The sequence below is a fragment of the Delphinapterus leucas genome, chromosome 1, assembly GCF_059928025.1.
Source record: "Delphinapterus leucas isolate spDelLeu-1000000601 "Yukka" chromosome 1, BTC_Dleu_Yukka2, whole genome shotgun sequence".
NCBI lineage: Eukaryota > Metazoa > Chordata > Mammalia > Artiodactyla > Monodontidae > Delphinapterus > Delphinapterus leucas.
In genome coordinates, this window is record NC_143129.1 from 43522516 (window position 1) to 43594604 (window position 72089).

Consider the following 72089-nt stretch of genomic DNA (forward strand, 5'->3'; position numbering starts at 1 on the left):
TTTCATGGGGATTATCTAGAAAAATAAGTGCTCTGGTAAAAAGTGGAGGTGGGGAAGGTTAATTACCAGCTAATGATTTGGGAGTAAAAATCTGGCCACCTCTGTTTTCCATTAATTGACCAGATTGTCAGTCATTATTTGATTTTCATACTTTCTTTGTTTCTACCACAAGTGGGCATAATTTTCTCAGGCCATAATTACTAGTTACCCAGGCCTCATTCAATTTCATCTGAAATCATACCCTCAGCTTAATTAAAATCAGTACAGTTTTTTAAAAAATAATAATTATATAATAATATAAAACATTTCTAAAATAATATAAATATATATTATAAAATATATAATACTCATAACATGTATAATGTTTATATAATTATATATAAAATGTTCTAATGTCAGACATCATATAAGGTGTCAGGAATATAAAAAATAAAATGTCACCATCTAAGCATCTGAGCTGGCACTGTTTAGCTATGGCCGATTGTGAAGGCTTCAGGTATCCCTGAGAACAAGCTGTCTTTGAGAAAGGATGCACTTGCCTCCTCCAAAACTCCTCCTCCTCTAATCACCCACTGTCTCTAAGCCATGAATTTCCGTGTCTAGTGGAGCCGTTTATGAAATAACTGTCTCTATTGATTTCTACGTCCAATACAGGTATGCTGGCTCAGCCGCCCATCTGTTTTCTGCCTAAGGCAGGACCATTGAGAAAAATAAAGAACATGTGTGTGTGCACATGTGTGTGTGCGTGCATGTGTGTATGCATGTCTGTGTGTGGTGGTGCGTACACGGAGGTGTGTGTATATAGAAGTGATGTTAAAGGGAGGAATAGGGATTCAAATTATTCCTTTCTGGTAGGAGGGATGCTAAACCGAAGCATGGCATGTGGCATTTCCCCCAAAAAGTCTAGTGTGAGCTTTGCTTCCTGTTTAGGGGTTATCAGGGAACAAAGTCCACTGGCCTTATGCGGGAGACCCTGTTCTCCTCAGGTGCCACCACTTGCCAAAGCTGTGACCCTTGTGAAATTATCCGACTGCTCATCATTATTTCCCTCATCTGTTAAAGTTAATGGTTCACCACCTCTCCTACTTCATAGGAAGATGTTCAGAGTCATGTGGGAGAACTCCCAGGAGAGCTTCACAGAATTATAGAGCAATACATAATTAAAGGCTTAAGTGTATTAGAATATCTGAGATGGAGGCCATGGCCTGAGAAGGTGATCAAGGCAATCTTCATCTAAGGACGATCAAAATCATATGGTTCTTTGAGCTGTCTCCAACCTCTGGCCTGAGTTCTCTTAGGGTTATCTCTCTTCCTTTTCAGGTGACTACGACTCTTGCAGACTTTTTATTTTACATTAGACCCTAGTAGCTTTCTGCTTCTGGAGGATTCCACGGACACCATTTCTCCAAAAGACTTTGAAGAATGATCTATGAAGGATACTATAAAACATCTCAAGATCAATTGCTGTAATTATCCTCTGAATACTTTTCTGCCATTACTCTGGCTGAACATATTGTACATGAAAGGCTGTGTTCAGCCAAACCAGAAGCTTGCTGGGTCCAGGATTTACAGCTTACTGTGTAAGAAGATTTAGAAGGCAACCCCTAGGAAATCCATCTGGAGATGGTTGAGAGGATAAAGGAAAATATAAGTTCTTTTAATCTTAATATTATTATGCTCTGCTCATTTTGATTAGATATATCTTCTAGTTAAGCCCTAAACAAAAATAGAACTGGCAGTGAAAAGACATTTATTTTCTTTTCTATTGCTAAGGGAAAATAACATACATAAAAATAATAATAACAATATAAATGCTCCAATGCTTAGCTATTTAGAGAGACATCCAAAGTATTTCATTTACTAAGTTTAGAGAAGAAAGACTCTCTCTCTAGACTAGACCTGAGGAATGAAAAAAACACAAGTTGACTTATTGTCACTTCCCATACTTTGTAGGCACTCAAATACTCCCTTTCTTTTCAATATATAAGAGAAAGAAAATCATTCTGTTTTCTGTTTTTGTCTCCCTCGAGCTGTCAGGGGAAGGGGAGGGAACTGTCTGCAAGAGGCAGGAACATAGGGCCTCTGAGAAAGATCATAAAAGCTTCTTTTCCCATTAAGATTATTACTGAGGCAGGTTAAAGGGGAGAATAAAACCCAGTGTATTTGCTGTTGCCTTGATCATTAATATAAACCAAATTTGGCTCAGATTAGACAGTAAACACAACTCTTCCAGAACTTCAGCACCTGGGTGATAGGCCATCAGTGGCTAGACAATAACACATTTTTTTTAAAACATCTTTATTGGAGTATAATTGCTTTACAATGGTGTGTTAGTTTCTGCTTTACAACAAAGTGAATCAGTTATACATATACATATGTTGCCATATCTCTTCCCTCTTGCATCTCCCTCCCTCCCACCCTCCCTATCCCACCCCTCTAGGTGGTCACAAACCATCTAGCTGACTTCTCTGTGCCATGTGGCTGCTTCCCACTAGCTATCCACCTTATGTTTGGTAGTGTATATATGTCCATGCCACTCTCTCACTTTGTCACAGCTTACCCTTCCCTCTCCCCATATCCTCAAGTCCATGCTCTAGTAGGTCTGTGTCTTTATTCCCGTCCTACCCCTAAACTCTTCATGACATTTTTTTTTCTTAGATTCCATATATATGTGTTATCATACAGTATTTGTTTTTCTCCTTCTGACTTACTTCACTCTGTATGACAGACTCCAGGTCCATCCACCTCACTACAAATAACTCAGTTTCGTTTCTTTTTATGGCTGAGTAATATTCCATTGTATATATGTGCCACATCTTCTTTATCCATTCATCTGTTGATGGACACTTAGGTTGCTTCCATGTCCCGGCTATTGTAAACAGAGCTGCAATGAACATTTTGGTACAAGACTCTTTTTGAATTATGGTTTTCTCAGGGTATATGCCCAGTAGTGGGATTGCTGGGTCGTATGGTAGTTCTATTTGTAGTTTTTTAAGGAACATCCATACTTTTCTCCATAGTGGCTGTATCAATTTACAGTCTCACCAGCAGTGCAAGAGTGTTCCCTTTTCTCCACACCCTCTCCAGCATTTATTGCTTCTAGATTTTTTGATGATGGCCATTCTGACCGGTGTGAGATGATATCTCATTGTAGTTTTGATTTGCATTTCGCTGATGACTAATGATATTGAGCATTCTTTCATGTGTTTGTTGGCAATCTGTATATCTTCTTTGGAGAAATGCCTATTTAGGTCTTCTGCCCATTTTTGGATTGGGAAACACAAAAGACCCTGAATATCCAAAGCAATCTTGAGAATGAAAAATGGAGCTGGAGGAATCAGTCTCCCTGACTTCAGACTATACTACAAAGCTACAGTAATCAAGACAGTATGGTACTGGAACAAAAACAGAAATATCGATCAATGGAACAGGATAGAAAGCCCAGAGATAAACCCACACACATGTGGTCACCTTATCTTTGATGAAGAAGTCAGGAATGTACAGTGGAGAAAGGAGAGCCTCTTCAATAAGTGGTGCTGGGAAAACTGGACAGGTACGTGTAAAAGTATGAAATTAGAACACTCTCTAACACCATACACAAAAATAAACTCAAAATGGATTAAAGACCTAAATGTAAGGCCAGACACTATAAAACTCTTAGAGGAATACTTAGACAGAACACTCTATGACATAAATCACAGCAAGATCCTTTTTGACCCACCTCCCAGAGAAATGGAAATAAAAACAAAAATAAACAAATGGGGCCTAATGAAACTTAAAAGCTTTTGCACAGCAAAGGAAACCATAAACAAGACCAAAAGACAACCCTCAGAATGGGAGAAAATATTTGCAAATGAAGCAACTGACAAAGGATTGATCTCCAAAATTTACAAGCAGCTCATGCAGCTCAATAACAAAAGAACAAATAACACATTTTAACCGCAAATTTCCTCTGAGTAATGGTTGATGGTTCTTTCCTTGAAAGGCCTATATACAATCATATCAAGGCAAGAGTTGGAACATAACTAAGGCACTCTCTGGTATTTTTGCAACCAGATCCAGGAAAACAAAATAAAACTTCAGGTTGTTTAGGCAATACCAAAAAATGATGTTTCCATAATAGGACAGTTCATTTCAAAGCTTCCATTAGTGTCCCTAGGGGTTATTTAGTTGACAACATTGGTTTAGGCCAGGTTGCTAAAACGCCCTGAAATAAAATGGCTTAGAAATATCAGGTGAGGGTCATTACTCTGCAGCCAGGGATGTATGGTCCGGGTATAAATTCAGGTGGGTACCCTGCTGTCACTGGAGGAATGAATGATCTGGCTCCTAGGCACAGGAAAACACTGAAGGCTTAAATGCATAAACTCAGCTTTTCCTAGTCCCTTTTCCAGGCTCACAATGGGTGGGATTAAGGTTGATAATGGGGAAGGGAGAAAAATATGGCAAAATAAAAGTCCATGACATTCCTACTCTTCTGAATAACCACTAACTATATCTGAATTCAAACATTTTGTTCACCTGGCTTCCCAATATGCTCACTTTCCCTCCTTATGTCCTGGGGGACTTGGGAAGGGAAAAAGGAAAAGGGAAAGAGTGGTTCATGGTAGAATCATAAGGTTGCTTAGTTTGAAAGGATCTTAGAAAAATCATTTAACCCAACCTAGTGAGACAACAAGCTTGGTGGGCTGAGTCTTTCTTCCATAGTCCTGATATCTCTTGGTTAGCACAGGCCCAGTTCACAGTAGGAGCTTAAAACATATTGACTGATTGAATGGGCTTTCTCATTTTGTAAATACATAAATTCAGTGCCAAAGAGGTTAAATATTTTGCCCAAAGTTACAAGGCTAGATAGTGGCAGAATGGAGATGACAGCCCAGATCTCTTGGTTCTTTGCAGAAAGAGAACAGATCTCTAAAGGACCAAAGATTTTGTATTATTTCCACATGGCAGTCATAGTTGTCTGCTGTGAGGAATTTTCTTTCTAGTTTGGGGTATTTGGCTAAATTCTAGTTAGAATTTTTATCATGAAATCTGGAGATTCATGACTTCAGCCAACATGGAAAGTTCTGGTAGTACTTCCAGACTTCATCAGCTGGACTGTTTATGTGGTCTGTGTATGTGTGTGTGTGTGTCTGTGTGTGCATGCTTGAGAAATTTCTGGCAGTAAGAAAGTTCTTAATAGATGAACATCAGATAATTCTATTGCCAGGTAGGCAGTCATGCTTTCTTGATGTGAAAAGACTTGGGAATTTTGCTCAATCATCTCTCAAAGGGCCAGGGCACTCCAAAACATTAAACAGGTATCAATGCTCTCAGACTGGGGGAAAAAAAAGCCCTAAAATCTGAGTGTAATTGTACACATCAAGCTAATTACCCAGAAGAACTATTAGCTAATGAGATTAGCCAGGAGGCCTGTCCAGCGTTGATTAATCAAAGAATAATGCCAGTGCACCTGCAGTAAAAAGGCACCTGATCTCTAACAAAAGAAAGGTTTGTCCATGTTTGGAAACACTACTGCACACTTATTTTTTGCCATCCTCTTGTTTTATAAGAAATCTCCTTGGGTTAATGCTCTACAGAGGGCTACGATTAACTGTAAATCCAATAGTTCTGTCACTCTAGACAAAAAAGCTCAGCTGGTGGCTCAATGTCTTCATTAAAAAAAGTGGAAACACTCATAATCTATTCCCTTCTAATTCACAAGATTGTGAAAAAGCATTTGTGGAGCTATACACAGCCTTAGCTCAAAGCAAAATCTTTGGTGCTTAAAATAGCAAAGTAGTCAAATGGCCCAATTATGAAATGTCTAGCTGGCATTTCACTTGTCTTTCATCAAGGAAAATGTTCACATCAAGGAGAACAGACATCAGTTTACAAAATATAAATAACCTGCAAGAGAATGGCAAATAATTGAACAGGAAAAAATACAAATAACGTACAATATATAAAAATATTTCACCTTACTCTTAATTAAGGAAATGTAAGTCAAAACAAGACAAATTATCTCACAATTAGAGAAAGAATGTCATTCATTCAACTATCTACTAGACACCAATATGCACTATAAATATGCAATGATCACTGTTGTTTCTTTTTTAAGACAAATTACACCCAAATCACTATGTAATTCAAAAATTCCTATACTAAATTGAATTACATATTTTTTTTTCTGGACGACTGTTCTTGTTCTAGGCCTCATGAAGGAGCCTTTCTGACATACATTAAAAAAAATCATCAGTGTGACTCTATTATAAGGTTGTGGTATTATGCTAGTGAAAAAAATTCCAGTTGGTAAAATGCTGGGAGACAGAGTTTGTGTTACCACTTATTGGAAGGCAAATTCAAATGCTTTTGAACTTCAAAGACTGTAGGGAGAATTAGCCAAGTTTCCTTCCTTGGATGAGGGATTTTATGTTGTATCATGAGGGGCATGGTGGAAAAAGCTGATATATGAATAGTCTGGTACAGTTCTAAGTTTGTTGAGACAGCATCAGAATCAGATATCTCTTAGAGACCAAGAAGATGCCATGATGGGGGCCTGGGTTTCTCTTTTCTTTGGGGCAGCAGAAGAGAATTGGCACCTCAGTTTATTTTTTTCCAGGAGCCAATTATTATGGGTGTGTTCTCAGAGTCCATTATAAAATGAATTTTATCCTAGGCAAAGGAATCATGGAAAAATAATTTAAAGCACTTTCTGAAGGAGATCATTTTTGTTTACTTTGTGATGGTCTTTATTACACTGTTGAATAAGATTCTGTTTATTTGTATCCTTGCTCAAGTGTATGTTCCTTGAGAGTAACAACCTGGTCCTGTTTGCTGATGTGTTTCCAACATATAGCACAGGGCCTGGAACAAGATGAGGCTCGATAAATACTGAACACATGAGTAACTGATACCTAGAAGCTACCACTGAAGGTTATTAAGTCCTGTTCCTTTAAGCTACACCTCTATTTATATATTCCTTAGCAATCTCTAATAAGTTATCTATTCATTCAACACATATTTACTGAGTGAGAACTGTGAATCTGCCTCTACTCTGAGTGCTGGGGATACAGTGATGAAAAAGGAAACGACATCACTGCGTTTATGGAATTTCTGTTCTAGTAGGATAGACAGGTCAGGGTAAGTGCTACAGAGAAAAATAAAGCTGAGAGGCAGGAGTATCATTGTGGGGGCATGTGCAGTGAGGGATCAAAATATCCTCCTTTCTGTCGGTCTTCCTTTAAGGAAAAAAAAAAGGAAAGCTTGGTAATCTAATGGATCAAAACAAATTTATACTTAAAGGAAGTGGTTGAATAGAAAGACAAGAGCAGCCAGCCAGTAACATCATGAAGAAATGTGTGAGCCATCAAACTTCTGTCTCTCCTTCTGTTGTCTTTATATCTGGTCACTATCCTTAAGTTATAGGAAATTTTATCCATTTGGACCTGCAAGTTGCTTCTTTCCCCTGGAATGCTCTTGATGTCTGTGCACATAACTGCCCTGGCTCAGCTTATAACATGTCTCCCCCTGATGCTGTCCCTCATGGGACAGAACTGCTACTGCTTCCAGGCAAAAACTCCCACTGCTAATGCAGCATGCCCCTGGATTCCATTTGTGGCATGTTCCATCATACCAAGAAATGACATCAGCCTCCTCCTGGGAAGTAGGTAACATTCATTAATTTTTCTTAGATGTGGAAATCAGTCATGAGGTTTAGGTGTACAGTCTGAAGGTGCAAGAGTCCATGTCAAAATACTAGTCATTTTTATGTCAAAATGTATGCTCTCTTCATCACACAATACTACTTTACCAGGAACTTAGAGGCACATCAGATACACCAATTATGCAGAAAGGAAGGGGGGAAAGTAGAATGATCTTAAAAACAAACTTGACTGATTCACATTTATGCCAAAGGCTAGACTTATATGAAGTTGTCTACCTCCCTTGCACTTTCCCACCATAGAAGAGCCAATGATTTTTTTTTTTTTTTTGGTATGCGGGCCTCTCACTGTTGTGGCCTCTCCCGTTGCGGAGCACAGGCTCCGGACGCGCAGGCTCAGCGGCCATGGCTCACGGGCCCAGCCGCTCCACGGCATGTGGGATCTTCCCAGACCGGGGCACGAACCCGTGTCCCCTGCATCGGCAGGCGGACTCTCAACCACTGCGCCACCAGGGAAGCCCCAAGCCAATGATTTTTATAATCCTGTAACTTTATGTTCCTTCTCTCTGATGAATAGATCGTAAACTCATCCCAGTGAAATAAATGAGATACTTGATATCAGCTTACTTCATGGTCCTTATTTATAATGCAGTGTCTTTTCTTAAAAGAAAAGTTCTTGAGCTATAATACATTTATGTTGGGGACTTTTCCTAACTGGAGATGATGAACTCACAGATTGCACGGCCCTTCTGTGCAGAATCTACATTTTGAGACAATCTGTGATGACAATTGCAAACATAAAACAAAGGTATATTTTATTATTTATTTGACCCTATCCTTCAGGTCTCTTCAGATATTTTACAAGGAAGAAATTGGCATGTGCTTACTTTCGATCAGTCTCTAACCCCATTGCTCGTCTCTAACATCTGCATTTACTGTACTTGAGAAGAGGTTAAGAGATCAGAAATGTGGAAATTAACCTGCCAAGAGTGTAAGATAAATACAATCAGTGCTGGTAAAAGAAAAAAAAAAAAAAAAGGCAAACAATGGGAAAAGAAGAGACCTTACTGGGTTTTTTTTGCTGCCTTCGAAAATTTGGAACTATTTGAAATGTCTTCAACAAGGGCAATAAAAACATGTCAGAAATGTAAAACACCAGCCCTCTCCCCATAACTGCTTTTAAAAATTGCTCTTTGATTGAATACACAGGGAACAGCAGAGCCAAGGCAATAGGCCTTATACAATGAAATATTTAAATATAATTGAGGAAAGTCCAGCGTTCGAGGCTCTTCACAATGTAGAGAACAATGTATTCACAGTGTTTTAAAAGGTGGATAAGGAAGTGGGGTGGTAGGAGGGGGGAAAGGAAGGAGGAGGAAGAAGTGTGTTGGAAAGGTGGGGTTGGGAGTGTACAAGATCAGAGAATTGAGAAAAACATTTTTTAAATAAAATAAAATACCCTCAAATCAGATTCCTTTATATAAGCCTTTGGGGACCCAATAAAAAGCTGTGACTAAATGAAAGTGTTACCAAAGCAGATGGAGAATAACATCAGAAAATCAAATGACACATTTAAAAAGGCAAAACATCAATATTTCCTAAAGAACTGATCAAATATGTCATTTTGAAATGCACACCAAAGCAACAAAATCATGAAATGCATTAAAACGGTGAACTGGGGAAGGGAGTGTGGGCACTTGGTTGGCTCCTGCCATGCAGAAAATCAGACGTTGTGTGCTGGAATACATGAATATAAAGGGAGCCAGCTTGTTTCTATACACGTTTAGAAATTGTCGAAAAAATATCAAAATGATGGGCCATGTTAAGAGATGCACTTGTTCCAGCCAAGGGGACTTCAGTGGGTTTCCTGAACAGATGTCCTGATGCTCTGCCTTATCAAATATTCTCTGCCTCTGAGCTATGGTATCTCTTTGGAGGAGGCTTCACAGGTGTGAGGACCCCAAGCTAAACCTATGAGTTCAGTACTAAGACTATGAGGCGTTTTTTTTTGTTCTTGGTTTTAATAAACGCATTGATGACCAGCTTATCTATGGAAGTCACTCAGCCCTAGTAAACTGGTCTACAGTAAATGTCTAATCATATTTACCAAAAGAACTGTTTTGGAGCAGCTAAAGGCAAGCTGTGTTGTCTGGATTAAGATAATGATTGTATGTTAAATCAGCAAGCTAGCCACTTATCATTAAGTATACATGTTCTCTGAGGATTTTGAAAATGTTTCCAGAAATCTCCAATGGGAATCAGGAAAACTTAGAAAAGTCTTTGCTGGGTGCAGGTTGGAAGGAATTGGTCTCCAGTACGCAGTTTTTATGACATGACATACCCTCCTCTGACCAGAGAATGTGGTAGATAAGGGCAAGAACTTTAGAATTAAATTGACACGGAGTTAATCCTGGCTTAGTCACTTATAAGTTATGAGAATGTAAACAATTTACTAAATACCTCTGAGCCTCAGTTTCCTCACCTCTAAATTAGAGATAATGATGGTAACTATCTCATGGAAGTTGTTGGAAGGATTAAATAAAATAATGTATGTAAAGGATTTAATGTGTGTGGCATAAACACTCAATAAATGTAAGCTATTAAATTAGATCATAAGCTGTGGAACTAAAAGGGACCTTCTCATTTATTATCAATCTCTTTGTAAGGAATTAGTGAAAGCAGGTCCAGAAAGCTGAAATGAATTGCCAGGGCAACACTTCTGTAATGGACCAGAGCCTTCAATGCCTTCTACTTCCCCTTTTTATATGTTGACCGTTCACATTCATTCTTTGCCTTCACACAATTGCTGGGAGACTGAAGATATTTTTCACACAGTTCATTAGCTCAGCCTTGAATTTCCTTCTGTCTCAATTAAAAATGTACTCTTATTTAGCAAGAATAAACCAATACTCTTTAAGATGTTAATGACTGATACTGTTTTACAAAACCCATACGCATGCCCTCCCAAGGATATTTCTATTTCAGAATAGAATGCAGGATTCTCATGGAGAGGAGCTCAAGCACTGATTGGGTATGGAGGGAATGGAGACATTTATTTGCTTGTGGAAGGCGTTTTCACACCCTCTTTAAATGAGGCTATAGTGTCACTGCAGAACCCAACTTCAAGGGACACCATTAACCTCTCTGTGAACGATGTTTTGATAGATGTGAAATGCAAAGCCCATGTGCAGCCCACACATAGGTCATGTAGGAGACAGTGAGATACTGCCTCTCTGGTGACTAGCTTTCAAGTTATAGAAGAGTGAAGCAGCTGCCTTCAGAAATATTGAAATTAATTTGCGTCCCTAAGGAAGATCAATGGAATGGAGGGAAATAATTTCACTACCACAATATAAACTAGAAATATTTTTTAGAGGATACCTTACGTGGAAAAAACGTCTCTGTAGGTGTGATTAAATTAGGAATTTTGAGTTGGGAAGATTATCCTGGATTATCAGAATTGACCTTAAATACAACCACATGTATAAAATGGAGGTAGAAGGAGAATTTGACACACATAGAAGAGAGCAGGTGAAGACAGTGCAAAAAGAGATTTGAAGATGGTGGCCTTGAAAGTCAGAATGATATGGCTACAAGCCAAGGAGCACCACCAGAACCTGGAAGAGGTGAGGAAGGGGTTCTCCCCTAGGACCTGTGGTTAAAGGTAGTATGACCCTGCCAACACCTTGACTTTGGACTTCTGTTTTCCAGAACTATGAGAGAATAAATTTGTGTTGTTTTAAACCACCAATTTGTAATAATTTATTACAGCAACCATAGGAGACAATATACTCTTCTTCATTGGAATGTAATCCCCTAGAGGAAAATAACTTTTTCTCTTTCTTCTCTATTCTAGCCTCTGTGCCTAGAACAGGGGCCTGGTACATACTAATTGCTTAGTATTTACATCTGATGAATGAATGAGTGAATGACAAAAGGCCTCTATATCTCATTTGGATCCTAAGTTTCAGTCTTTTTGTCCCTCTAAAAGAAAACAGTTGTCAGCAGTTGGCATTTAAGATCCCAGTATCCACCAACATAACTCAACAATTCACTCATGACATAACTAGGCCTACTTAAAAGAATCATTTCAGAAAGATTTTGCCCAATTAGTAAGTGGGACAGCTGGGTCTAGAAACCAGGACGTTGGCCCTAAGCATAATATTGTGCCCAACTTGTCTCAGATAGCCTCATTTAGACACAGGTTCTTCTGGAGAAATTCACAGGGTTGGGACCAAACCAAGACACTTTTCCACAGGTAACACACACTAACCAGTCTCACCTCTTGACAGCCATACTTCATCTATCATATCTCCAACAGATTTCTATGGTAATAGTCAAGGCCACCTGCTACCACCCAAGGCTGATTCTGCCAATAATAGATTATTATAATATATGTAGCTAATAGGGCTTATGCTGTCATAATGTAGCAGGGCTTGATGTATCTCTGTAATAAATACTAAGAATCTCTTACATTTATATGTTGCTTTTACTTTCTAAGTGCAGCCACATCTTTTATGTCATTTTCTCTTTCCAGTACCCTTGGGAGAGATGGATTGGTTCGGGATAATGCTCCTTTTTATTCTGATGGAAAAACTGCCAGGAGGATTAAAGCGTGCTTCCAATGATCCCTCCCTGGCAAGTGGAAATAGTCTTGCCCTCCTAAGTCATAGGACCTTGTTAGGATCAAATATGTAAGTTGGGATCCTAGAAAACTATAAAGAGGCTTATACATATGATGGGTTACTCTTATGAACCAGCCCTTGGTTTAGATAGAAAAATTAAATTCTGGGACTCTTGTCTGTTAAGTTATAATTACCTTTCCCACCTCTCCCCTCTCTGTGTGTCTCTCTTTTCTCCTCTCCTTGGCATGTAAAAATGTTCCTACCAGCGTCAACCAGAATCAGGATGTTAGTTTATCAAGCAGATGTGAAAAAATGTCAGTGTACTGTAGCTGTCAAACCACCATTAAAATGAGAACAACAACAAAAATCTCACTTTTATTAGCTGAAGCAATCATAAAGATAAAAAATAATATACTTACAGCCATCAAGTGTTTTCTCCAGTCCTTCCATTGTCTGCTCAGAGGAAGAAAAATACATGATGATGACCCAAGGCTATTGATTATCCTGGCCCAAGATAATCAAACCCAGACTCAAGGGAGATGGTTCATCCCATTTCTAAATAGTTCCTGAGACACATTGATATTGTTTGGAGAAATGTGGGAAACATGCCAATGGGAGAATCTTGCTTACCAAACTTATTAAGTGCAATTATTCCAAAATCATATTCCTCGCTTCTTTTTTAGCACAAATTGAGCACCTTTAAAAAGGAATACAGAACATTTATACCTTATTAGAACAAAATAAGATGTCGGTCTTGTAAGCCATTTATTCCTAATTGCACAATTACTTTATCATGTAGCACTTGCTGAGAAAAGACTATAAGGCAAAGAATAGACTGATTTAAGGTATTTTATTTCTTTCCACTGAAAAAAATTAACAATCCAATTTCTTTTCCCTTTGGAATTCAAAAGTGTTAAAGCCTATGAAGTGTTTCTTATTTCTGGATAATAAAATAATGATGTAATTAACATTTGGGTAGCACAGCATCATAAAAAAATTATTAAATCTACTTGTGAATAGAAGTAAATGTCACACTATTTTAAGAAATTTTGGAACTGGAGTTAATTACTATCTAGCCTAAAGCTGGGAATTTATTTCTTCCAAAGTACATGCTACTCTTAGTGGGCTCTTTGGCACTTAAAAAAGCTGTTTGACTCTGAGACTGCTAAGGCTGTGGATGGAGCCAGTTAAGTCTTGGGAACCCTGCTTCCAGCACCCAGGACTTCACTTTTACTCCCAGGGACGTGTTGCTCTTGCTGCCTTCCCCAGGACACTGCTGGCCATTCAGTTTGAAGAACTGAAGAGTTGCCAGTCTAACTGTAGGCCAGAAAGCACAGACTGGGCTGGGGAGAAATGGGGTCCATGTCTTCTGCAGAGGTGTATGTGAAACCACACCCTTCCTTGGATGGGATTTGAACCCACAATCCCTGACTTAGGAGGAGACGAACCCACTGTCTTTTAATTGAAACCGCTCACCTGGTATCAGAACTTACTGAAGCTCAGGTTCTTTTGTCTCATCTCAGAAGGAATTCAGTGTGGGGCAGAGCAATAGGCAAAGAATGAGTTTATTAGCATAGGATGCTTGTGAGAGATACAAGTGGGCTGGAAAGGGAGTGCAGCCCTGAGAACAAAGAGGGCTATGGTTTTATAATCAAAGAAAAAGTGGGTAGGGGAGAAGATCATCTTTTTCCTCATTTTTGGGTAGACATCAATGTTTACACCATTAGTTTGTCCTTTGACCCTATATGGTTTAACCGGGACTGGCATGGTGCTATTTAACCCTATTTATATTAGCAAAAGGGTGGTGACATATACTGAAGAAATATGGTAATTTATTTGAGGTTTCAGAATAATGTCCCCTTTCACCTAGGTTTGTTTTTTTTTTTTTTCCCTTTCACCTATATTCCTGTCTTGGCCACATGCAGAAATGCTACTCTTCAAGGACCATTAATTCCCTGACTTCACATAGCAAGGTTCGGACTCTACCTACTGTTTTGTGTTTTAACTATCAGGATTTGTGGCTTGAGTGTCTAGCACTTGAATGCACCTGGTCTTCCTTCAAGGTAGTGTAGCTTGTTATTAGGTTACTGAATTCTTCTCTTGAGTAATCATTAGCTTACAACAGTCTCCCAAACTCCCTTTAAATCCCCCCTCTGTCTTTAATCCCCTAATGGGATTTCTAACCTACCTGTTTAATTATCCTACTTTACCCCTATCATCTGAAGCCGTCCCTCACCGTTGAACCAGCCTCTTGATGGTCTCCCTGCCTCCAGTCAAGCCTCCTTTGGACAGGTCCTTCCCACAGCACCTAAACAGGTCCTTCTAACATGCAAATCTGATTGCTTCGTGATAAAAATCCCTTAAAAGGTTCACCTTTCCTCTAGGATCACATCCAAATGCCACAGGATGGACATTAAGAATCTTCTCCATTTTGCCCAAACCTGTCTTTCCAGATCCCTTCCTTTCATTCCTAAGTATCTATTGCTCAAGCCACATGGTGGCAAAAGTTTGCATGCCTCTCTACTCTCTCTGCCTGGGAACAGCTTCTTCCGTGATCTGTTCCTGCAAAGCCCACTCATCCTTCAATTCAAATGTCACCTTGGATTCTAAGTCTCCAAAAGCGCAGGCGCGCTGCCTCTTCTATCTTTGTGAACCTCACAGCATGTAACGTACTTGGCTCACTAGATACATTTTAACTAATTGTGGGGAGAAAAGAGCTAGCATTTCTTATGAGAATACCTTTCCTCCTTTATTTACTCGCCCCACTCTTTTACTCATTTTCCTGTTACTTTGTTCTTTTCTTTTCCTTTCCTTTTTTCTGTGTCCTTTTAGCGAGGGTGTGGGGGGCGAGTAGGGGGAGAGACTTGCAGTTGGGGAGCCTGTGAAGCAACCAGTTGCTGTATCGGCGCTACTGGGATTTCTTCTTCACACCCTATTGAGTGCATCTGCGCCAGGGGCTTGGGTTGTGACAGCCGTTTAATAAACCACATCAGCAGCACACAAGGCTTAAGACGGGATGACAGGGAGAACCTCATACTCCATTTCAACTCTGGTGATAACCTCTGACTTTCATTATTCACCATTTTAATACAACCTTTATTATTGGTCCCCTCCCCCCCCATATCCCCCTAGTTTCCTTCTTCCCTTTGGTGTAGTCAAATGGCCTTTTGCCCTGGGTTGGTGGTTTTGTATAGTCAGCCTCTATTCATACGCATAAGCTTACAGCTGCTCAGACACTTTAGAAATCTGATCAGTCTTCCCTTCTCTCCCCCCACACCTTCTCCTCGCTTTGTGAAATCTTTGCTTGGAAGAGAAAAGGCCACATCTCTTAGCTGCTTTTGCCCTGCCTGTCTCCGTTCAATTATGGGGATGCATTATAGTCAAGTGTGGCAGTAGTTATCCTTTCAAGGGCCTTACATAGTCCCACTCATTGAAAAGAGAGGTGTTGGGGGGGGGAGGTGTAGAGGAAAGAAGAGGGGTTGGTGGCCGCCAGGACTAAACATTATGGGAAGCCAGTTTCTGACGCAGACCCTACTTACAATGGCACTCTCTTCCAGCCAGTGAGAAATGCATCTTCACATTTACAATAGAAGGGATGGGTAGCTAATTTCCCGGCATAGCATTACCCCCAAGGGTTACATTTTATCCCGGCATATAAAGGCAACTTTGCTGCCTCTCCTGGGGTGGGGCTGACAAAGCTGAATCCTCCCAGCAAAGAATGTGTGCAGGAAGTGCAGCTTGAAGAAACACCTGTTTCAGCTGCTCCACAGGAACTCTCAGTTATCCATCATTTTTTGCAGCTCGCAGCTGAACTGGCCAGGACAGAGTGCCAGATTGCTGGTGGAGGCCCTGCTCCAGTCAAGTGCTGGCATCTCATCCAAACAGGTTGAAATTAGGTTTCAAAACTACCTGTGAGAGAAAAAGATGAGGTGGAGAGTCGCTGATGCAAGCAAAAATACCACAGTGACTGCTGATCGGCGAAGGGAGTTGGGCAGACTGAGCTGTTTAAAACATTTAAAAGGTGCTACTCTTGAAGCCTCTTGCTCCCTTGTCTCCCCCAGCTCTCGCTTTTATTAACTTTGCCTCTTTTATGAGTAATATAACTATTTTCTACCCTGTGCGGGGAAGATCATAAACACTCCTGCTTCAGAAAAACAATAACTTAAGATTCCTAGGTTATCCAGAAGAGAGTGAATAGTGGGTGGGGTGGGGGGGGGGAGAGGAGAGCAATAAATGGTACCGCCTAAGGGCTCCTGTTATATGGAGGCATATATAAGCTGGGCACGAGGGTCCCTTCTGAAAATCCTACTGACACCATGTGAAAGAAAGCATACTTTTTTAGGCCTAGGAAGGAAGATAATCCTTTATGACTCCTAATTTAATGTTTTTATATCCAATGACTTATCCTCTAATCCCTGGGCTTTGCCTGGGGTCACAAGAGTCCTGTCTTACTCCATGTGTAGAATGAGGTTGAGCAGGGAGAGAGAGGCTGGTCTGCAAGCCCATGATCTATTCTGAACTGCCAGGCCACCCAGAGACCTTAAGACCCTTTGGGAGAGTTAATGAAGGAGCTGTTCTCTCTCCCTGATACCCCATATCCAGTTCATCAGCAAATCTTATTGGCTCACTTTCAAAATATATTCAAAATCAATCCACTTTTATCCTCTCTTTTGCTATCATGCCAGGTATGGTCCAAACCACCCTCATCTTTCACCCATATTGTAATAGGGAAGAACAAATCTGAATCCATATTGGATCTGTTTCTTTTACTTTGATCGTTGTATTCCATTGCTTTTGCTTCCAGTTAAGAATGTTGCCTATAGCCTGAAATATACAGGATAGCCCATTTTCAAGGTTCTGACCTTTAAGGGTATAACACTTTCCCATTCATCTAGAGATAAAATGTTGCAGAAGAGAGAATGACATTTGTCTTGTTGGAAGTTAACAGGAACATAGTGTCCTGACCTACGTGAACAGCTGCAAGAACAAGGGATTCAGACACCAAGACGTTTGCAACAACCAACTACACCCCCTCCCCTTTTTAGTATAAAAGAAGCTTGAATTCTCACTTGGGTAAGATGGTTCTTTGGGACAGTAGTCCACCATCTTCTCTGTCAGCTGGCTTTCCAAGTAAAGTCGCTCTTCCTTATCCCAACAACTCATCTCTCAATTTGTCAGCCTGTTGTGTGGTGAGCAGTACAAGCTTGGACTCAGTAACAGTATCACTACAGTAGCCCCTGCCTGGTCTTTCTGCTTCCACTTTTGCTCCCAGCCCCCACTCTACCCTTCTGTTTATGCTCCACAACAGAGCCCAAGATGTCTCATGAGGTTTCCCACTGCCACCACTGGCTGCCCAGATCTCTCCCTGCACTTCCTGCATGTTCTACATATGCCCCCTCATTTACTGTGATTTAGCTGCCCTGGCCTATTGGAGCAGTCTCTGGGGAATGGCAGGACTACCCTACCTCAGGGCTTTAGCCATCACCCATCCCTATGCCTAGAACACTCCCCAGATATCCTCATCGCTCACTTCTTTCAAGTCTACTTAAATCTCACCTCCTTGGCAATACTTTTTTTCATTACCCTGCTTAAATTTGCAATGACCGGGCTTCCCTGGTGGCGCAGTGGTTGAGAGTCCGCCTGCCGATGCAGAGTACACGGGTTCATGCCCTGGTCTGGGAAGATTCCACATGCCGCGGAGAGGCTGGGCCCGTGAGCCATGGCCGCTGGGCCTGTGTGTCCGGAGCCTGTGCTCCGCAATGGGAGAGGCCCACGTACCACAAAACAAAACAAAACAAAACAAAACAATTTGCAAAGGCCATGCCAGCATTCTCTGTCGACCTTACCTACTTTATTTTCTCTGTAGCATTTATCACGGTCTAACATACTATGTATTTGACCCATTCCCTGACCTGTACATTGCATGAAGGCAGGATTTTTTATCTGTTTTGTTCATTGCTGTATCCTCAATGTCTAGAAGAGTGCCTAGCACATACTATGTGATCAATATGTATTTTGGGGTAGAATGAATATCATGTCCATTCTTCGGTCAAAATTCTAAAAAAATTTGGAGTCAAGTTTACTTCAGCATGCATTGGTTGGGGGTGGGGGTGCAGATTTCCAGTGGGCCCCAGGACCTGGCTCTCCCTGGGACATGGGTGTGTGGTGATAGAGTCAGAGAGCTTTTTAGACCTCTCAGGAGTACAGGTCAACCTCTGACCCACAACTTGGGAAGCTGGTTCCCAAGTTTGAAAGAAGAACATAAAAAAGAATTGTACCCACTGAAGTCCAATCATTCATGCTTAATGAGAGGGCACCTCTCAATAGCTGGGGATAAACCTACCCTTAACTCTGTGGTACCATTCTGGATCAAAAAGCAGCCCACCATCAAGAAACTGAGCATCACCACTCTGGCTTCTCCATGCTCATCTTTACCACTGTGTTCTTGTCACCCCCGGGGTCCTCAAGGTGGCCTTGCAGAGAGCAATGAGGGCAGAATCAGATGATAAAGGATATATGTGAAGCTGTTCAGAAGGAGATTTTATAGCTTGGATTCCCATGGTTTTAGTGGGAAGGCTCAGGAGTCAAAGACTATTAACTTTCATGCCTTGGCTGTTTTCCTTATTCCTCACATGGCCTGGATAAAATGTCTCACCTCTATATTCTGTCTTCTGGACCCAGTGATGAGCACCACAGCTCAAACAAAATCTAGACCCTAGACCTGCCCTTGACTCAGGATATACATTGGAGCTTCTCCACTTGCTACTCTTAAAAATTGGAGTTGAAGAGTGGAATTGTCCAGACTCTCTTTCCATGCCAATACAAGATCTCACTGATTCTGCCTGGAGTTCCAGAAGGCTACAGCGGGCACAGGAGTGATATGGTACTGACCTTTAAGGGAAGTGATTAAAACTAAGAGCTACCCCAACTGGCAGCGTCTGTGGGTAGGTATGGTAACCAAGGAGAAGGTCCAAATGTAAATGGTCTAGAGGTGACAACTGAGTAAAAGAAAACAGCAATAAAAAGCAAGTATGTCTTGAAGGGTGAGTAAAGAAAACAGAAAGCTAGAGACTGGAACTCCTACATCCTCTCTCTTAGAAGGTAAGGGACCTGTTAAGGGAACTAAGAATATTCAGACAGGAATAGGCAACACTTACTAAGTTTGATACAAATTCAGTGAGAGATATAGGGTCTTCATTACTTTAAGAATAGGCTAAAGTAAGTGTCCATAAAATAATTCACCCAGAACTTATCTCAAAACACTCTCTTTTCATTTTTCTAAAGGTAAATAGACAAATGTGTTGTATGCTTGGAGCATAACGAACTTGTTTCTTGTTCTTGGTCTGCTCTGCCTCTCTGCCAGGACAGACACATTCATGGACACGAAAGTCATGGCTAGCAGTCATGTGGTGGACAAGAGTTGGAATTAATGCATTTGGTGACTTGAGCTAACAGAATTTTAGAACTACCAAATCATGACTTATCATCCGTACTTTAAAAATTGACTATTCTGCTACTCTCAGCAGATTTCACCTAGTGTTCTGAGTGCTTTAGTGTTTATAAAACACTTTCATGTACATCATCTCATCTTGTCCCTGTCCCTCTGGTAAGCAATGGGGTAAAAGAAAGGAATTATTTCAGATGAATCCCAAAACATTACCTACTGGTCCCCATTCCATCTGTTTATGGATTGGCCTAAACATTTTTAGTGCAAATAAACAGATTCACTGATTTGCAAAACACTCATCCATAACTTCTGGCCTTAGGATAGAACTCTTCTGTTAAACAGCAAATTCCTGGGGGCAGGGGGTTGAAGAGTGTGACAAGGACATCCTGTTCATCACAGCAACTCAATCTCTGCCTTTTCCTCCCCTCCCTGTGAACTCCCAGCTGATACTCAGGGAGCACATCCCAGTATGTTCTTATCTTTCCTCTTCATGCACCAGATAGAAGCTAATGGAGGCTCCCCTGATTGAATTTTGTGCATATGGTTCCCCGGGTGAGATTATAAGGAAGGAAAATTTGAGTAGGTTGAAACGATACAGTCTCAGGTGCATGTGCTGTGATTTGACGGGATCTTAGAGACCCTTCAGGCTCTTTGTCTACAGTCACGTGATGGTACATGTACTTCCTGCACTCCTCCTCCCATTCTCACCCCACACCAAGACTTCCTGAAACTCTCCCCACTCACCATTGTAACCCACAGGAGGGTGTGACTCAAATCTCCACGGGCCTCCCAGCCTTGTAGACACACACGGGGCATCTGCTTTCCTGCAATGCCCTCCATGTTTGTCTGGCAAGAGCAGGCTTCCTGATCGCTGCAACCACCACACAGTGGTCTCAGGGCTCTTCCTCTCTTGCTCACCCAGTGCCCCTTGTCAAGGTCCTCAGCTTTGCAGGCTGCTTCACTGCTATTTCAGATGTAGATGCCCACTGTGGAATGCCAGCATCTATGCCAGAGGCTGCTTCCCCAAACAAGGCTGAGCTCTGCAGGAGTCAGGACAATGCCTGTTTCCTCCATTGACTGTCATCCTTTCTCAGCTGGGGACATGAGGGTGCTTCTTATCCTTCTTCTCTGGGAATCAGAGCCCATATCAAATAGTCTCTCTGAACTCAAACACAGCCCAAGGCATTGGGTGGAAGGAAGACACCAGCTATCACTACCACATTGCCCATGTCCCTCATGTCTGACCCTGGAAACAGCTTTCTCCTTAACAAGTAAAGGGGAGCAGAATTTGCCACCCCAAAATATGTCCCTTTGGTATAAGAATTATCTTGAGCTGATTGTTTTCAAAAACTACAGACACAGGAGAAGCTATGAAAACTGGGTAGAAATTAGTTTTTTGTAAGACATTTATATTTATAAAGAAAATCGTCATCTGTAAGGGTGTCTCCCTCTCTGTACCAGAAGAGGAGAATGACTCTAACCCTCTAGAAACTCATCCAGGGAGAAGGCAATGACTAAAATCTGAATGACAATCTTACCCCATTCACTGTGCTTTTCCTTGTAGCCTCTCATAAACTAAATACCACTCCCCATGACATATCTTTGGGGTCTTTAGCTGGCAATGTTATTTAAGGTGCTGACATGGGTGATTTCGGAGAGTTACTCAGTTTTCCTGGGGATCTCCCATGTATACAGGAGGTATACATGTCCTTTAACTTCTGTGTGTTTTTCTGTTTATCTTTTATTACAGGGAGTTCTCAGACAAGGACCTAGAAGGAAGGAGGGAAAATTATTTTCCTTTCCTACACAGGCCTCCCCTTCTTCTCATCAAATCACTCACTGGAACTGCTGTCTGAGGATTAACCAACCCTATATACCCAGCCAGGGAGCCAGTTGGCTGCCCCACCATCTCAGGCTTCTGGCAGTGACTCACACACCTTCGAATAGCAAAGCGTTCATCCTCCCCACTCCCATCCCCTACCCCGCTATGATCTACAAGAATACTGAGGACCTGGCTTCAGGCAGGTGATGGATAAACGGTACCCTAAGTCAGCAGAACCGCCTCACCTCTAACCCCCACCAATGATTCATAAGTCAGTGGACTTTCAGATGTAGGCACCAGCCCTCCCAAATATCCATTGCTTTTCTTAGGCATCCTCAGAGTTTTGTCAATAACCTAACCACCCTGGTCTCTAGGCTTGTCCCTTTCTGAAAGGATCAATCCAGGGTCTGAGTTTGGGCTACCTCGGAGTAGCAAGTTCCATCTCCTGGAAGTTGCTACTCTGAACAAAAAGATAAACTTATGTATTTTCAGTTCTTGTGTATGGCCTCCTGTCTTGCTTAAGGCTCTCTTGAGAACCCTCCATAAGTCCTGGCCCATTTCATCTTCAGAAGTTTCCAAGACTTTGAGAATTAATCACTTTTGGTGTGCAAAGAAGCACAGGAAAAATTGGAAACACACTAGGCAAGTAAAAAGTTCTGATATTCCCAAAATGGAAATTGTAGAAAAATCTCACCAAAGCACATGATTCCTCTACCATAGCATAGTCCTCTCATCCACAAGGTGCCTTGGGTATGGGATAATTTGCAATAATTATATTGTTCATTTGAGGCCAAGAGGAAACAAATGGGCCAACAGTGAGGTGAATGACTAAGGAAGACTCCTTCTTCATGGTCCTGTTACGAAGTTGGTCCACCAGACCCGTGCTGGGGTCCTCGTCCGGGCTGAGACCACCCTGTCTCAGCCAGGGAGGTTCTTTTTCTGATCAAATTCCCTCAGCCAATAACAAAACCGATTCTGAGACTAGAACAGCACAAGCTGTATTCAATGGCCAAAGAATGGAGAAGTGGGAACCTAGTGTGCAAATCAACTTCTCAACCCAATTTAGGTGAAGACACCAAATATATAGTAGGGTCAAGGTAAAAGGGAGGGAATTGGAAAGAGTAGGAGGAATACTCATGTGTTATCCCAGAACAGGGCTGTGGTTTAAATCCGGAACTGATGAAATTCTCCTTTTCAGTCTTTGTAAGGGCTTTTCTGGTTGTTGTCATGGCAATTTTCAACTGTCATGGCTCTGGTGGGTGTATCATTTAGCATGCTAATGTATCAAAATGAGCATATAATGAGGCTCAAGGTCTACTGAAAGTCAAACCTTCTACCATCTTGGGCCTAGTTGATTCTAACCAGTCCTTGTTGTTGTTTTTTTTTTTTTTTTTTTTTCTCTGCAGCTTCCTCCTGAAACTTGGATAAGAGTAATTGGTTTCTATTTGAGGGAGAGGCAGGGGTATGATTCTGGTGCAATAACCTCAATAACAGTCCTTCAGAAAAATGTATTCCTGCTCAGCTGTGGCTTATCCACATAGAGTCAATGTTACCTGGAAAGCAGATGAGAGAATGAATAGCATCGTTTCTATGAAGAGGAAAAAAGAAATCAACAGATCAATTGTTGTACAATTGCATTTCTGCCTTCTGCTTCCCTAAAAAACCAGCAGAAAAATGGCATTTCTTATTCCTCCATGTAAGTCCTAGAACAGGCAGCCCTCAGTTCCCAAATAGAGCTCCTGTACTTAAGTCCAATGTAGAAGTCACTTAAGAACTCTCTGCCCTTGATTCTGATCTTTTCTCCTGTCAGAGATGGTGACATTAACAAGTGCGCACAGAAGGGGGCTTTGTGCCAATTAACAATTTCTCATTAGCTTAATCAGGGGACACATGTTTTTAATCACAGCTAAGAAAGTGGAATGATTGAAGAATCGATTCTGAGCTTTTGAAAGCATCCCTGTCAGTGCATAGAATTTAATTCTGCAGATGTGCTTGAAAAGAGACAGAGGTAGAAATAAGCAGTCTTAAATGGCATGACCTCACTGAACATAATAGGAGAATACCAGATAAACAGAGTAAGTGTTTCCATTTTAAATCCGAGACAATGTTTTTCTAGCTCTCTGAAGGATGAAGGGTCTTGCCCTCTCTGTTATGTTATATGAGATATCTGAGTGGGACAATTTTCTTTTCCTTTCCACTAACTCTTTATCCCTAGGTTGTGAGTAAACAGATCTGATGGTTGTGGAGATGTTCAGAGAATGTGGGTGGTTTAGATGCAGCTTGGGGTAGCTGATAGCTGTTGTAGTTGAACTGAGTGTAAAATTTGGACTTCATGGATTACTTGGGAAGACTGAATTTGCAGAGCCGGTTTACATCGGAAAATAGTTTTACTTATGGTTTTGCACGCCTGTAACCTGAAGATGGGTAACTGTCATGGTCCATATATAACTCAAAAGGCCATGCAATCCATGGGTGTGTTGAAAGAATTTGTACTATACATGACATTGATTTAAGTGTACTATACATTTGTACTATACATGACATTGATTTAAGTGTCTATCGTGGTTTTCGCTCTACACAATGCAGTGAAGTCATGATCCTATCATTTAAAAATGTAGTAGACTAATGCTTCACTAATTATGATATTTTAATAAAGTATGCATACAGATCCCTTCTTTCTAAAATGCAATCTTTACTAGTATAATCCTTTTGAAATTTATTTTTTTCTGGTTTCAAAAAGCAATATATTTTAATTGCAGAAAAATTGGAAAATACAGTAAAACACAAAGAAAAAAGTCACATAACCCCACCTACCCAGATATACATGCCATTTACATTTTAGTGTATAACCTTTTTACTCTACATATTTTCTAATAGAATGGGATTATGTTGCACTTACAGCTTTAAAACATGTTTTTTCACTTACTATATCATCATTATCTTCCCACATCATTAAATATTCTTGTACAATATGATTTTTAATGACTGCACAGTATTCCAGCTCATTTGTTGTATCTACAATCGGACTTTATGGATATTTCCATTTTGTTTATTATAAGCAATGATAAAATGGCTGTGCTTGAATATAAATCTTTTCAAGCAGCCATGATCATCTCTTTTGAATAAATTTCTAGAGGTGGATTTGCTGAGTCAAAAATTATGTACATTTTAAAGACTTTGGAACATATTGTCAAGTTGTTCCTCAGAAAAGATTCCCAGAACCAATAATTTACATACCCAGAACCAACAATACGGGAAAGATAAGTAAAGCTTTTAACAAATAAAGTACAAAAAAATCATATCTCACCATTATTTTCACTTGTAATTCTTACTACCAGTGAGATCAGATATTTTTTCCTATAGTTATTGAATGGATTTCTTTTTGTGAACTGTTAAATCATAACTTTCTCTCAGTTTACTCCTGGGATACTGATGTTTTGAATGTTCACTTGTAAGAGTTATTACATATTGAACCATTTCCACATATCCTTAACAGTATCTTTTTCCCGGCTTGTTACTTGCTTTTCCCCCTCTACTTATGATATTGTGTTATTTACATAAAATTTTAATGTTGTCTAAGTTAAATTTATTATTCTGTGATGGATCTTTCCTTGCTCTAGTATTTGGAAAATGTCTCATGTTCTGAGATTTTATAATCACTAATAGTTTATATTTTCATTTTTACTTTTAAAAATGCATCTGTGATTTAGTTTTGTATGCTGCACGGGTAGTAATTTTTTTCTATTTTGTTTTTTCTTTGCAAACTGCCAATTGGCCCAACACAATTATTCAGGATTTCCCCAAATATGTTCCAGGGAACACTAATACTTCATGATTTTTTTTTTTTTTTTTTTTTTTTTTTTTTTTTGCGGTACGCGGGCTTTTCACTGTCGTGGCCTCTCCCGTTGCGGAGCACAGGCTCCGGATGCACAGGCTCAGCGGCCATGGCTCACGGGCTCAGCCACTCCATGGCATGTGGGATCTTCCCGGACTGGGGCACGAACCCGCGTCCCCTGCATCGGCAGGTGGACTCTCAACCACTGCGCCACCAGGGAAGCCCTACTTCATGATTTTGAAACAGAAAAAAATTTTCTTTCAGATATGTATACATTTGAGACATGCTGAATAATCCAGTTCTTCATTAAGATTCACATAGCATGTTTGCATTTAAAGGCTTCAAAAAGTCCTGCAGGAAAAAAAAAAAACAAAAACGATTTTATCTTGCATTACCTAGAATTATGCATTTAGCCATGTAATCGTTGTACAAACACCATCTGTTAGCATCAAAGAAACTAATACTCCATAGAACACGTGGTGAGTATATAACTTGGTAGGTCAAGAAGCCACCTTTATCAAATGCTTGGAGCGTTTGAAGAGGCCCAGCATGTACGTAGTACCCTTGGGGTCTCAATAAATTGAGAATAAGGATCAGTAGGGCAGATGGGGGCCAACATATTACCTTTATTATTGGCAATAGGTGTGTTAGAGGATGTAGCTCTCTGTTGGCAGAGCCAAATGGGCCGTGCTAACCGAACCCCAAAATTCAAGGTTAGTTGCTTAGTCATAGGCAATTCCTCTCTCCAAGGGCTGCCTACCCAGCTAAGACGTACAGACTGGAGGCTGTAGCCAGTACCCAAGAGGAAAAACGGACAGTGCTGAGTCTAGCAAGCTTGTTTCATCCTTTCAAATTCTACTAATTAAGTTACTCCCTTTTCCCTTGGTGTAATGAGTGAGATGCTAGAGGAAATCCCTTCACAAGGGATCCTGGGAGTGGAAAAAAGACATTCCTCTCTCACATTGCTCTAAATCCATTGGGTTTCACAATAAAGAGTAATGGGTGTGGCTACCTCCCCAGGGAGGAGATACAGCAGGAGAACTCTTGTGTCTACCTTCTTTAAGCTGTTATCTCCAACACTGATCACTATTGTTTTTCGAGTAACTTTTCTGAAGATAGTTTAGATTTTGTTTCCAGAAAGCTCTGAAAGGGATCAAAACAGCAAATGAATCAACAATTTCAAGCCACCGTCACCACCCACCAAGTTGAAAACTCCCTATTTTATTTCCCATCCTAAATTATATCTAGCTACATTGTCCCATGTCCATTATCAGAGATTCTGCCAGGAGACTAAATACAACATAAAGGCACAAGTAAAAGGATTTTACAAATAAAAGGCTCTGATAATAAAATACCAACAGCATTTAGATGGCCCAAATTTGATTGTAAACCTTCTCCTACTTTCAAATTTCCAAGGAGTTAAATCCCCTTGCAGATGAAAATCCAAAAATGTTAAAATCTAAAGTCAGAAATAATGTAATCTTCCATTGTTCTTTCTCTTCTCATGCCATTTTTTGTACTGTTTACTTATTAAATTTTATGATATGTTTAGATATCAGCTAGCATAAACCTACCTTATTCTTCTTCAAAAATTATTTTAGCTGCAATTCTGTTAGCTCTTCTTGAAAAATGTTAGGAGCATTTTACCTAGTCAAAAGTACAAGTTTGATTGGAATTGTATTCACTTCATAAGTTAATTTGAGAAGGATTGACTGTATTGGATTTTTCTATACAGAAACATGGACTAGCTCTCAGTTGAAAAATGTTTAACTACCATTAGATGATCTGATATATTAATTCAAACAAATGTGTTAATAGCAAAATAACATTCCCAGGGCTAGTTTCTTTCCTTTAATTTTAAAGATAATGTCAGCGAGCATAAAAGGAAGCTAGTAGGTAGGGATTCTCAGCTAGCAAAAGTTACATTTGAAGCAATGTAGAACCAGAATAGTGATAAATTAGGAAGGAGGCCTTACAGCATAAGACAAAAATCAAATCACAGAGGCACTTGAATAGTCTGTCCCAACTGTATGATTTTTTAAAATTTTAATTAAACTTAATTCGCTTTATATATGAGAAATGAGCTAATTGGTTGAAATGAAAGCAGTGACATAGATGGTATATAATCTAGTCCCTGACTAAAGGAACATGTTATGGGTTCCTTGATCTGCTTATCTGCTGAGTTGCGTGTGGCCAGGCCTTTATAACAATCTGTTTGACAGATTTGTCAGTCATGTACCCTTGTAGGTATCTACAATATGAAGAGTTGGGCTAGATGACATCAAATTGGTTTCACTATCTTTTGATGATACCATACTAGTTGTATGCATGGGGGTGTGGTAAGAGCATGGGTTCTAAACTGTGATGTTCTTATTTTAACCTCAGCATTGTCACATATTAGTTTTAAGACCTGGTGAAATTCACTTAGCCTCTCTGTGCCTCAGTTTCCAAATCTATATAACTGGATAGGAAGGTGAAATAACACCTACTTCAAAGGACTGTTGTGATGATTAAATGGAGCAATGGATGCAACGTGCTTACTTAGAATCCCATCAGGCATAGACTATTTCCTCAAGAAATGTTAGCTGTTATTTCATTTTCATAATTATTCTAACTCCTAAAGAAGGGAAACTTTTCCTGCATTTCAGTAGCTGCTGAATCTCAATATCTTTTTTTCATGTCTCATTAACTCCTATGGTATCTTTCCATACTCCCTCCAAACAAAGGTGACTAACTGTTTTAGGCACCAGCTGCCTGTGCAGGATGATAGATGTGTGCTAAGTATTAGACAGCATCTAGAATAGTTACTCAACTTCTCCCAATTTATCATGTAATGGGGGAGTTGGAAAAAACTTTTATACTAAGTGCCAGGTTCCGATACACATATTTTGCATTAAGTTGGGGTGTGATGATTGCTGTCAGACAAGTGTAGACAGTGAAAAAGTCTGTGATGGGTCCATAACTCTTTGGTGGCTTGGTATTAGTATTCCTCAGAAGAATTTATGTCATCATCTTTGTCAGGAAGTCTGATGTAAATCTCAGGATTTTAAGAATTGCTGGAAATTCTAAGGAGTTGGGATATAATCATGTAGGGTGTTGTTAAATACTTTAGCTAGATCAAAGATCTCAACCCTGGCTGCAAGCTAGAATTACCTGAGGAGATTTTTTTAAATACCCATGTCTGGGCCTAACCCAGACCAATTAAGCCAACTTCCTGTGGGGCAAGGTAGATGCATGACTTTTGAATAATCTTTTACTCCATGGGACATGGCCTTGCTAATATCTTTGATAGTTCTTTTCAGGGTATTTCCCCCCAAATCCTGAATCCTTTCACTCTCCCATCTTACCCTGAGAATTCTCTTAGACTCTTAGTGTTAGAAAACTCTAAAAGTTCAACATTTCTCACCCTCTACCCAATGGAAGAACCTGATCTACATAATCCTTGGCAGCTGGACACAAGTAGATGGTTGAATGCCTTGGGTGACAGAGAACTCACTACCTCTCAAGCTAGACCATTCTATTATGGATGGCACCAATTGTTCAAATGTATTTTCTTATGTTGGTACAAAATATGTTCCCTGGGACTAACATCCAGCTGGTCCTAGATTGCCCTCTAAAAATTAATGAAATAAACCTAATCTATTCCACTGGCAGCTCTATAAACACTTAAAGGAATCTATCATGTCCTTCCCTACTCGGTTCTTTGCGCTTGGCAAATCCAGTTTCTACCACTGCTCCTAGAATGACACAGTTTATAAACCTTTCCTAATCCAGGTTAACTTCCTTTGAACATACTGTAGTTGGCCAAAGTCTTTAAATGCAATACCATAAATTGAAAAAAGCATTGAAGGCGTTATCTGAGAAACATCATATATATCTAATATTCACCACAAACTTAATGGAGCATCCTCTAGATGAAAGTCTTAAGATAAGTCTTAAAGACTTAAAGTCTTAAAGACTAACCAAAGCATATGTCGAAAGTCTTACATCTGGGAAAACAGTATGTTCGTCCATGAAGGCAGGAAAAAAATATGAATTGTTTAGAGAAGTCAGAAGGGACCAATTTAAATATAGATTTATTTAAAATGTACATGATTATTTTAACTTGCCTGGGCTGCCATAACAAAATATCACAGGCTGGGTGGCTCACAGCCCAGATCTCACAGTTCTGGATGCTGTAAATCCAATATCAAGGTATTGGCTGGTTTGGTTTCTCCTGAGGCCTCTGTCCTTGGCTTGCGGGCCGCCTCCTTCTGGCTGTGTCCTCACATGGTCTTTCTTCTGTGCACCTGTCCAAATTTCCTCTTATAAGGACACCAGTCAGATTGGATTAGGGCCCAACTTAACAGCCTCATTCTAACTTAATCACCTGCTTAAAGGCTCTAACCCCAAATATAATCACATTCTGAGGTACTGGGGGCTAGAGCTTGAACATATGAATTTGGAGGTACACAGTTCAACCCTTAGCAATGACTATTGGTACACATTTTATATATATCTCTCAGATGTTATTGTTTTAGGTTATAATTTAGATCTATATTATACTATTATATTATATACTATTATATTAAAATATATATTATATTAATTAATTAATTATATTAATATAATAGTATAGTACAATATAGATCTAATATAGTATAATATAGATATATATTATATGTATATATATATATATATATATACACATATATATTTAATGTGTGTTATTGTTTTAGATTTTCATGAGTTATAGTTGAGTTAAGTTCAGGACCATTTCCCAGACAGAGAACAATGCTTGGGGCTGTCATTATTCTTCTTATGTCCCCAGGATCTTGATCTGTTTTCCCATTCCCTTTAAGGGTTTCCTCCTAAGACTGATAGAGAAGATTGGGACTCATTTTTGTAGCTCTCTCAAAAAACAAACACAAAAGAGCTTTAAGTTCCTGTTTATTTTTTTTTTAATTTTGAAATAACAATTTTAGGCTTACACAAAAGTTGCAAAAATAGTATAAAAAGTGACCCTACAGGGAGATCAGCTCAGTGGTTTGTGACCATCTAGAGGGGTGGGATAGGGAGTGTGGGAGGGAGGGAGACGCAAGAGGGAAGAGATATGGGAACATATGTATATGTATAACTGATTCACTTTGTTATAACTGATTCACTTTGTTATAAAGCAGAAACACCATTGTAAAGCAATTATACTCCAATAAAGATGTTAAAAAAAAAAAAAGTGACCCTATATCCTTCGCTCATCTTTCCCTAATGCTAACATCTTACATAACCATAGTACAGGAATTAAAACCAGGAAATTAGCATTGATACAATAGTAACTAAACTACAGATTGTAGAATTTTGCTATTTTCTTCACTAATCCCCCTTTTCTCTTACTGGATCCAATCTATTGTCCCACATTGCTTTGAGTTGTCTCTTTCAATCTGAGACAATCACTCAGGCTTTCCTTGTCGTGCAGAACCTTGATATTTTTGAAGAGTATAAGTATTTTGTAGAATGTCCCTCAATTGAAGTTTGTTTGACGTTTTCTCATGAAAAGCTCCAATGGAATGAAGTTATACATTTTGGGCCAGAATACCACAGAAGTGACATTGTGTGTTTCTCAGTGCATCGTATCAGAGGGTGGATGATGTTGATATGGCTGACTGATGGTGATGTTAACCCAGATCACTTGGTTAAAGTGGTGTTTACCAGGGACTTAAATTGTAATTTTCTTTTCCTAATCACCAGAATACATAGCTGGGGAGAAATTCAGACAAACTTGGAGCAGTTAGAAAGGTTAGGGAACCTTGTAAACTATTGATAGTCTCTGCTTTTGGTCTAATATTCCAGACTATCTATAGAGATGATAAAGGAAATTTCCACTAAACTATGCTTTTTGTGTTTGTTTGCTTATCGAGATGAAATCTTCCACCCTGAAATCATCACATTTAATCTCTGTAGAATAATAGCTATTGAATGATAGGACTCCACTCAGATAGACAACTTATCTTCCAAGCTGGTAATTTTTGGGTGGGCTTTAGCTTCCACCATAATCTCTATCAATGACTACCATCTCCCTCCAAATAAGCATGTAGTCTGATTAAAAGTGGTGTGCTTGCTATACTAGCACAGCTTCAAGACACATTCCTTGGGGTAACTGCCCACTTCTCTCTAAGCAGATGGCTCTTAGCCCCTTGCTATATCTACATACAAGAGACTACCACTTCCCCAGTCAAACTTATTTCTATTACTAGACTTCTCTGCAGATGGAACAGACTCTTGAGGATTTTACACACACACACACACACACACACACAACTTCTCTTGCATTTTCTTTCAGTCTTTTTTGTTTGTTTTTCCCCTTCTGAAGTAGGGGGAAGATTATATCTGGGAAACTGGCAAATTTCCTCAAGCAACCTAAAAGAAAGATTTTAAAGCCACTCCCCAAATCTTGTTGTTCAGAGCCAGAAATTCCTTTGAGAAACCAGCTACCACTTATCATTCCCTCCCTCATTTCTGAATCTCAAGTTAAGAGCATTAGACAACAATAGAACTTAAGTTTCATATCTCTAGATAGGAAGGATGAATCCCAAGTGGGCTCTGCCTAATGTCTGACAGAATACATTATTTTAAGATGCAGCCCTTCCTTCAGACAAAGGAATGGAAAGTCATCTCTTTGCTGTAAACCAGTGCTTTGCAAGCTCTATAATGTATTAGAATCTCTTGGTATCTTGTTAAAATGCAGAATTGGATTCAGGAGGTCTGGATGGGGCTTGCAATTCTGTATTTTTGACATCCCAGGTGATGCTGATGCTGCAGGTCTGTGGACCGCATTTTGAGTAATAAGGCTTTGGAGGCTATGGGAGATTTCTGGCCAGGCAAGGGGAGAGGCATGAGGACTGCCGTAAGAAATGATACCTTCCTGGTTGTGATGGGAATGTAATATTGCATCATCTGCCATACCTTTGGACAAAACTTTCTATTACAAAAAACAAAAACAAAACAAAAGCAACTCCTCTGTTTCCTTTTCTCAAGAGAAATTTAGTGAAATGGAACCACTTTAGACTAAGCCACTACCTCTGAAATTGGATATTTAATGTGATATAAGAAAAATTCCCATTTATAAGTTGTGTGATAAATTTGGAGAGAAGGTTGAAGTTATAGCACATCATTCAGTGTATTTTGGTTACTGTATAGTTCCATTGAATTAGAGTAGGAACGAGGGTAGAGGTGGGGATGGGGAATGTTGAGGACAGAAGAACTAGTCGAGAATGACATAGACAGAATGTAGATTATAAATGACTGTTTACAATGGGCTTGAGGATATGGAACACTTTATACATATAAACTTCCTGATTATGAAGGAGAAGTGATTCTTATTGTCCTATTACAGATGAGTAGTTGAGAGAGGTTAACATAACAAGGGACAGACATAGGTGTACAAGTGATGGAGCCAAGGTTCAAACCAAGGCATTCTGATTCTAGAACTTGCTAGCTTAACCTCTGCACCATGGCACTGCCTCTGAGCTGGACTCACAAAGGACTGAAACATTAGAACAAAGACACCTTAGCCAGGCTTCAGCAACCTGCCTCTCTAACCAGGAATCTTCCTAACATATGGACCTATTCCACCTGTGAAAACATCAGTTCCAACATCTTCCTCTCTGATCATCATTCCTGTATTTCCATTTTTATAATTGTCTTATTTATATTTGTGCTATTAGACCTCACCAAGACCACCAGTTCTTCAAATCCACATTTCTGCCCACTCATAAGCACCTTCCTGACTTTAATCCTTTTACTGCCTGAATAAACTCCATCACCCTAACCACTTCCTCACTCTAACCTTTGCTCTCAGAGGTTCCTGTTCTTCTGCCTCACTCACTCTGTAAAATCCTGGCCTCAGATGAAATGTGGTCAGAAATGAGACATGCCACTTTTAAGCCTGGCACTTAAAAATATCTAGTAAAACCCTTTTTATTCACACCCCCTATATTTGCAAGCTGGATGTCAATGACCGTGGCACTGTTGGAAGCAAGATGGTAGAGATCCTCAATGACTGTGGGCTGTACCACCCAGTACATGGGTGTACCCCCATGTACCACCATTTGGAATTTATGACAAAAGAAAATAAACAACCATTAGGTCATTGAGGTTTCAGGTTTGCCTGTTATAGAAGCTAGAGTTACTTAACAAATAGAAAAATTATTACCAGAATTGGGGTATGATTGGATGAAAAACCTAAAATACGTGGTACTGACTTGGCAGTCGGGGAGATGGAACCAAGAAACTGATATGGGAGGCTGTACAAGTGAACCTGCTGTTTAGAAGCAAAATTTTTATCAAAATATTTGATAAAACATGGAAATAAGATTACATGCCTGCTGAGCCAGTGATTCTAAGAAAAAATGGCTGAAAGAATCAGAAAGAAATACTAATGACTGTCCATCATTGAAAAGCTATTGTAAGAAAGAGATCATCTCAGGACACAATTGGCTGATTTTCAATTAGAATGAAAAGAAATAAAGAAGACCAAATATTCGGGAACTTCAAAAGGTTGGAAAAGTCCTGTGCATGTAAACTCAGACCTTAAGAAGATGTAATCTGAAAAATACGCTTAGTAGCAAAGGCTTTATAAAACATCAGTTGAACAAAATGACTCTTCCCTGTGGCAAAGATGAGATTAAGGATGTCACCTTTCCACGTATTTTTCCAGACGTCTAAAGGTAAACCAATATTAAGTTGAATGAGAGACATAAGGTAAGAAGGTAAAGAAATAAAACCGATTGAGAACTTTGTCTAGAAAATAAATTTGGGTTGGGTTTCTGGCACGAGGAGCTGATGGGAAGCAAAAAGGATCAGAAGCCTCCTAAGATTTGGGGGTAATTGTATTGGACCAAAGGTACCATGAGTCCAGACTAAAAGTTTTTCAAGTGTGTGAAACCAAAAACAACTATTAAGCCCCTAAACATCACTAGCAAAAAAAAAAAAAAAAAAAAAAAAGCAGGCTGTACAATCTAGGCATCCCTCAAGAACCTTTGGATTTAGAGAACAATAGGCAAAGAAGGGCCACTCAGAGGGTATCACCAGGTGCCGCAGAGACTATGGGCAAGGTAACTCCTCAGAAAGAGAACAGTTAGAAACTAATCAAGGAAATTTGCACAACTTCACGCTAGGAGCCTCCACAAGACCTGCCCCTCAGGAGTCCATAACTGCAGGGAACCAGTGATTGCTATATGTTTTCTGTTCTTTTCTTTCCTAAATGGGAGAACTTTTGCAGTTTTCTGTCCTTACGTCACCATTATTTGTGAAGGCAGTTTACTTATCTTCTTAGTTCAAATTTCTGGAAATAAAGTGGCACCTGATGGAGGGGACTGAATATCACCTTGAAGATCTTGGACTTTGAGTTGGATGAGGGATCGTACAGAGCTTTGGGTTGCCTCCCTTGGATGGATGGATGGTGGAGTTGGGGTGAGTGAATGTGTTTTATTCTTGGGAAAAAGAGTGGAATGTTTATTTGGTGACTGGAAGTATAGTCTGCTATATGTTTACAAAATGTTTCCTTTTCTTCCTAGGCCCCCAGCTAGATTATTTCCCAGGCTCCCTTACTGGCAAGTAGAACCACATGACTACCTCCTAGCCAGTGGAATGAGAGCAAAGTGATATAAGCCACTGCCAAGCTTGGCCCATAAAGACCAGCTCAGTTCCCTACACTTGATTTTCCTCTATCTGCTGGCTTTGTGCCAATGCCCAGGGCAACCTTGGAAACCATGTGTTGCGTATGGTAGAATCCATCAACCTGAGTTCCTGAATAACTGTGTGAAGCTAAGCTCCCAAGCTCCACTGATTAGACTTTATATAAGTTAGAAATAAACATTTTTGTGTGTCAGCCCACTGAGATGTGGGCCTTTCTTTCAAAGAAACAAAAGTTATTTAATAGTACACTGTGGGAGGAGCTCTTCAGATAGTGCAAAAAGCATACAAGTACCTATTTCCCCTGCTTCTCTGCTAGTCTGTGTTTCAGAAGAGGAGCATCATTTCTGTTCTTTGTTTGACCCTGCTGCCCAAAGTAGATACTGCTGCCAATCTTTATAATCAGAAAAAACAAAAACAAAACGCAAATACGGTTTTCCCTCCTGTTCTGCAGAAGAGCTGGGTTTTTCTTTGTATTGGTATATTTTCAGCGAGATCTGAGTTCATATACCAGTTTGTCCCATACTGGCAATGTGATCTGAAGCAATTTAAAATAATTCTCTGAGTTACAGCTTTCGCATTTATAAAGCTTGGCATATTAATAAAGATAGATCTTATAATGCTCTGTAACTAGCCGAGATCTAAGTAGTTTAACACAACAAAGGTTCATTCGTATCCACAAATATCCATGTGAGTCTAGATGACTTTTTAGGGTGATTTTCCTCTATGTGATGAGTTTAAAGTCCAGGCTGATAAAGAATTCATCCTGTAGCTTCATCATGTAGAATAAGTAGCCTCATTGATCAATGAATTTGGGAAAAGAGGCTAGAAAATGACCCATGGTCATCTCATCACCTCCTCCAGAACGAACCCATGTCACTTTCTCTAGCAGCCAATAGGTCAGAACTCATTTCCTAGCCTGGCCCAACAGCAGGGAGCTCTTCCATGGACTAGAAGGGCACTAGTATTGTCTGCCTCATTTGGATAACAAAACCTTTCCCATAGGAATGTTGTAAAAAATTACATAAGATAAACAAAACAGATTTTCTTTTTAAATTCTGAAAAGCTACATCCATCCTATAAAACTCTGATTTTCATTCCTCATTGGGAATATAGATCTGTGAAATCTTAGAATATATTTATTTTAGAGAAATGTTTCCAAATGACATTCTCTTGTATTTACCTATTTTGCTTTAGAAACATATGTACACTAACCTTAATTCAATTCAGTGAACACATATTAAATACCTACTATGTTCAAGACACTTTTGTCAGTGCAGTAGAGCCAGACTTGACTTTTGAGGCTAATTAATGCTAACAATATATGGGTAAGGTTAAATAAGCCCTTCGAAGGGTGCCTGTTGAGATCTGATTTTTATTGGGTTCTAACAAAGCTCAGATGCCATATTTCTGAAGAGCCCTTCAACTGCCATTCCCTAGTGTTCCTAACATGCAGGGGTTTGTTGATTTTACTCCAGAACCTTTGTTATTCATCTAACTAAGAATTTAAATAGGCTAGGGGAAAATAATAGAACTTTATCACATCTCTTCTATTTTTTTCCAGTGCTTTTACACTGTACAAAACATGTTATCTCTTCAATTTGCCCCCACACATTCCCCCCAAGGATTGGTGATTATTTAATATCTTAGGGATTTCTAGTAGCTCAACCCACCATGGGCTGAAATTTTCTCTGCAAAGTTCAATATTATCTTTGTGCATATGTGTCTTTCTCTTTGTGTGGCTCAAACTTTTCTAAAAGGAAATCAAATTGTCCTTTCTCTGCCTTTTCCCCTTTACCCTAATCCATCTGCTATTATTCCCCTGGTTTCTCTGAGCACTAAATGTCCCTAACTTAATTTTGTTGAAGCTAATGATATGGCGATAAGAAAAAAGACAGGGAGAAAATGGTAGGGTGTAGATTGCCATTAGTCTATACATTTATAATTGAAGATTTCAAGTGGGGGGAAGTTTGCTGCAGCCTTGTTAGAACTGCTCTTCAGGGTGCCATTGCCAACCAGATTTCAAAATTGCAGGGTGGGGAGAGCAGCCTGACATCAGGGAGGTGGGTAACAGGCTGCTGAGGCTCTTGCCAAGATTTAATAATTATGATGAAAATGCAGTAATCTCACTGCAAGAGGCAGAGGCTAGTTAGAATACCCCCTCCCCTCCCCCAACTTCTGCTCTGTCTTTGCTGATCAGGGCTCATTGTTCTCTCACTTAATGTAACCATAGCTTTCAGTTTTCCAAGGGCTTCTTAACTCATCCCTCTTTGTCATTCCGCTTGCATCTTGTCTTTGGTAAATGGAACACAACTCACAGTCATAACATGCACCCATTGTGAAGGAGGATGACACCTCAGACACTTGAACACAGGCTAATAAGTTCTTTCAGGACTGGATGTAGGCGGTGGGTTTATGAAAGTTCTCTAACCCCTAAGAATTTGGATCAAGAAAGACACAGGTCAGAAGTCTACCACTGGAAGTTATTTATTTTCCTGGAGAAGTAAATGTATTTTTGAAACATTTTGCCATAAGCTGCCTCTGTTTCTTTGCCCTCAGAAACCACCCTCACACCAAATATTGCTCTTATCCTTCCAGAGCATTTGGCCACTTACAAAGGTCTGTCCCTGGCAGCATCTTGCTCTCCAATCTCAGTACTGAAGGAAGGAAATGGCTATGTACCAAATGGATTCTGGGGACCAGGGCCTGTGCTGGGTACTTTATGATATAGTTCCAAACATCTTTAAGGTATTTTATAAGAATACATAAAATGTATGATTACCCAAAACAAAACTGAGACAAAACAGAGAGGAAAAACAGAAGCAAAAAATTCAAATATAGTCAGGAATAATGCTAGAAATATTATTATACATTCTTGCCACGGAATCTACCAGTTTGGTTTCCAAGTTTGATAGCAGTCAATACAAAAAAAGGGGAAAAATTAATAACAACCAGTGCAGAAAGGGAACCAAATGATTGTACAATTCATAATATGCATCAGATAAAAGCAAACCAGTGGCTTAGGAAAAAACATGTCTATTCTTTGGACAAAAAATAAGCAAGAATTCTCCTGGCGTTTCTCATAAATAGACCACTCTGCATTGGATACAGAGCAATATCCTCAACAACATCCTTGAAGAAGAGTCAATTATAAGTAGAATTGGGTTTATCCTTGTTAAAACATATGCTAATACCACATGACACATGGTCAGAACAAGGGAGGGGCGTATGAGGCTCCTAGGGCACAAATTGAAGGAGGCACTCACTCTCAGGATTGTGCAAGTGTCTTCTGAAATTTTGTGTCCTAGGAAACCACCCTTCTCCCTCTAGTCCTGTCCCTGTGATCACAGCATTCAAAGCCATATTCAATAGAAAGAATTCTCTAGGGCAATGGTTCTCAACAGAGGGTGAATTTTCTTCCCAGGAGACGTTTGGCAAAGTTTGGAGATATTGTCACTACTGGGCAGGTGGCACTGGCATCTAGCGGGTAGAGGCCAGGGTTGTTGTTGAACATCCTTCAGTGCACAGGACAGCCACTGTGATGGTTAATTTTATGTCAACCTGACTGGCCACAGCTGCCCAGATTAACCATTCCTTCTGGGTGTGTTTGGAAGGGTGTTTCTGAATGGGATTAGCATTTGAATTGGTGAACTCAATAAAGCAGATGACCGTCTCCAGTGTGGTCATCATCACCCAATCCCTTGAGGGCCTGGGTAGAACAAAAGGTGGGAGAAGGAAGAATCTGTCCCTTACTCTCCTGCCTCACTGGTTGAGCTGGGACAGCTCATCTTACCTTCTCCTGTCCTTGGACTGGGATTTATACCTTTTGCTCCCCTGGTTCTCAGGCCTTCAGACTCAGGCTAGAGCTACGCTTTGGCTCTCTTGGATCTCCAGCTGGCAGACAGCAGATTATGGTGATCTCGGGTGACTGTGGGGTGGCCCCGGTGTACAGCAGCTTGAAGTGGGATCTCAGTTCCCCAACCGGGAATTGAACCCAGTCCATGGCGGTGAAAGTGCTGAATCCTAGCCACCAGACCACCAGAGACTAGTGGTTAGGAGCAGGGCCCTGGCTCTTGTCTGTTTTGAAGAAAGAATTCAGCAAAGAGACAAAAAGTACTGTGAGGCAAGAAAAGTGTTTATTAGGAGAAAAGATACACACAGAGAAAGCATGTGCAATCTCAGAGAGAGAGAGAGAGAGAGAGAGAGAGAGAGATGCACACATTTAGGGTGGTTTACATCACTTATATGCGGGCAGTTTTCTGGTTTTCCTCTGGCCAATCATCTTGCTTTGTTAGGCTCCCAATCCATATTTGGTCTGGCTCAGGGCCCTCCCCTGTGTGCACGCATATTTTAGCCAAGATGGATTCCAGCGTGAGGGTCTCTGGGAGCTTAGCAGAACATATTATGGTATAGAACCCTCTCCCCTGAGGATCCTTTCTGTGTACACGTAGCTTGGGGGGGGGGTCTCCTTGACCTTAAGAATGAAAAATATATGACCTCCTTATCTTTTACCTAAGCAGGGCTTAGTCCTTCTCTGTTCCTGCCATTCCTGTTATCTTGAAGTGTTCACAGGAGACAAAGCCCAGATGCTTATCCTGTTCCTCTTATTATCTTTGTCTCAAAGCATAAACAGGAGTCTAGCTGTAAATGTCTAATTTGGGACCCATCTGTCTCCTGCCTCAACGGGACTTCTCAGCCTCCTTCACATGAGCTAATTCCTCATACATAGGTTCTGTTTCTCTGGAGAATTGAATACAGTCACCCACAAAAATAATTATCTAGCCCCAAATGTCACTAGTGTCTAGGCTGAGAAATTCTGCTCTCAGAAGAGCCATGCTCCTTGCCTACATAACACCCTGCTCATATGGCTACTTGTTCTCTAAGAAGATACCACTTTCTTAACCTCCCGGTAAATTAATCAATGAACCCTGCTGTTGTAACTTCCTAAATATCACCCAAAGCCTGTTATTTTCCATCTTCTGCTTGGACTACTGCTGCAGTCTCTGTGGCAGACACTTTTAATTGCCTACCCAAACAGAATTCTTCTCTGCTCTGAAAACCCATATTTGACCTTGGAATAAAAGAAAGAGCTCTTTTGATTTAGATAGTCATGTTGGTCCCATTCCTCTTTGTCAGGGATTGACCTAAGTGCGAGCATTTGCTCAATGAAATATAAGAGAAGTCTGCTGTGGAGCTTCTGGGAAAGTCTTTAATTTCTGATGAAAGGGGCAGACAAAGCTAGTGTTTCCCCCTTTTCCTTTTTTCTGACGCCAATGTGGACTCAATGTCCAGAGCTTTGGTAGCCATCTTACTACCATGAGGTGATCAAGAAGAGGAAGAAAAAACAGGAAGCAAAGAAAAGGGTGGGGAGGGGAAAATTCACTCTTGCCTCACAGCCTTTTTGCTTGCTATTCCTTCTTTCTGGAATGTTTTCCCTCCCTCCTTCACAGGGTTAATTCCTAGTCATAGCTGACATCTCAGCTTAAGGGTCTCTCCTCAGGAGACCTTTCCCTGATCTTTCTGACTCTGTTCAATCTTGTTATAGGTTTGCAATGTCTTACTAAACAAGCCTCCTTCACAGCATTTGCCACAGATGCAACTTTACATTTGTTTGTGGTATAATTTGATTGTTTTTTGTCTCCTGACTAGACTCCAAGGTATAGGATGACTAAAATCATCACAATACCTCCCGTCCTTGACATTTAGATGCTTGATAGCAGTTTCCTTTTCTTTTTTTCTAAAAAAAAAAAAAAAAAGGAAGCATAAAATATCTGGAATTTAGCATGTTTTCAGTCTTTTATGTAATCTTCCTGGAAAAGTATTCTGCTCAACAGAATGTTTGATAAATAGTGAGCGGATATGAGCTCAAGATCGTACTTCCTGGATAATGCCTAGAACCCAGATATTTTGTGTGTCCAATTAAATATAAACCCAATGACATAAGAGATCTTGAAGTGGGGCAGGCAGGAATACACTCCTTTCTGAAAGCTGAGCTGGATACAAGGAGAATGCTACAAAGGAGATCTTTCTACCTGCCTTTAGAGGTGAGCTGAGGGAGGACTGTAGGTAGCATGAAAATTCTCAACAGAAAGTCATTTCAGATGCTTCAATAAACAAGCTAATGAGGGACTTCCCTGGTGGTCCAGTGGTTAAGACTCTGTGTTTCCACTGCAGGGGGAGTGGTTTCAATCCCTGTTCGGGGAACTAAGATCCATCATGTTGCGTGGTGCAGCCAAAAGAAATAAAGTTCATTAAAATAAATAAATAAATAAATAAAATAAGCGAATGTATGAATGAAGCTCTAAAGATATACAGCATACGGCTAAAAATACAAGTTCTTTACATATAGAATTTTATTTCCGCTTCACAATAATAATATAATAATATGAAGTAGCTATGATTATCTCCATTTGTAGAAGAGTAAGCCTTTCTGGTAAGATAAAGAGGCAACATTTGAACCCAGGTTTGTCTAACTCCTCAGTTGATATTCTTTTCTCTGTACCATGGATTTTCAAATTTGGCTGATATCGTGATCATCTGGTGAACTTTGGGTTCCATTCTCAAAAATTCTAATTTAATTTGCAGTGATTTTATAAGCTCTACAGGTGATTTAGTGTCCAGCCAGGGTTGAGACCCACTACACTCTCTCATCTTAAAGCAGATTACTATGCTTGTCATGGGTTAAACCATAGCCTTTAAAATGATATGTCCAATGACATGTCCCAGAACTTATGAATGTGACCTTATTTGAAAAATAAGTCTTTGCTGATATAATTAAGTTAAGGATATTGCAATGAGATCACCCTGGATTTAGGGTGGGCTCTTAGGCCAATGACAGGTGTCTTTATAAGAAAAAGGCAGAGGAAGATTTGAGACAAAGAGACACAAGGGAGAAGACCATGTGAAGACAGCAGCAGATAATGGATTTATACCCCTGCAAGCCAAGAACATTTGGACCCACCAGAAGCTGGAAGAGACAAGCAAGGATTCTCCCCTAGAGCCTTCAGAAGCAGCATGGCCCTGCCAACACCGTGATTTCAGACTTCTGGCCTCCAGAATTATGAGACAATAAATTTCTTTTGTTTTAAGCTCCTAAGTTTGTGGTAATTTGTTACGGAAAACCTAGGAGAATAATACTAGGCCCCACCTCCAGAGTTTGCAGTCAGTAGTTTTTGGATGGGACCTAAAGATTTGCATTTCTGATGAGTCAGTAGGCAATGCTGATGCTGCTGGTCCAGGGTCCACACTTTGAGAACTACCACTCTACGTCATGCAGCCTCAGCTCAGCTGCTCAGGTTTCACAGCCTCTCTTTGGAATCTTTCCAGAGACGGATGTGAAGAATAATTAAAGAAAAGGAGAAATTTGTAAACCCTCTAGATTTCAATTATCATTATTACTAACTTCTAAAAGTGGGCCAGGACTTAAATGTGGAATCCTTTTTTTCTACCTTTAAAATTCTCACAAGACATATCATTAATGAAGTAATGCACAAAGCACCAGGAGAAGCCCCTTAGCCTCCTGCCCCCCCAAACCTATACATGTGAGTTTACACTCACTCTATCTGCCTGTCTCTTTGTTGGTTGCAGAGAATGAGGTGTCCCTTTTCCCACCCAGAGTTCTTACCTCCTGCTCTACTGGGGATCCTTTTGACACTAGCCATCCTCAAAGATGTTTTTCCATCAATATTCAATATCTAGATTTCTGTGGTTCTTACCAAGTTTCATTAACAGATACTCAAGACTTTAATCTCTTAAAAAGTGTTTCTTTAGCCCCGTGGCCTTTTTCAGACACCACCATAATATTTATTTTCCCCTTTGCAGGCAAATTTAGAAATAGAGTACAATGAATATTTTTTCTTCTTCCCACTCACTTTTCGACCTCAATAAGTTGCACACCACTTTTCTAGGCACTTTTAAAAAAAATCTGTTTTAAAATTAATCTACTTTTCCTACTCCTTAAATTTTGATCGTCCTCAGTTATCTTGTCTTGGCCTTTGACTATTCATACAACTCACTGTTCCTGGGTTATTCATCTGCTTACAGGGTTTCATGACCATCTCTTTTCTGAGGAATCCCTGATCTTTATCTCTAGCTCAGATCTATCTCTCAGGCTCTGGACTCTGTTTTCCATCTGTTTGCTTCCCTTGGACACTTGTAAGCCAACAAATCCATACCTGAAATCCTCCTCTTCCTATGTTCCACTCTGGTAATCAGGAAATAGACTTATAAGTAACCCTCTGGATAAAAGAGAAGAAAAGAAGTTGCAATGGAGATTAGAAAAATTTTGAGCTGAATGATAAAAATAAATGATATCAAAATTTGTGAGATGCAGCCAAAGCCAATCTTAAAGGGAAATTAGTTCTTTAAATGCATATAGTATTAGAAAAGAGGAAAGGGTAAAAATTAAATTTCTAAGTAATTTCTCAGGAAGCCAGACAAAACAACAGTAAATTACACCAAACAAAGAAGATAGAAAGAAATAATAAGGATAAGAGAAGTTGATAAAGTATAAAACAAATGTACAATAAAGAAAATCAACAACACAAAAAATTTCTTCTTTGATGAGGCAAAAAATATTTGGAAACTGTATATAAAAACTGATTAAAGGGCTTCCCTGGTGGCACAGTGGTTGAGAGTCCGCCTGCCAATGCAGGGGACACGGGTTCGTGCCCTGGTCCGGGAAGATCCCACATGTCGCAGAGCGGCTGGGCCCATGAGCCATGGCCGCTGAGCCTGCACGTCCGGAGCCTGTGCTCCACAATGGGAGAGGCCACAACAGTGAGAGGCCTGCATACCGCAAAAAAAACAAAAAAAACAAAAAAAACCAAACTGATTAAAAATTTTAAAAGTACAAGTTACCAATAAAAAGAAAGAAACAGGGAATATCACTCTCAACCCAACACACAATATTAAAAACACATGATATTACAAACATAAATATATGTGTAGAAAAAAAAGGAATAGAATCGTAGAAAAAAATCTCATCAAAATTAGCCCAAAAAGAAATAGGAAATCTGAAAAGTTATATATTTATATGAGTGATTGAATCTATAATTTAAAAAATTCTTATTTAAGAGATATCCAGGCCTTTTGCCTCAAACAGTGAATTCCCCCAAATGTTTAAAAAAGAAAATATTATTGATTAAGGCAAATAGAATTCTCAGAGAAAATGCTTCTTTAGCTTAACTTAAAGAAATTCTGTGGATGGAAGATGGGATGTGGGCTATTATTCAATGAGGAGGAAATTAACAGGAGCATGAGGATGGAGCTGGGTGTGTGGGGTGGGTACACGTATTTGCTGAGTGGTGAAAGATGAATCTTGCTGAATGGGCAGAACTAGATATCAGATCTCCCAGAAGTAAACTGGATAGATATTTAGAGACTAATTGATAGAGAGCTGAGGGTGTTGGTCTAAGAAATGTTGATTTGAAGTGATAAGTAAGAACATATCTCTGAGCTTTATCATTTAAGTAACCAAAGGAAAGTAGAATGTAAGATAAATATTTTTGGAAGCTTCATGTGGGATAGATTTGTTAGAGCCAAGGAGTGGCAAAAAGATGTGCTCAGAGATGGTTGCAGGGATTGAGGTGTGAGGTACAGAGATCCTGGCCTGGGGTGGTGTCATTGGGAACAGAGAAGAAAGTTTGAATCTGTGAGATTTTTCAAGAAGGAGAAAGAAAGGCAATAGTGGAGATGGGAGAAGGGAGAGGAAGGGCAGGGGAGGGAGCCCAGCCCCTGGGAATGAAAGTGAGTCTCCCTTAAACGCTAATGGCTCCTCTATAGCCAATCAGCCATCCCAAGATCACCTTGGGTGCTTTTATTTTATCTGCACAGTTAGTGAAGGGTCCCTCCCTCCACACAAATGTCTCTCTTCTCTTTCTCTTCATCCCATCACTGCCATCCCAGCTAAAACAAAAGATACCTGTAGGGCATTCTGCTAAGTCTGCAATGACCTTGTAATGGCTGATTTGCCTGAGTCTGTTTGGGACAGATTTTCCAAAATGAAGCACAGTTCTGTGTGTAATAAATGCACACACAGAAATCTTTATTACTCTGTGAATTGTTTCTTTTTCTAATCCAATAAATATTATGTAAAGGTCAGGGTCAGAGGGAGCTGGAGTCTCCTTGCCAGCAGAATGTAAACACCCACACAATGAAGCCAGAAAAGGCAAAGGAGCACTAATGGTCTTCATCCTTCAAATCCGCATTCCTTCACTAATGCTTGCATTTGGTAAAACTGAAGTTCAAGACAACTTTTTCAATTTATGAGCAATAAGGAGCAAATGGAGAAGATCATTCATGAAAATGAGAAAGTTTTCCAATTATCAGTGACATTCATCTTTAAACCCCCAAAGCATGGTTTTCCAGAAATGTTGCAGTCAATGTGAAAATGTAATTATTGATTTTACTTTTATGGCAACATCGTAGGACAAAACCTTAGAAACTTAGCAACAGAAAGGTTTTAGAGATTCATTTTCCCACTCCATTCATTTTTACAAAAGATTCCCAGATGGCTTTGGTAACTTGCCCAAGGTCACTCAGGTAAGGCCACATATAAAAGTAATAACATTAACATTAATAGCAAAGAATTATTGTGTGTTTACTATGTGCCAACCATTGTGCTAGAAATTTACAAGTATTAACTTGTTTCATCCTAACACTATAACATAGTTACTGTAACATCCCCATTTCACAGATGAGAGAACTGAGGCACAAGAAGGTAAAGTTACCTGTCCAAGGCTACATTACTAGTAAGAGGTAGAGCCAGAACTCAACACAGTTACTCTGACCTCAGAGCACTCATTACAGGCTTAAACATTCTTAAACATTCTGGATGAGAGGACAGGAAGAGAAAGTCTTTTCCACGCCCCTGTTTAAGATAAAGATAATGGTGGCCACACAGAAGAAATGAAGTAAAATGCAGATACACAGGTATTTCCAGTGGCATCTAAGAGAGAAAGATATATTTATTTCATTCTCTTGAGATGTTTATTCCTAACAGTGAGCATACATGTGACTCTACTTTCCAGAATTGCTCCTTATACCAGAAAGAAAACCAAGAAGTTGTCTAAATTATAGTGGTTATGTCTAAAAGGCTCTTTTTCTCCTCTCCAGCCATTTGAGAAAAAGAGAAAATCTAAATCAAGGTACAGACCAGCAAAGAACTGCAGCTGTCTTTTTTCTTTTCTTTTTCAATTTATTTGTAAACCAAGTAACACCTCGGGATCTCAGATCCCTCCTCTGTAAAAGGAAGAAGCAGGAATACATGGGGTCTAACGTCCCACCCATCTCAGACCCTATAAGTTCATCCTCACCTTTGTTTCACTAGGAAGATAAGCTGTTTTGCATGAAGCAACTAATTTTTGGCCAATGTAGGTGGCCTGTGGTGTGGCAGGAGCTAGGGTGCCTGGTGATAGGTCTGGTCCATGGAGATGGGCAGTTTTCTTTTTTCCATTCTGTGGATCATGTGGTTTAGCCTGCATTTCAGTAATTCCCAGGTCATGCAAGAAAGCTCATGCTGATTCACTGCCCCTTGAGTTCTCTTTATAGGCTTTCTCTCCCCACAGCTCACCAAGGGGGGCATTGTGGGCAAACTCAGCCGCACCCCAGCCTTGGGGCGATGTTAGGGGGGTGCGGAGCTTGACCTCAGCATTCCATACTCTGAATTTGGCTAACCTTTCCCCACATTATAATAATTGGGGAGCTGCTTTGTTTCCAAACCCTGAACCCATCTTACGCTCAAGTATTTTTTTAACTAACTATCCATCCTATCTCCCTGTGTACAAATCCAAAATCCTTGTCTGACAACAAGCAGGATATATATCACCCTCAGGAATATATACCCTGAGGGATATAAATATAAATATATATTTATTGTTCTTGCCTATCGCTCGCCCCTACCATCCCCATGGAATGGAGTCTTTCCTCTGAATCCCAACACTATGTCTGGGCTCTGCTGCAGTGAAAACACTTTCCAGATGTCCTGCCTGTTTTTCTAGATCTTCCAGCACTTCTAGAATTCCCTCCGTCTTGCTTTGTTCACCTGTCACCTGCCCCATTTCAACTTTCAACTTTCATCTTCCTGACAGCCCTCTTGTCAGCTGCCAGACTGAGCTGCTTAATACCTGGGCCTCACCATATGTTCTCCAGGTCCCATGTTCCTCCTGCCTCATGTTTTCTCCAATCCCAGAGCAGAACGAATGAATCCCCTTCTTCTGTGTTGTTTCTTTTTTGTTCACACACACTGGGAATTGCTTATAGATGGGGCCAGATCTTGTTAACGTTTTAATATCTGGTGTTTAATTCAAGGATTGCCATGCAGGGCACGCTCAATAAACACAGGTAGAATGAATGACGTCATGTCCCAGCACTCATTGTTCTGCCCAATCCACTGTAATTAACACAGCCATGCTATTTCATGTCCTAAGATTGGCATCTCCTCCTTTCCTTCAGCTCTTCCGTTCCTATCACTCACTCACCAATAACCCGGGTATGTCCAGCAACTGAAGCTACTTCCAAGACTGTCCTTTTATCTTGCCTGGTGAAACTTTTGTTTACCTCTCAAGAACTAGTTTAGCTAGCTCTGTGAGAGCTTATCTTTCTCCAGCCAAGCCAATGAAATACATAGGCAAAGCAGAATCAAAACTAAATGAAGAGAGACATCTAAATAAATCATCCTCTAGTGTGTGAGACATGAATAAATGGCATTTGGGCCGTGCAGAGAGGGAAGCTTTCTGTCATTGTAAACTTCGAAGGATGGCAATCCGTGTGAGTGTAAGTTCTCAACAGCACACAGAGCAGGAACAGCTGCATAAATAATGAATATGAAAACATTGCCTTCCCACCCCTCAGCTAGAATTTATCAGGAGTGAAGTGGGCTAGAGGAGTAAAAATAATCATTTCTAGCCAGGTGGCACTTCACATACATAATTTGATAATGTGAGCCAGATAACAGCCCCCCTCAATTCAAAGCCCTCTGATGGCTTTTTCTATATTGAAGGGTAAAGGCGCAGACCTGAGGGTGGCCTGGTCTGCACCCCCGGCCTCTCTCACTTCACCTTCTACTCCTTGTTCCCCTGACTTGTACCTCTCCTGGCACACTGTCTTCTTTGCTGTTCCTCCAATGTTCTGGCATACTCCTAGCCCCAGGGCCTTTACACCTGCTGTTCTCTCAGCCCAGATGTTCTTTGTATTAGTTTCCCAGGGCTGCTGTAACAAAGTGCCCATGACTGGATGGCTTCAAACAACAGAAACGTATTACCTCACGGTTGCAGAGGCGGGAAGTCTGAAATCAAGGAGTCAGTGGGGCCATGCTCTGAGGGCTCTAGGGGAGCATCCTCTCTGGTCTCTTCTAGCTTCTGGTGTTTGCTAGCACCCCTTGGCTTTCTTTGACTTGTAGATGCATCATTCCAGTCACAGGACCATTTTCTTCCTGTGGTTCTTCACATGATCTTCCCTCTGTGAACATCTGTCTCTGTACCCAAATTTCCTCTCTGTATAAGGACCCCATCATATTGGATTAGGACCCATCCTAAGACCTCCTTTTAACTTGATTACCTCTACAAAGATCTTATTTCCAAATAAGGTCACGGTCTATCTTTAGGGGAGGCATGCAATTCAACCCATAACAGTCTTCTCCCAAATATCCCCGTATCTTACGCTTTCACCTCTTTTTTTATCACTTCGTGTTACTGAAACCTTCTCTGACACCTCATCACAAATTCCACCTCACTTTCTCACTGTCATTTCCTGTCCTTCTTCTGTGTTTTATGTTTCTCCCAGAGTTCTTACCACCATCTTACCTGCTATTTATTTTCCTTATTAATCTTGTTTTTGTCTTTTGTGGTACGTTATCAGCACCACAGAGGTAGTGATTTCATCTCTGTTAGCCACTACTGTTTTCCCAGTGCCTAAAACAGTACCTGACACATGGTAGGCACTCAGTAAATGTTTATGGAATAAATCATCTTTAATCCTCATAGCAGTCTTGAAGTTATCAGAATGATGGTCACCTCCCCATTTTATAAATGAGACAACTGATGTTTGCAAAGATTCGGTATCTTGCTCAAGAGAATATACCTAAAGAGTTTTAGAACTGGTATTTGAACCGGGTCAAATTGACTCGAAAACCTACAATCTAGCCATTACTCTGTACTGCCCAGGGCAGAAGGAAAGACTTCCTTCAGATGTGTGAGGAACTCTGCAGCTGCTGAAATTATTTCTTTTTTCCTCCAGGTAAAAACAGCACTTGCAAAACATCAAAATGTAAATCTTCAACTCTAGGTAAGTGGTCCGGCTCAGCTCACAATATCACTAAGACAACTGCAACATTAGAATACACTTTGTGTATCTCTGAAATGAAAAAATAATCCAGTTAAGTAAACTACTCTTTGGCTCAGGTGATGGTTTTATTTCTCTGGGCAGATTAGCAAACCAAGAAGCATAGGCAATCTGAGTTCCCAGACATCTGGAAGATAGGTAGGTATTGCTGCTTTAAAATTTTAGGCACAGGGGCTTCCAAACCAGAGTGAAACTTGAATGTTAAATTAACAGGTGCTGTGATTATAACCCCCAAACCCTCACCTAACCAGCAAACACATGTACTGCCTTTCCACAGGCAAAGAAAGTTAAACAATGATCTCACTAAATCAAGTCCCAAACCTGTCAGTGAGGCAAAAGAAGTTGTTTCTATTTGAATTATCCAGATGGGCTGTCAGCATGGATCACATCCACTGCATAATTGCTCATCTTTCCTCCTTGCTCTGCTTGCAAAGCCACCGTCTAGGAGTCACTGTTCAGTGGAAATCACTCACTGCTGACATGTTCCTGTTATGGCAGTGATCCTGCAATCAGGGACATTAACCAGAGCTGATAGTCATGTGAAGCTGTGTCCACCATCATCAAAGATGGGGCTAATCATTGGTTCAGGGACAGAAAGAGATGGTCATTCTGGACACAGGACAAGTTCACTGTATAGAGCCTTATAGTATTTGGATAATAAAAAGAAAAAAATCTTAAAAGGGGAACCCAAGTACCAGAACCCAACATAATCATCCAACTAAGACAGAAAAAAAAAAAAATAGAATACCATTTCTAGCCTTTGGTTAAGAAGGTTTGGGGAACTGTGGGCATAAGTGTTTTAGGTTGGCTGGATGTGTTGATCAGATCCTTTTGATAGTTATGCGGGTTTGGTTAATTTTTTTTTTTGCCTCTCTAAGCCTGTTGCATGGGGACATCCTTAGTGCCAGTATATTGCACATTGCAAACATCGCATCATGGGAAAGAGTTGACTGTCATACCCTAAACTATACCCCACGGAAAGGAAGATCCTTGGTCTCTGCCATGGAGACATTTTAACCTACAGAAGTCCCAAATCCCCAAGGATGGCTGCAAATCTTGTTTTGCACAGCAGATGGAATTTAAGAAAAGGGAAGACAAGCTGCTGCTGGGGAGACTTTGGGCCAATCTTACACCAGCACTGACCCCTCACTGGTTCCACTAACAATAGACCATCACTTTTCTTCCTGACATGCTCCTTCTTAAGCCCCTCCAGGGAATCTGGCCTTGATATTAGTCATATTTCCCAATTCTGTGTGAAACTGGTCAGAGGCCAAAAATGACTTTTAGTGTGGTGGGTGTTAAATTTGGCTTTATAGCTCTCACTTTGTACCTCTCTAGCTTGGGTAGGCCTTAGAGATTACTGTACATTTTAGTTCAGTTTCATCATTCCCATATATTGTAGTTCCAGGAAATATTGCTTTCTTAAGCCTACAAACTTTTATTACTCTATCCAAAGATGAGGATAAAGTTTCAAAATGTCTTGCCCAACCTGCTTCTGTGAAATACACCCACATCAGCAAGCACGCGGCTGAACACACCAACTTGCTCAGACAGGCACATTTCTGTCCATCACCACCTGTGAATATGCAAAGCAATTGGCATATCCTGAAGATGTAGATGGTTGTGCCTGGATACATATGGCAACCTCATTTTAACCATTTTCCAGACAAGTACTGTGTTACAGACAAAACATTTGGACCTGCATGTCTATTCACAAAGGAATTCCCTCCTGTTGCCCTTAATGGATAGAAATGTTTTAAGTCTCTTTTAGACCACTCTTATGTTGCTGAAAGCACTGGTAAGACTGAACCAAATAAAAAGTTACAGTTACAAAGCTTGTAGCAATTTCTTCTATGCTCAAGTCACATGAAATGATATAGAAAGGAAAGATATTCACTAAAATGTTTTGTTTGGAAAACACATGTGAAATATCTAGACCAGCCAACTCCCAGTCAACAAACAGAGCCTCCAGGGACTCACTTTGTGGGTGCAAACACTATCTCAAATGTAGAAATCTTTTAAAGAAACGTGAATTCCATTCAGAATGTTAAGGCTTATGATATGAAAAGTACCATTAAATATTAGCTGAAATAGTATCTGATATGCCAGAACACATCAGTTATGGGACTGCATAAGGATTTTAATATTGTTTTAAAATACATACGAGGTAAAAGCAACAGTTCTGTATCAATACTCTATTTAGAATACACTTGACCTTTTAAGGATGCAAGGAGTGAGGCAAGGGGCTGAGAGTTACTCAGTGAAACAGGTGGACTTGGGTGGCTGCCGTGGCTTTTCTGCTTTGTATCTTACCCCTGGAGTTGTGAGGAATTTGGCCATATCTAAACAGAGGTCTGGCCTTTGGCCTTGGCTCCTAACAAGAGTGTTCGTTATTTATGGTGTCCCCCAAACACACACCTGATAGTTTATCTCACAAAATGACTCAGGGTGGGGCTGGCCACCCTTAATAGTCTTAAGGTGGGACTGGCTATGCCAGAAAGACCAACAGTATCATTAGAGGGTGGAGTCTTTTGGTCTTGAGGTACCAGTTAAACTAGAGACTGAGTTCAACCACATGGGCAATCAATCAATCACGACTATGTAAGGAAGCCTCAATAAAAACTCTGCACACCAAACTTGAGGGGGCTTCATGGGTAATGCATCCTCAGGATGATGGAAAATTGGGCTTAGAACCTTCCTAGGCCCCATCCTATGAGTCTCTTCCTTTGACTGATCCTTTACCTATAATAAACATGGATGCATGAGTACAATAGTTTTTAGTGAATTCCCTGAGTCTTTCTAGTGAGTTACTGAAATTAAGAGTATGTAAAATAATTATATTTATATATGTTTATCTGCCCCTAGTTCTTGCTAATACTTGGTCTTTGATCCCAGTTTATGACACAGAGTTCCTAAATCCCTTGGAATTTCCTTGGTGACAGGACCATCTTTTGTTCTAAAGAGTCAACTCTTGGTGGGCTCCTGGATGAGGGCTTTTCACTAGAAAGGCCAAACTATGCTTAGAAGCTTGGGACTTTCAGCCCTACTTTCCATCCTCTAGAGAGGGGAATGGGGCTGGAACATGAGTTAATAATCAATCATGGCTACATGATGACGGCCCCATAAAAATCCCTGAACTACAGACTTCAGAGAGTTTCTGGGTTGACAAATACTTCCCTGTGCCAGGAGGGTAGCTTACCCAAACTCCACAGAGAAAGAAGCTCCTGTACTCAGGACCTTCCCAGACCTTTCTAGCCCTTTCTCAATGTATCTGTTTATCTGACATTTCACTTGTATCCTTCAAAATATTCTTTGTAATAAATTGGCAAGAGTAAGTGAACTGTTTTCCTGGGTTCTGAGAGCTGCTATAGCAAATTATTGAACTCAACAAGGGGGCAATGGGAACCTCTGATTTGCAGCCAAGTCAGATGGAAGTTGTGGGTAACCTGGGGACTTACTACTTGTGATTGACGTCTAAAATGGGGAGCAGTCTTATAAGACTAAACCCTTAACCTATGGGGTTAGGATTGAACTGAACTGTAGGACACCCCACTGGTATCAGAGACTTGGTTAGTGTGGGGGAAAAAAAAAATCTACATATCTGGTATCAGAAACATTGAATGTGTGAGAGTAGAGGAAACGGTGAGTGTTTTCCTAGACAGGGTGGTTTGGGGAAACTCCCAAACTTGTAGCTGGTGTCAGAAATTTGGGGCAAACTTGACAGTCTACAGGACTGCCCTCTTAACTTCAGAGTTTGCTATTTCCCGGGTACCCCTACATATCTGGATGTCCAGAGCTCAGCCAGACTTACAAAACCTATTCAAGAGTTGTTATTTTGAGGACTGTGATGAAGGTCATTCCTTAGATTCATAGTGGAGGTGGCCCTACACTTGAATCTGGTGGGAGAGAGCTAAAGACAAAAATGCTCTTGTTTCTTTGCTGTTTTGTTTTTGTTTTTTTCCTTACCCAAGGCCCAGGTAGCACAGGAACTCACCAAGCCCTGATTGTGTGGAAGGACTAGGAAGACAAGTAACATGGGAAGATGGAATAGATGACAGAAAGAAAAGACAAGAGGATAAGGAGAAAGATGCTTGGGACCTTGCATTGAGTGATCCTTATGTCGCCAAAACCTTCAACCAGCTAGAGAGCTTTCGGCTTCTCACAGCCTCATAGAGCTCTCCATACCCACGTGGTAAGACATCCACTAATTACACAACAGATTATCTTTCATAATATTTTCACTAAAATATTTCAGAGGGCCATATTGACGCAGGTAATATTGAACTTCTAAGTGTTAGGTAGAAACAGAAGTTACATATTGCTTTGGGGGCAGATATGGAAATGAAGTCTAGCAAAATCAAATTGCTTGTGGTTATAGTCTCCTTTTCATACAAAAGTTTTGAAGAATAAAATATCAGAAGAAATTCCTCATCACTAGCAGCAAAAAATTCCAAGGAAAAGTGAGCAAATAGGAAATGAAATGATGTGAGGAAAGCAATGAGGGGTAATGATGTTTTTTAAATTAAAAACTGAAATATATACCTGCTGAAAAGGGAAAATTAAACAAACCCTGTATGATGGAGGGTAATAAAAGAAAATATTTCACCAAGAAAAATTTTCAGGATTATATCAAGTGTTCCTCTGAAATTGATAAAAATCCTTTCCTTCATTTCTTCTCTCTCCCTCAGAAACCTTACCTTTTCATTAGAAGTCAGCCATGTGCAGGAATTATTGATAGCTGCAATATTTCATCTTGTATTTTTTAATCAGTCACTGCAATGCATGTGTAGCTCATGAACTGTGCTGTGGTTTCTAAGAAATGTTCTCGATTGCTTGGTGCAGCTGTTCCATGGTTAGGCACCAGCTGCAATGGCGATCCTGGGAGGGCAAGGTGAATTGCCAAGAGTTAGCTGGGTTGGCCGGTCACTGATCGTAAAGGGAAAGCTGGGGAAATTTGATGAACCAAAATTTTAACCCTTTACAGTTTCCAAAGCGTGAGCACATGTATTTTCTTATTTGCTTGCATGACAATCCAGCAGCAAGATAGTATTCTTATGACTATCAGATAGATGAACAAATGAGGGATTGAGAGATTTACTCACACTATACTGGTAGTAAGTGACAGAGCTGATACTCAGACACGGTTCCTCTATCCATTGTTTCCCAGAACTTCTGGGTCCCTGTAGCTGCAGATGGGGAAAGAAGAGTGTTACTCAACCCTGCACTGTCCACTATTAGCTCTGAGCCGAGTGGACACCACTGCCTTTCCTTTTACTTCAGGACAAAAGCTCTAGGCCACATGCCAAGGACCTCAGTGGAAAAGCTTGGTGTATGAGCAAAAAGACCTCTCCGTGTAAGGTGAAGCATTTTAAGGCTGACCAGACTCCTCACTGCCTTTTGGATCCACCGTCTGAACACACTCTGCCTGTTCCTCTGTGGAGTACTTTCTTTCGTTTCTCTGTACTTAGATAGTTCTTCTTCCTTCTAGCTTCATTTCCAAATCTTTTCCTTAAAACCTAATTGAAATGCCACCTTTTCCATGGAACCATTCCTGAATCATTCAATACCTACCTTTCTCTCTTTTCTCTGAACCTTGTTCTATAACATATAGCTGTCGTGCACTGGAAAAAGTGTCAGGCTGGGTCTGGTCCCTTTGTATTAATGAGCTCTGGCTCCTTAATCAAATCTGTAACTTCTCCAGGTTTCAGTTTCTGCTTCTGTAAAATGGGGACATTAGAATGGATGGTCTCTAAGAATGAAAATTAATAATGCACAATTTTAGGCATGGTTAGATACTGTAAACATTTATCGAGATTGCTTCATTTTTATGTTTTGTTTATACAGCGAAATTTGTAAGCTATATTGTATATTTCTTTCATAACCCCATAAGGCTTAGTCTATTAATATATTTGATTACACTTTTTTTTCCTGCTCAACTGATTGATTGAAAACTCACCCTGTAGAACTTGCGTTCAGTCTTTGAGAGAGTGTCTAAATGGGATTCACCATGACCATGGACTTGTAAATGTATTTTCTCCTAGACGTAAAATAGTATGTGCATTGATAATAATAATAGCTAACATTTACTGACAACATATTAACTCCCGGGCTCTGTTCTGAGTGTTTTTTGTGTATTTACTCATTTAATTTCCATAACAATCACCTGAGATAGTCAATATCATTATATCTGTTTTACTGAAGAGGAAATGGTAATGTACGGGATGTGAATATGTCACTCAAAATTGCAAAGCTAGGAAGTTTCAGAGTCAGGATTTGAACAGAGACAGTGAGTCCAGAACCTGTGCTGTCCTGCCCTGCACTCCTGTCCTATTGTGCATAAAGGAGTACCATGCAAGCAAGGAGAGGCCCATGTGATGTTGGCAAACAGTTTGTTTTCCTGATCTATGGAGTGGGAAAGAGAAGCGAGGTTTAGTAAATAATTTCTAAACTACTTCAGTCTGTGGCATTTTATTAAAATATCTCACTCTAAATTGTCAATGGCAACATTTCTATCACTGGATAAATTTGTTTTAACCTCATCCCAGCCTTTGTCATAATCCAGGTGAAAAAAGCAGGATACAGAATGATATGCATGGCCTTGGGATTATCTATAAAATATATTTACTTGCAAAGGTATATGAATATATGTGTATCTATTATATAAACAGTGGCTACATCTCGGGGTGGGATTATGTCGTGGCATTATCCCCTCTCTTTATAATTTTCTCTAATTTTCAGATTTTCTACAATGTGAATATGTTTTCAGATGAACTTCATTCTGAACCGTGGAAAACACTGCAGCTACATTAAGTCTGAGTTTAGTTTTAGCACCTCACATATGGCAGCTTGTGGCTCTGGCTCTTTGAAAGCCAATTTCCAACCCCTTCCTGAATTGAACGTGCTCAGCAAAATAAAACAGCTTCTGTGCCTAAACCATGTGTCACCCCTCTCAGCATTGGGGTACCATGGACTGTGGTTCCCAGAAGTTTGAAGAAGCTGAGAAGACAGGGCAAAGGACAATAGCCTGGTGGTGTGTGAAATTAAACAGGTGCTTTAAAAGACAAAACGATATATCTTTCACCCAGTATTTTCCTCCTTCAGTGACAGTTTTACATAAAGGAATATTGAGAATTTTTAGTAGAAAGCTTTTGACATATGAAGACCAATTAACCACATGGATGTTCACCCCTGAGTCATACAACATGAAGCTTCGTTCACTCAATAATTTCTTCTCCCCAAAAAGAGAAAATCCAGGGTCACAGCCTGAATTCAGGGCTCTTGTCTCAGAAGAGATGCCGTTTGCTAATAAGCTTAAAACATCTGAAACTGCACCTCTCCGGTTAATAATTGTTATTTTAAAAGTCTGATTTTTTTCAGGCCAACACAACTAGAAAAGCCATTCTTTGAAATAGACACACTATCTCTACCCATTCAAATTTGTGGTTACAGGATAGGTCAATGGACTCAGGTTATGCTTTGTTGATTCATTACTTAATTTATCTACTCAACAAACAGTTATTGATTACCTACTATGTGTCCTGACCTGAGCCAGGCATTGGGCACACAATGGAAAACAACGCATCCCTCCTGATTCATGAAGCTGAGGGTCTAATGAGGGTCCACAGTCAAGTACATGGGCAATTGCAGTGGGACAGGCAATTGTAGTGCTGGATTTGTGAACCAATTTCTCAGATAGTTACTAAATATTTCAAGGTGTACAGGACTTTGCACAAAAGTACTTGTGCAGAAGTACGAAGAAGTTTGCTTAAATGAGTGCTAACTATGGAGGAGACCAATTTATTTATCTTCCAAAATAAAGCATTTGGCAAATATATTCTGTTTAAAAGAGGTCAAATCTGCCACGTCTCTACACTCGGTATACTAGGGCAGCAGATGCACATTCTAAATAATAGCAACTTTATTTGCAAAACATCTTTTATCTTGTTAGTCCATAATGTGCTTTACAAACTTAATAAATGGCTGTGATATATTTTTATAAACATTGGTTAAAACACTGATGTTTTAATATACTTCATGTTATAAAATATATTCGTTTTCTAAAAAGCCCTCTAAGAACCCTCTTGCACTGCTGGTGGGAATGTAAATTGATACAGCCACTATGGAGAACAGTATGGAGGTTCCTTAAAAAACTAAAAATAGAACTACCATATGACCCAGCAGTCCCACTACTGGGCCTATACCCTGAGAAAACCATAATTCAAAAAGAGTCATGTACCACAATGTTCATTGCAGCTCTATTTACAGTAGCCAGGACATGGAAGCAACCTAAGTGTTCATCGACAGATGAATGGATAAAGAAGATGTGGCGCATATATACAATGGAATATTACTCAGCCATAAAAAGAAATGAAATTGAGTTGTTTGTAGTGAGGTGGATGGACCTAGAGTCTGTCATACAGAAAGAAGTAAGTCAGAAAGAGGAAAACAAATACCGTATGCTAACACGTATATATGGAATCTAAAAAAAAAAGAATTGAGGACATGGGGAGGGGGAAGGGTAAGCTGGGACGAAGTGAGAGAGTGACATGGACATATATACACTATCAAATGTAAAATAGATAGCTAGTGGGAAACAACCGCATAGCATAAGGAGATCAGCTCCGTGCTTTGTGACCACCTAGAGGGGTGGGATAGGGAGGGCAGGAGGGAGGCAGATGCAAGAGGGAAGAGATATGGGAACATATGTATATGTATAGCTGATTCACTTTGTTATAAAGCAGAAACTAACACACCATTGTAAAGCAAGTATACTCCAATAAAGATGTTAAAATAAATAAATAAAGCCCTCCAACAGTAATTTCATTAGTACTTACATTAAAGGTTGTCACTTGCACTTCATAAAACATGTTAACCTACTGACAGACATAGGATGGTGATTGTTTTCTCTTGATAGGGACACAGTTTTTTGGATGACGCCTTAGGCATGGGACTTCTTTAGGGTTCTACCCTCCTTTTCCCAGACCGAATTTTATAAAAGTGAAAAGGGAAGAGATAAGGAGAGTAGAAGATAAGCACAGGATCACCTTTCTGGGTGATAATCCTATTGTGGTCTTAGTGTAATGTTAATGAGCCCAAAATGAATGTGATGTTAATTTAGTGACTTGTGAGAAAGCATCTGGAGTTTAATGTAGCAATGTCGACTATGCAAAACATGTAATCATAATGCCGGCAGGGCTCAGTGCTCTGGATGAAGACCAAATCGTTAGCACCACGAGGGCATTTAAAGCCCACCTGGAGAGAGGGGAATTCACAGGAAATGCCAAGACATGTTCCCTGATGCCTCTGACCTGATCCTCTACCATTAGGTTATGATACAAAAACGATTTGAGGAAGAGTTTTGTAAGAAAGGGAGCACATCCTGGGGGGAAAAAAGGAAAGGAATAAAGAAGTTCTTTGTTTTGCTTTTTTTTTTTCTTTTATGTCATTTTACATGTGCCTCATCTGATAGGTCATAAGATATGTAAATAAGACTTTTCTGTAGAATGTGCACTCATTTTGCATGATGACATCACACTTAGAGATAGCGAGACATTTGATAATGTAGAGCACTGTGCATAGGAACAATAGTTGGAACTTGAAAGTTGAAATGGTAGAATGGGTCCTGTCAATAATAGGGATAAGGTTTTTTTGAAAAAGGAAAATGTTACTGAAGTGCTAGGTCATTGTTGCCATTATAAGCTTCTATGATAGATCTAAGTTGGGCTTACTTGGATCCTTGTTTCCTGGAAAATAAGTTGGATAAGGAGAAGACAGAAACATACACGAATGTTTGGAGCTGTATTTTTCTCTCTTCAGAATACAGAGAGGCTGATGGAGAAAGTATTTGATCATTTGCTTGCTTAAGCTATGCCTATGATATTTTGACATTGCCACTTTCGCTGTAGATAAATAATTCGATGTCTAAAATATGTATGTGTTAAAATTCCCTGGAGCTAATGGCTGAACATATTAAAAATTTATATCATCAAGAGAATTTGTTTGGCCTAAGTTTTATTATAGTTATGTAAGTAATAACTTCGTAAACGTCACAAACCATTGGATTGGTTGTGGGAAGGAAGTGGAAAGCAGTCCCTAACGTTAGGGTTGGGGTAATATTCACATGTGTCTGAGCCCAGTATTCTATTAAGCATACATGTCTCAATTCTAGACCCAGTTCCATCTTCATTTGGTAACCTTAGGCAAGTGACTCTGATACTTTGTATGTCACTTTTTCCATCTGCAAACTGAACAGATAGTACCCACCCTATACATATATATTTTTGCAAGATTATAAATAACACCAAAAGAGAAAATGTATGCAACATTATTGTGAAAAGTATAAGGAATTACATACATTTACTAGTCTGTTGTTTTTCGAAATGATTTTAGGAAGGAAGGAGAAAGGAGAAAATGTATGCAAGGTTATTGTGAAAAGTATAAGGAATTACATACATTTAATAGTTTGTTGTTTTTCGAAATGATTTTAGTACAGCAGTTCCTCGTCTTAATGATTTCTAGGGGATATGAAAGCTCTATAGAGGAGCTGCTTTCAATGACTTTCTAGATAGAAAATAGACACCCTGGAAAGGACAAGGAGAAGTGTATGAATAAGTATATGGTCAGAGTTGCCAGTAGCCAGAATAGATTTTATAGCAATTCATTCTCTCCCTGTAAACTACAGGAAAATGGGAGAGAAACTGATTTCAGCATCTTCCTTTTAACCTTCCTCGACACACAATGATGATATTTCATCATATGCAACAATATGCCTGCAAGTAAGTGATGATTTCCAGACTATTTTAAGTATCTCTGCCTACATACATAGTTATATATCATACAATTTGTCAGAATCCTGATTGCAACAAAAATTGATGTCTGGGCAGATGTTCATTCTCATGTTCTCACACAGACCATACATAATTGAAATGTAGAAGCAGTCAGGTGGGTAAAAAGGAACGTAAAAAGTTATTCTTTTTCCCTTCCACTCCCTACCCACCCCCAGTTCTCTTCCCATTAACAAAAGAGTATAGGAAATAAGGGACATCTAAAATAGAAAGGGGTTTGTCAAATTGCTTTTTATTGTTTCAGAAGTTCTTATAGAAGGGAATCACAAGTCTCTAAAGAAGAACCAGCATCTTCCCCTACTTGGTGATATGTTTCCTCAAATCCCAATTACACAGAGAGGGAACACTTTCTCTTTAGGAAAGGGTGATGGATTATGTCAAGTTACCAAATAACTAGGGAAGGAACACAGGATATAACTACCAGTGTTTGATATAGTTGATGTAAAGTAGAAAAATGAGACCATTGATGGAAGAATTTATATAAAACAAGAGGGAACTCCCAAATATTCTTGAGGGGTGTAGCAGAGAGGACTATAAATTCACCAACACATATTTCTTTTCCCTCTTAGGCTCACTGCCGTACTCCATTCTCCTCCATCCTTCCAGTGATATGTGCCACACTGGATATGTGCCAAATTGTTTAAGAAGTGGGTGTGCTTTCCCCTTACTCTCTCTTCCTACCCACCAGCTCACGGGAAAAGACCACAAGGACACAGAAAAGGACAGAGATAATACAAGATAGGACCCCAAAAAGGAATTTATGTGAGTAAGAATATAACCTACCCTGACTGATAAAAAGGGAAAGACTTTTTCTCTCTACCAAATTTGTAAGGTAGTTCAACTGATCAGGAAAAGCACTGACTTGAAGCTGTGACCCAATGAACACCTAGAGTCTACGCTCGTGTTCCTCGAAGCATGATCTCCAAAGGAGCAGCAGAAACATTACCTGGGAACATATTATAAATGCAAATTCTGGGATCCTACCCCAGACCTCCTGAATCAGAAACTCCAAAAGAGGAGCCCAACAATTTTAATAAACCCTCCTGGTGGCTCTGATACATGCTGAAATTTGAGAATCGTTTTGAAGATTTCAGTACCAGGACAGATCTTGAAACTTTTTCACATAGGTAAGAGCCTCGATGCTCCTAATTCTGACATTTTGGTATTTTCTTCAGGCATATTTGAGAACATTGGAAAAACAAATTGGAACAAAGGCAATACTGACACTCTCCTTCAAACCAGAATCACTTGAAAAAATAAAAAAAAACATGCATCAGGTTTTCTCAGTGACTTGTGTGATCCCAAGCATGTACACTGCCTGTCTTGGCCATTAGGGTAGTGTTATCTAGAGGATTTGTGTGGAGTTGGAAGACATAGAATAGCTTCAACATTTACTAGAAAGTAGCTCTTTCTAGGGCATATTTAAAGGAGCTGAGACTCCCCCCAAGACCCTCAAAGCTTAGAAAGCTTTACGTAATTTTCCAGCAGTGTCCTGAGCACTGAGGGGAAGTGGGTTCAGCACTGTGATAGGTGGTTCTATAAGCAAGAGAGTCTAGAAGCCTGTGTAGTCAGCCTCTTGTTTGACCAAAAGCTGCACTATTTTAGTCTTAAATCAAAAGAACTGTAAGGGATAAGTGCTGTGCAGCCCCTACTTTATCATGGGGCACAGCAGAAGACCCCCATAAAAATGCTTAACCCCAGGGCAGATTCTTACTCACTTGGATAGAAATGGGAAAGGAAAAGCTATGCCATTTGAATTCTTCTGCCTGACTCTTCCATCAGCACCAACTTGCACCCAAAGTGTCAGGTTCATAAATAACCCCACCTCCTGGCTGGCCCTAAATCATGTCCTATCAAGACTGGCAAGACAAGATTTCATGGATTAGCTGGGAAGATTTGAAGGCCTAACCTTTAGGTCACATAGATCTCAAATGTGTTTCCCTGCTGGCCTTTCGTTTCATGTTCAGTCCAAAGAAATTTTTGCTTCTGGATCAAATTGAGTCTCACTTCCTTTCCTCTGCAATGATCAATACCAGGTAAGAGGCCATTTGTAGAGAAGATATGTCCTTTACAAGGGTCCACACACAGACTAAAAGGGAAAGATAGGATGACTAGAAGAAAATTGATTTCTGTGACAGTCAGGGCTGGGGCTAAAGTAACACAAACAAGGCCCACAGTGCACTTGCCTTGGGCACAAAGTAAAATGTTGTCAAAAAGCTCAATGATCAAGATAAATGACATTTTAATGTACTACTTAAAAAAAAATCAAAATTAAACCAAAAAGATCCGTGATGAACAAAAGATCAAATTTTTAAACAAGTACAGGATCAGTATTACTGAGTTTTTGCTTCAGGCTCCGATGATTCTACATAGCACTGCCTGCAACTATCAATCAAACAGTGGAAACGCGTTCATTTCTGTGTAGAATAGACAGGTGGGTGATTAATAAAAGTTAATCCTCTGAGGTCAGAATTCCCAGTGGTAAAAAAGAAAGGCAAGAGAGAGATTGAAAAAACGACAGGAGGGGAAGAAGAAAAGGAAGAATAAGGAAAAAAGATCTATGGAGTGTTTTAAAGTATGAAGTGTCATATTAAACACATTACACGTATTAATTCATTTAGTCCTCAAAACAGTATGAAATAAATACTATTATTATCACTGCTTCATAGACAAGGACACAGACACAGATAGGTTAAATTAGTTCTCCAAGATCACGTAGCAAATGACAGAGCTAGGATTTCAACTAAGGCTTGAGAGTGCTTATATGAAGACAAGGAAGAGAGAAAGGAAGCAGGGAGGAATTTAAAGGGAGAGAAAGCAGTACTGAGTTTTCAGTCCTTTGTGGTCCCAAATAGCAAAGGAAGCACACAGAAATGGTGGCTGCTTGATGGAGACCAGTTTAGCATCTTTGAACAGGAGACAAAAGCATATTTGAGACACTTGCTGTCGTGCTGGCACAAAATATCTACTTAATGTTGGTTGTTTTCACATCCTGACATCTCCCAATTGACAAGGAAATGCTTAGCATGCCATGAAATGAACAGGAGCCAGAACTGAGCAGACGGCAGTGGCAGCGGATGGCGAGGACCACAGCTTGTCTGTATTCAGCTCCCTCCCTCCAAAACAGGTCTCACTCTGCCTCCTCGCCTCTAAATCTTCCTCCACAGAGATCCAGAAATAACATCCAGAGATGGCTATACATTATTTATTTACTTACTTATTTATAGGTTATATCTATGTGTATTGTGTAAGTATTTAAAACCCAACTGGATCCAACGCAACAAGAGTGATGTCTCAATTGCAGGAGAGGCCATGTGGCGCAGGTTTAACTATGATAGATGGGACGCCCTCCCTTGCTTAGTAAACTGTAGAGAGAGAAACTGAATAATCCTGAAATTAGAACGGGGTGGGACGGGGAGGGTCATGCTGGTGTAATATGACTGGAACAAGATGCAGAGAAAAGTAATTTACTCTGAAGTGACGGTCTGAAAGCGAAAAATAAACTAACAGGAGGGAGTTTAGGCTCATTAGCAGCCTGGTGTCAATATTGCATTATTAATGATAATAAAAAGGAGAAACGAGGGAGGAAAGGCATATGAGGTGTGCGCCCCCCCCCCCAAATACACACTGGGAGCCAGCTCATGAGGCTCACAATAGCACAGGCTCCAGAACTCCATTTTAGTCAGGGCACAACAAAAGGCACCTCCAGGAGAAAGGCAGCGCCAGGCAGGATGAAGAATGGGTTAGTGCTGTTTCTGCTCGCCTCTCGCCTAAATGCCGGAATCGGTGGGGCCCCTCTGTGGGATTCTGCCTGATTTATTGGAACTTCTGCAACAGGTAACGAAGCGCCCCTACTCCCCAGCCCCAGTGCTCTGCAGTCCAGCCTGGACCAGCAGCTATGAAACGTGAGACTGCGGCCAAGCCGCCTCTTGGATTTCTCGGGCTGCACCCCTTTGAGGGGCAGGCAATCCCTTCTTCCTGAGATTGCATATTGTCTGCACCTACACTGGGAAGCAACAAAGATACTGGGAATTAATAGCCGTGATCTGGATACAAAAGGAAATGGGATACATCTTAGAGATTGTAACTAAAGCCTAAAAATAAAATTCTACAGTAAGCAACGATGCTGGATTCAATTTAACTTAAAATGGCAAAGGAGCTATTAGTTTCTACCTGTTGTCCAAATAAAGAAAATAATCGTTGTTTTCTATGGCACTAGGCTGCCTCTCCCGACAAATATTTTGCTGTGAATAACTGATACGTTTTCTTCTTGACATTGATCTTCACAACCCAGCTAGCCTGGCCTGGTCCATTTTTGTTTTCTTGGACCATTTCTGAACATTCAGAACATATATGCTTATATTAACGTTAATATTGTTGACTAAAACAATACTTCTTCTGCTACTATTAGCCAGTGGCCTTGAGCAGTTGGAAACATACTCAAGATCATCTTTTCTGTCGTTTATACCATTTAATTTATTAACATGACAGAATTATCCATTCATCCAACAGATACATAAGGTTCTACTACCGTGCTGGTCATGGTGCTGGGTTAAATTATACATAGAAGTGAACCAAATATGTGCTACCTTTCTTCTGGTTGTTTGTAGACTATTGAGGGAAGCCAATATGAAGCAGAAAATGCACAAGTAAACAAGTAATACAAATGGTGTTAAATGGCATGAAAACAATGATCAGGTGCTCTAATAAACCTAGAGGATGGGAAAGCTACTTTCCATAGGGTGGTCCAATCAGCCTTCTCGGAGGAAGTGGCATTTGCTGAGACCTGAAGGAAGCACAGCAGGCCCAACAAATCAGAGGAGAAAGAGAATTCCAAGCAGAGGGATCATGTGTGTGAAGGCCCAGAGTCAGAAAAAAGCTTTCTGTTTCTTGTTCAAAAAGGAGGAAGGTCAGTGTCTCGGAGCATGATGCTGAAGGGAGAACAATGCCTTGTGTGACTGCAGAGTGGGTGAAGACTGCCATTAAGTGCATCAAAGGTCAGCGAATAAGGTGGAACTTTATGCTGAGGTTCAGGGGAAGATTTTGGGGTTGTTTAAATCGGAGAAGAGACGCGGACAAATTTACCTTTGAAAAAGGTATCTGGCTGCAGTGTGCAGGATGAATTGGGGAGTGGGAGAAGCTTAGAAGCAGGGATAACTACCAGGGGGTTTCCAGGTAAGACAGGAGGGAGGTGGAATGGAGACATAAGGAATGAGGTAGTTTTCAAGGAAGAGGATACAACGTGGTAAGAGATTCTGTGTTGGGTCCAGGGGGAGGAAAGTGTCAAGAAAGCCCACGGATGTCTAGATACACCCTCTGAAACTAACCTTTAGTTTAGTTACATATGTACTTTGAGTTTTCTTATAGTCACTAAAAGGTAAAAAGGAACAAGTGAAATTAGTTTTACTTTTATTAATACATTTAGCCTCAAATATTGAACATATTATCATATTAATATGTGTCAATATAAAAATGATTAGTGAGACAATGAACACTGCAGTCAGTGCATCTAGACTCAGATACACATCCTTTGTAAGGCAGGTAAAAATCTGCATTCTGATTTGTCTTACTGTGGACAGCTAGGTCCAGGACCCAGCAACCATCCTACTCACTCCTCCTGGCAGGCTGAGAAGCTGACGTTCTTTCTCCTGGTTGAGATTTGTGCCCCTGTATTCTTGTGTCCTCTTTGTTTTTCTCATTTAAATACAGAACCTTATGGTTTCTAAGGGGCCAAGGAACCTGTAGAGCAGCGATTCTCAAAGCGTGGTCCTGGGAGCAGCTGCAGCATCTGGCGACTCAGTAACTCTGTAGGTGGAGGCTCAGCCATGTGTGTTTACAAGCCCTCCCAATGATGCTGATCTGTGCTGAAGTTCGAGAACCCCACTCCATCACCATTCTACATCTATACAATCCAGTAGGGCTATCACTAACCACAAGTGCATTTGAATCCATGAAATATGTCCAGCCCGAACTGAGGTGTGTAAGTATAAAATACACACCAGATTGCAAAAGACTTAGTCCAAAAAACAAAGAATATAAAACGTCTCACTAATCATTTTTATATTGACACATATTAATACGATAATATGTTCAATATTTGAGGCTAAATGTATTAATAAAAGTAAAACTAATTTCACTTGTTCCTTTTTACCTTTTAGTGACTATAAGAAAACTCAAAGTACATATGTAATACATACCATATATTTATTGAGTAGCACTGCTCTAAAGCATTGCTTCTCCAACTTCATTGTGCAGAGGAATTGCCTGGGAATCTTGTCAAAATGCAGATTGTGGTTCAGTATGTTTGGGGTGAGACCTGAAATGCTGCATTTCTAGACAGCTCCCAGGAGATGCCCATGCCACTTGTCTGTGGACCGTACTTTGAGAAGCAGGGCACCAATACATGTTGGGAATGTTTCTGAAAGTAACTCTGGTGTCACTGAACAATCACTAAATGTGAAATCAATACACCTGGTTTTAAGTTTCATCTCTGCTTCCTATTGGCTAGATGACTTCAGACAAGTCTTTTTTTTTTTTTTTTGGCTGCCTCAGGTCTTAGCTATGTTAGCTGTGGCACATGGGCTTAGTTGCCTCACGGCATGTGAGATCTTAGTTCCCCAACCAGAGATTAAACCAGAGTTCCCCTGCATTGGAAGGGAGATTACTTACCACTGGACCACTGCGGAAGTCCCATGTCCTTTTTTTTTAATGAAAAATGTAGATAATAGAAATAACCATACAGGGTTATTGCAAAGTTTAAATAAAATTATGTTGATGGAATTATTTTTATATTATCAAAGCCAATTAGTCTAAATAAGTATTTACACCAACACACACGCACACAAGCACTGAATATACAGGAATGAATGATGCAGAGGCAATTTTTCCAGTTTCTAAGATAATTCAGGACTACAAACCTACAAGCAGATATCATAATTACTTGGCTATTCCAAATTGCCTCAAAATTATTTCTGGCTGGATTATATGAATCATTGTGACCAGAGAGAAATCATCTGGGAAGGACAATAGTACATGGCAAGCATTTCTCTCAGAAGCATTTGGTACTTGGGGTCAATGTTGACTTCGTTACTTTCCCCAAGGCTGAGGGAGACATTACCTTAAATACCCATCTAAATACTCAGCTCCCAGGTCTCAGGGAATCAGAGTATCCATAAGGCTGGGGGCTCCATTAGATCAGATTTCATCAGTAATTAACAAGCAACCAGACTCCTAGAAGGAGCCACTTTGTGACGAGGGGAAAGAGAGCAGAACTGGCCTTATGACTTTGTCATCGTTAGGAAGATAGGGAAGGAAGAGAAAGATGCATAAAGCAGTAGCACCCTAAAGCATAAATATCATGCTGTGGTGGCAACATCCATATGGTCGAGATTAACTCAGCTCTTCCTCTAGGAGCATAGGGCTGGGAATACAAGATGGCAGGGGAGGAAAGGGAGATGCTCAGAAACTGAGCCTGTATTGTGCCAAGCCCTGTGCTAGATCCTGGGAATGGAAAATGTTGCAATTAGCTTTCACAGGAAGAGAAACTCTTTTGTTACCTACTATAAGCTCCAAATTCTCCATCACCTACACACACACACACACACACACACACACAGTTCACTTATTCTATCCCCCCTACCCAGAGAGGAGGGGTATGTAATATAGTTTCTTCTTTCATGAAAGTTACTGATACATAATTTGGAATTTCTGGACAGGAAAGGGTGGGTCATCCTCAAGCTTTCTAAAAGGAGTTTTCTCCAAAAGGGAAAGGCTAGGCTGTTCAGAGCAAGCTTCCTGCCCTGCAATGTCCACTGCTAACCTCGTTGGTGGCACACTGCATGCACAGTGCAGAAAGCTATGTAAAACCAGAACAGAAGACCCAGTGCACCCTAACCTATGGACAGGAGATAAGTCACTCCTCTGCCCTGGGCCTTAGATGCAGCATCTTTAAAATTAGAGAGTTTGATGAAATGGTCTGGAAGGTGCCCTCAAGCCATCATACCCTGCTATTCCAAAGGGTCATTTTGCTTATACAAAGTGATCCCCTCCCCTGGCAGGGGCCTCTTTGCTGAGAAGCACATGTGGGTGCCCTGTGGAGAGCAGGCATGATTGCAGAAGGGCTGGGGGAACACAAACACCTTGAACACGACACAGAGTAAGTGTCTGAGGAGCCCGGAAACAGACTCTCGGGGACCGCAGATGCATTGGTTCCCCGCTCCTTTAAAGTGAGATCTTCAACACGTGAGGCGGAAAAGCCTCTGGTGGCCTCCAGTGAACCAAGCAGAGCCTAAGCAGCTATGAGTTTGTTATCACAGCCCTCCTGGTTCCCTTTCTTGTCTCTTATACCCCAATCCAAGGACGGTAGGTCTCTGCCATCTCTTCCTTGTCTTGTAATCAGTTGTGCTCCCTAGGAAAGATCTAATAATATTAGTCTCAAGAATAAGAAGGAAATGTATATTTAAGAACCTATTATATGCCAGAAACCCGAATAAAGGATCTCATTTAACCTCTGCTCCTAGGGCCAAGACGAGGATGAGGTTAGTGGGTGTCCACTTGCTTGGGCCACAAAACATAAGGAGGCACTGACTTCCAGGGTCAGAGTGCAGGGCTGCCTCATGCACTACCCTGAGGGGAGCATCTCCTTCAATCTTGTACCCAGGCAACTCCCTTGCCTCCACCTAATTCTGGACCTCTTGACTCGATTTGTACTTGTATTCTCATGTCAGAGATAACGGAATCAGCCATAGAGAGGCCCATCGTCACACAGCCCTAGGATTGACATAAAGACCCATCTGTTTGCTCTACCCCGGCTACACGGTGGTTAATGTCAAAGACCCCAGATAACTGAGAAGAGCTCGTAGTTTAGAATTCTGGCACCTATGTTTGCTTGCTTTTACAACACCTATGTTTGGTAGCCTGGGCCAACTTACTTAAATACTCTGTTCCACTTTCCCTGTCTACAAAAAAGAGGATAATGGTGACGCTGACCTCATAGTGTCGTAATGAAGATCAAAGGAGTAATGCACTGAAAGTGCCTAAAATGGTTCCTGTAACAAATATATCTCAATACAGGACACGTTAATGGCTTGATGTTGATGGTGACGATGACGATGACGATCCTGGTGATAACATCTTGATAAATGTTGGTTGTTATTGCTATTATCTTAATCACATTATTGACTTTCAATGCTCTGTGTGTTATCCTTTCCGTGAGGTTTTTGCATTTTAGCAGGAACTAATATCTTACATAACTGGATCTCCAACCATGAATTACTAGATACTATCCCTGAATTCTGGGAAATGACTAGATATTATCACTGAGTCCAGGCAAATTATCTTCTGCAGGAATTTACAGGAGTGGCCCCAGATCACACAATGAAGGTCATTTCCAGCTCTAATGGCCAGCCTGTGAACCTGTAGCTTTGCACATTAAGGAAATGACTCTCCCTTCAGAATCAGAAGCTTAATCCAACAAAGAGACTTTGTCAGGCATTGCAATTTTATGTTCACTCCAGCCCCAGGCCAGCATTGCCTAAATTTTGGCCCCATGGAACTCAAGATATGTCTCCTCCACAGCTCAGTGACTGCTTGTCCAGGAGGTAGTCTGCTCCCTTGGGAGGTCCTGGCTCCAGGAATGTAAGGTTAGATGGTCCCTGCCGCCCTAACTGGCCTCCTTTCACAGTCAGTTACCCCTCCACTAATTGTTGTTGTTGATAAACTGCAAAGCACCTTTCCCTAGCAGTGCTGAGCGCCATGGGGAAGAAAAGCAATGGCTGGAGTTGTTTCATTGACGTCCCCATCAGCAGTCCTTGCAAGTGTGGTCATGAAACCAGGATCACACAGGGACTGACAGCCAGTCCCCGAGTAGAGCTCTCATCCATCAGAATCAGCTCATGAAAGGGCATTTTGCAGAGCTGTGCAGGGTGTGAAAAACCTGGCAAAGCCAAACTGGGGTCCTTCTGGTGACGTGTGAACTTGGCCTCCAGCCTGCAGAGGAGGGCCGTCTCGCTCATTCCTCAGCTCTAGACCACCTTAGGGAGGACAGACATAAAACAGGGGTGACAAATGAAAAGTGAAGGCTGAAGCACTGCCCTTGGGGCACAGAGCCTGGCACCCAGGGAGACTGCCCTGAATAAAACATGCACTGTGGCTTTCCTTCCTCGGGCTGGTGTTCCTGGTCACAGCCACTGTGGAGCTGCCTGTATCCACAGTGACAACTCTAATTTCATCAGCCCGAAGAGGATCCCAAAGGGGCACTTGATGGATGTCACTCTGGATGTCACACGGGATGATGCCCAAACGCCCACTTAATCCCTGAGCTGAAGGGAGCCTTGAAAAGATCTGACATTAAAAACACTCCCCTGGGGGGAAGATACTGAAGCCTGGGGGCTGTGGTACCATTACCAATGGCTTTCCTGTGAAAAGCTCCTCCTCTCTTCCTCTGTTTCTTCCCCTTTGTATTCTGTCTCATTTTTCTCCTCTTATGAATTGTGCCATGCCCTATCCCAACACACACACATTCACTCCATCCTAAGCCCACGAATACTGGATCTCTCTATGACATTATGTTTATGCCGAATGCCTGAAAGCAGATAGAAGTGCAAATAACGCATCTGATTGTGACTCAGACAGCCAAGAGCCTCCTCCCTGCCTCTCTGAAAAGAGCTTTCAATGCTGACAACTCCATTTGTGAGAAAAACAAAGACACCCCCATGCAGTGGGCCTTTGGGAACAAAGAGAGCAGTTACAGAAAAGACTTGAGGAAGAAAGTGATGAAACCAGACCTCACCATAACCAAAGGCAGGCACACTCAGAACCAAAACAGAGAGAGAGAGATGACATGGAGTCCAGTGGGGCCAGAATACAGGCTGTGCTTTGAATTTAGGAAAAACCATAGGCATTGCCTCCCAGTTTGCCTGTGTCCCAGCTGTGCTTCTACCAGTGACGTACACATTCTGCCCTAAGAAGAATCAGGAGCTGTGGCTGCAAGCCATGTGGTGGGCTGACAGTTTTCCATGGCCGGATGCCTTCCAATAAAAAGGAGAGGGGGAGAGTTTAAGGAGACAGAAGCTAGATTTTGTGTTTCGGAAACTGAGCCCACAGAGGAACGTCCTTTGCACAGCTCTAGATACAGAAGGTGGCAGATCGCCAACAGTGGGCCATCTTATAATACTTGTTCTTTGTTCATTATCATGCTCTTTCCACTGCTGCTGACTACGTCTTCCACAGCACCCCACCCCCACACACACAGCTATGTCTACCTGGGTACATTTTTGCCCAGCAATAACTGTTGCCCGTGTGTCTGCACTTGTGTGTGCTGAATGGCCAGGCATTCAGCTGAGCAGAAGGAGAGGCTATTGCAGAGAAAACTCTTAAGCACCAAAGGCCTGCCACGCCCACTCTCCTCATGAGGAAACCTGACCCTGCAAATGGACCATTGGCCTCTGTTTGGCCATCAAGCTGTCAGATGGCCTGGCTCAAGCGCTCTGCTCAGCAGGAACGATAAGGACCCATTGAACAGTGAGATTCTTTCTCAGGGAGTTTGTATGTGAGCCATGCAGAGATAAAGAGAGGCAAAAAAGGAAAAAAAAGAAATAAGAAAAAGGGCCTCTGAGTACCTCTAATAATGAAGACAATGTAGGATTAAAACTTCTGTTGGACTGTTAGAGCCACACAGAGTCTTTGCCCACACTGATCCCTCTGCCTGGATTACCCTTGTTTCATCTGGCCACATTCCATCCTTCCCAAAGCTTATGTAACCTGAGAAATCATGAGGAGTGCAGACGAGAGCACCTAGGGAACACTCATGGAATAACGGGTGCCTGGAAAAGTGTGGAAGATTAAAGAGAAGGCAATGTGTAA